Source organism: Physeter macrocephalus, chromosome 4, assembly GCF_002837175.3.
Source record: "Physeter macrocephalus isolate SW-GA chromosome 4, ASM283717v5, whole genome shotgun sequence".
NCBI lineage: Eukaryota > Metazoa > Chordata > Mammalia > Artiodactyla > Physeteridae > Physeter > Physeter macrocephalus.
In genome coordinates, this window is record NC_041217.1 from 25,582,172 (window position 1) to 25,644,296 (window position 62,125).

The 62,125-nt window shown below is 45.8% G+C and overlaps 1 long non-coding RNA gene and 1 other non-coding gene across 2 annotated transcripts; both read right to left on the reverse strand.

Annotated features, from left to right (window-relative positions):
* Positions 1–15,912: 15,912 nt before the first annotated feature.
* LOC114486120 (uncharacterized) lies at positions 15,913–46,048 on the reverse strand. The gene is made up of 4 exons (XR_003679370.2): positions 45,006–46,048; positions 39,240–39,297; positions 36,306–36,366; positions 15,913–19,741 (listed from the first exon to the last, which is right to left on the reverse strand). It is a non-coding gene; the product is annotated as an uncharacterized lncRNA (long non-coding RNA).
* Positions 30,218–30,337, reverse strand: LOC112066719 (U5 spliceosomal RNA). Its single transcript, XR_002892824.1, has one exon. It is a non-coding gene; the product is annotated as a U5 spliceosomal RNA (small nuclear RNA).
* Positions 46,049–62,125: the final 16,077 nt, after the last annotated feature.

Genomic DNA, 62,125 nt, shown 5'->3' on the forward strand with positions numbered 1-62,125 from the left:
TATACAATGGAATATTACTCAGCCATAAAAAGAAATGAAACTGAGTTATTTGTAATGAGGTGGATAGACCTGGAGTCTGTCATACAGAGTGAAGTAAGTCAGAAGGAGAAAAACAAGTACCGTATGCGTTAGCATATATATATATGGAATCTAAGAAAAAAAAATGTCATGAAGAGACTAGGGGTAGGACGGGAATAAAACACAGACCTACTAGAGCATGGCCTTGAGTATATGGGGAGGGGGAAGGGTAAGCTGTGACGAAGTGAGAGAGTGGCAGGGACATATATACACTACCAAACCTAGGGTGGATAGCTAGTGGGAATCAGCCGCATGGCACAGGGAGATCAGCTCGGTGGTTTGTGACCACCTAGAGGGGTGGGATAGGGACGGTGGGAGGGAGGGAGATGCAAGAGGGAAGAGATATGGGAACATATGTATATGTATAACTGATTCACTTTGTTGTAAAGCAGAAACTAACACACCATTGTAAAGCAATTAAAGATGTTAAAAAAAACCAACAAACCTGATGTCCCTGAAATAAAATGCAGAATGCTACAGATATGTGGATAGGCACTGTCTAGGCAAGAGGATCCTTAGGTATTACGCATTTCTCAAAGGGGCTGTGATCCAAAAAAGGATGAGAACCATTGGTGTTGTGCAGGGAGAGTGATGGGGGAGTGATAGTATAGGGAGAGTTGGTACTTAAAATATCTCCCACAGCAACGTATCAGATGGTGTTGCCACCAACCCACACCCCAACACTGCTATTCAAAATTTCCCAAGGGGCCGTGTCATACAGGATGGCCTTCAGATACCTTTGGCAAGAAAGTGACTAAATTCCTCAAAGGGGCCAGAGGAGGTAAAGGCTGCACCTGGGGTGGAAGTGTATGGGTCCCTCCCTTCCCCCAGCCTCGCAGCACCGGTGCACATGCACTGAGCTCTTCCTGTGCCAACACTACGCTGACACCACATGCAGTGCCTCCCTTAATCCTCACTGCGTTCCAGTGGAGTGGCTGCTGTCAATGTTACTCCCGTCCACAGACTGAGGATGCAGAGACACAGACGGCTTAGTGCCTTTTCTAGGCTCACAGCACATGGTCACTACCGAGTGGAGCTGTGGTTCCAAGGTATCAGGGTCTGCACTTTAACCACTGAGAACAAACCGCCCAAACACTGTCACCTCAGAGCCTGTGTGTTTGGCCTGGCTCTGCCCTCCCTTCCTCCTGGAAACCCTCAGTCCTTCCACACAAGGCTGTGTGACGTGTGTGTGTGTGTGTGTGTGTGTGTGTGTGTGTGTGCCTCCCCCAGAAGACCTTCTTTTCCCTCAGCACAGCTGCCCAAGGAGACGATGGATCCCATAAATGCCAACTTATTATTGTCCAGCCAACATAGCTTGTCTCTCGTCGCAGTCCCTCCCCCAGAAGACCTTCTTTTCCCTCAGCACAGCTGCCCAAGGAGACGATGGATCCCATAAATGCCAACTTATTATTGTCCAGCCAACATAGCTTGTCTCTCGTCGTGCTTTATTTCTAGAAACCGTAAGGATCAACTGTATAACCAAAGCCCACACACCATGGAACTTCCGTGTTAACTTGCCCACTTTGTCCCCCCCTTGGTTTTCAAGACACCCTGCCATGACAGCCTCGCTGGTGTGGGCCAGGCGACCTCACCAAGTGAGAAATGGGATAAGGAGCAGCCTGGGTACTCACGACAGCAAGACGTAACAGGAGCCCCTTATCCCGAGTCACCTACCCTGAGAGATCCCCTGAGCCTTCTCTGACATCCTGTGTAGTCAGACCTCCCTGACTACACATGCACAGAAAGGCTCCTTGGCGGTCAAAAATGGAGGAGGCGCCACCTCATAGTAAGTGATGTCAACTACCCATAGTCCTCTTTGCTAGAATCCATCTTGGCTAAGAGATGCGCACGCACACAGGGGAGTACTCACGACAGCAAGATGCAACAGGAGCCCCTTATCCCGAGTCACCTACCCTGAGAGATCCCCTGAGCCCTCTCTGACATCCCATTTTGAAGTGTCATGCACCTTTTCTGTGTATGGAACTTCTCCATCCTAAGGAGCTGCAAGCAGGGGGCTGAGCAGGCCTCAGAACTGAATCCTGGGCCTTGCTCAGGCCCCTGGTCAACCTGCTCAGACCCAAGGGGACAGGGACCTTTTTTCACTTCGACAGCACAAACACATTCACTATTTAATCTCCCCAGCAGTCACTCTGGGGACCACCGGGCATGAGAGTTGAAGGGAAGGCCACATCTTTTTCCTTCTTTTAAGAGCTCTTGGAATCTATATCATTCGGCCCAATCCCTTCGGTATGGAAACAAGGGAGGCATTGTTTTTGTTTATTATTTGCAAGTCTACCTTCAAAATCTGGCATTTTCCTTGAGCTGTTCTGACTGGCAATGGTGAAAACTGGGGTCCCCTTGCCTGTCTGGGAAGGGGAGAAAAGAGATTGAGAGAGGCTTGCAGGGTACTGGGGAGAGAGAAGGGCACCTGGCCCCTGCCAGGCACGGTGCCAGAGCCCAGCAGTGCCTATGAACCACACCGACTGGACCGGCAGGGCTGAGTGACACGGGTGGAGAACAGGCCAGACTGGCCCTCTGTCCTGGAGGACGCGTGGGCACCTCGCTGAGTTCATGAGCCGTGGCTAAGCCTGGACATTGGGTCCGATTATGATTCTGAGAGGACCTGAGAAACTTCCCAGGTCCGTTGATGAGGCTCCAGGATCCCCTCCCCTGCAGGTTTTCCCCATGCTCTGCGGCCGGCTGTCATCACAGTGATCTAGTTGAGCTGCTTTCAAACTGTGGGAACCATTGCTGAGAAACCAGTCATCCAGTCTGCTTTCTTGCCCCAGGCCTGTGTATCCTTGAGGAAGATTAATGGAGCCACTTAAGTGGCCCATATGTGGGAGAGACTTTAAATATTTGTTGTTTTTCTCTCAGGAATCAAAATTTGTTGAGTAAGAGAATGCGTGCGGTGAGCAGAATTGTGGGTGGAACAGGAACTTGGTACATGATCTCGGGTTAGACAGACCTGGCTCTGAATCCCAGGTGTATTTTTTTGACGACCTTGACCAATTTCCTTAACCTCTCTGAGCCTTAGGCTCTCTGTCTGTAGAATGGGAATAAGAATTCATTACAACCTTCATTACAGGGTTGTTGTGAAAACACCCTGAAACAATATTTGTAAAGTTTTAGCCCAGTGTCGGCCATGTAGTGGTTTTTCAATAAATTATTATTTTTATCCTAGAGCTGGTGGGAGCTTGCTGATGTCTTTACCCCATCCCTGTCCTTCCAGAATGCTTGTCCTTAATTACTCTGCCACCTGAAGGGCACCGTCTTTCTGGCTCCTACTCTGGTTTCCTTGCCCCAAAGCATTCCCACTCAGAGGCCAGCCAAGCAGACTTTTTCAAGGCCAATGATGTTCTCAGAGCAGTGATGTCAGGGCTTTTCATTGTGTGTTGCACTCGACACACATGGCAGTCAATGCCATGGTTGGGAGGTTCCTGCTCTAGATAGGATGACAGAACTTGGCAGTGACTCCAAATGTCAATACTTCCTAGAACTTTCTGCAGGATGGCACAGGTAGAAGTGAGGCAGGAGACAGACGGGCCCCAGGCTGAACAGTTTCTCCCCTGTGGATAGAAACTCCATTATAGCAGAAACTCCATAAAAGCAGGATGATGGAGGAGACTGGGCCCTGCCCAGATAAGAGATAAAAGACCACATATTCCTCATTCTCGAAGTCAAGAAGACCTCCCTGACTACACGTGCACAGAAAGGCTCTTTGGAGGTCAAAAATGGAGGGGGCGCCACCTCATAGTAAATGATGTCAACTACCCATAGTCCTCTTTGCTAGAATCCATCTTGGCTAAGAGATGTGCATGCACACAGGGGAGGATCCTGAGAAAGACCAAATATGGAACACAGGGGAGGATCCTGAGAAAGACCAAATACGGACTCAGGACCAGGCAAAGCAAGATGACTGGTCAAAGGAAACCCAGAAGGAATGCCCCATAAAAGTGATTCAAACAACCCCGAGGGTGCAACTCTCTCTCTGAGCCCGTCCATGTGTCTATCCACATGTACTGTACTCTTTTTCCTCCTAACAAACACTTTACTTACTTCACTATGTTCCGTCTCTATGTGGAAATTCATTTCTACATAGCTGACAGGCCAGGGCCTTGTTACTGGCCACTGGTCCCTGGTGGTCTGGTATCTAGGATTCAGTGCTCTTCACGGCTGCTGCCCGACCTCAATCTCTGGCTGGGAGCCAAAATCCTGCTTCAAGCCAGTGCCGGCTGAGGCCACCCGAGATCAGAAACCTTAGCTTGACTGATAGCACCACCTGGCCCGGGGGAAGCCTGCATAGTGTAAGGACCGAGAATGCAGTCTCTGGAGTCAGGCTACTTGGGTTAGTTAATCCTGTTTCTACCACTTGCTGCATGACTGTGGGCAAGTTACTTAAGCTTTCTGTGCCTCAGTTTCTTGATCTGTACATTATGGTTAATAATAGTGTCTACCTTCCAGAGTTCTTACGGGGTTTAAGGGAGATGATGCTGTACTTGGTATCATTCTTGCTCTGCATTAAAAAAAATAGGGATCTGTTTAAATATGATGATGGTAGGGCCACATTCCCAGAGATTCTTGGGGTAACAGCAGACCCTAGAATCTGCATTTTGACAAGCCCCTGCATGACTCTGAGGCATGCTCCAGGGAGCAAAAAGGAGAAATTGGCTCTGCCTGGGCTTCGGAGAAGTCTTTCCAAAAGAGATGCTTTTTGACATGGGCCCTGAAAGATGAACTTGAGTTTACCAAGCACAGACCAGACGGGGAGGGACAGGGCCACACTACAATCAGGAATTTCACATCACATTCCTCGGCCTTGCTCTGCCCTTCTCTGTACAGGGACGGGCCTCTCAGCTCTCTGGCCCCCCCTCTGGCTCACTTGAACATTGCCACCGGGATTCTGACTTCTGCCTGCAGCAGCCGAGCTGCTGCCACGGGCCCTCCTGGGCCACACCACCTACAGTGCTGGCCAGGGGTAAAAGGGGCCTTTTCTTTCCAAGGCCCCCACTGAACACACACGCATTTCCTCGCAGGTGTCTAGCTCAGCTGCCTGAACACAGAGGTAATTCACAGGAGATGAGGAGAGGCGTTTGCGGTTTCCAGGAAAACACACCTCCCTTTCCTTTTGTCAGCTGCTGCACTGAACATAACTGGAGAGGACCTGTCTTCAGAAAGGTCTGGTGGAGGGTGTGAAGCCAAGATTCTTGAAAGAAATTTCGTTTAGGGCTCCTGGGATGCGATATGACTCGGTACGTGCAGATTCTCCGGGCCAGGGTGAGCTGAGGACTGGCCCTGCCCGCTAGCCCAGCAGTGTGCATATCCGTCCTTTGGAAAGACTGTGAAATCCTCGGACAAGTCTAGTTGGAGGGTGTGGGTGGAGGACAGATGTAGAAACACAAACAAAATTGAAAGTGGTTATGAGCACATACAGGAATACTTTGCAGTTTTATGCCATACATTTGAAAACAACAATGAGATAAGTTATGTCCTTGTACATAAAATGAATAAAAATAAAATTTAAATTAAAATCTTGCATTCAGAATAAAAAGTATCCACAATCTGCTAGTGGCTGGGCCTCACCGGGTGAAAGTGCCTTAGCTGAACCCAGTCCTCAGCCTCACAGAAACAGACACGTGATTTTGACGGGGTGGTGGGGCTGCTGAGGTGGTGACTCCAGGCAGGGCTGCTCTGGAAATGAGAACTCTCAGTGTCCCGGTTCAGCTTTTCAGCCAGGTTTCTTCATCGGGGAGGGGGCAGAGAGGGGGAAGAGAATGAGAGATGGCAGATGCTCTCTGCACAGAGATTTGAAGTCATTCTTTACCAGGACAATAGGGTAGGTGAGTATTCCAGGCAGAACAGTAAATGCCAAGGCCATGAGTTCAGATTCTGCCCAGCTTGTTTGAGGGGCAACAAAGGAACCAGTGTAGCTAAGGGAAGGGACAGCAGGAAAGGAGGTCAGAGAAGCAGCGAGAGGCCGGCTGTGTAAGGCCTTATAGATTATGTAAGGAACTGGTTTTATTTGGAGTAAAATGGGAACTCTTCAGAGGGCTTTGGGTAGATAGGAGGTATCAATTCATTAATTTGACAAATATTTAGTACCCACCATGTTCCAATTACTGTTTTAGACTTTAGGGTTTTATCAGCGAACAAAGCAGACACAAATTCCAGCCACAAGAAACTTGTAACGCTGAAGGTCTATGTTATAAAAGAAGAAAGGTCTCAAGTAATGACCTCAATTTCCCCCTCAAGAAACTGAAAAAAGAAGATCAAACCCAAAGTTGGTAGAATACAGGAAATGATAAAGATCAGAACAGAAATAAATAAAATGGAAAAGAAATATAATGCGGGGAAAAAACCCAGTGAAACCTAAAGCTGGTTCTTTGAGGAGATCCATAAAATTGATAATCCTCTAGTCAGACTGATCAGGTAAAAAAAAAAAAAGAGAGAGAAAACACCAATTAGTAATATCAGGAATGGGAGATATGACATCTCTACGGATGCTACAGATATTACAAGGATAAAAAGGGGATATTATGGACAACGTTATCCCAATAGATTTGACAAGTTAGAACAGAAAAATCCCTTGAAAGAAACACACTTCTAAAGCTTACGCAAGAACAAATAGGTAGGGCTTCCCTGGTGGCGCAGTGGTTGAGAGTCCACCTGCCAATGCAGGGGACATGGGTTCATGCCCTGGTCCGGGAAGATCCCACATGCCATGGAGTGGCTGGGCCCATGAGCCATGGCCACTGGGCCTGTGCGTCCGGAGCCTGTGCTCTGCAGTGGGAGAGGCCACAACAGTAAGAGGCCCGCATACTGCAAAAAAAAAAACCCCAAAACAAAAAACAAATAGGTAATGATGATAACCCTGTATCTATGAAAGTAATTGAATTTGTAATTAAAAACAAGCACACAAACAAAAACTCCAGGTCCTGAGGCCAGGTCTTTCTACCTCCTCCTCACTTGGTCCCCAGATACAGGAAGCTGATGGCAGCAGCAATGGTAGACTCAGGAAGATCAGTTAGGAGGCTTTTCAGTCATCTGGATGAGAGATGGTGGTTTGGAACAGAAAGGCCACAAATGGTGAGAAATGGTCAACTTCTGGGTATATTTTGAAGTTAGAGCTAACATGATTTGGTTACAGACTGGATGTGGAAGTGAAAGACAGAGAAGAGTCAGGGACAACCCTAGGTTTTTTTTGGTCCAAGCAACTGGAAGGATGGAGTTGCCCTTAACTGAGTTAAGGAAGACTGTGGGAAGTAGAGTTTCAGGGAGAAGATCAAGGAGTTTAGGCTTGGACAATGTTTCCAAGTGGAAACATTGAAGAGAAAATTGAATATCGGCGGTGGGTTGGGTATAGGCATCTGGATTTCAAGATGGAGGACTTGGTAGAATGTAAAATTTAAGAGTTATCAATGCATGAGTTGCATTTAAAGCCACGTCATTTTTAATGAGTCACCAGGGGAGTGTACAAAGGGAAGAGAAGAGGAGCCTTAGACAGATTCAATGTTAATAAGTGTGGGAGATGAGAGGGAAACGAAGATATCTTCAGCAAAAGAGATGAAAAGAAGAGAACAAAAAGATTTGAAGGGAAATCAGAAGGATGTGATATTCTGGAGATCAAGAGAAGAAATGCCAGGAGAAGGAAGTGATCCATTATATCAAATGGTGCTGAGAGCTCATGTTAAAATGACCAGTAAGAAATGACCATTTGACTTAACCAAATGGGCATCAAAAGCCGATCAGAGTAGATTTAGGAGAGGAGAGGAATTGTCAGTGAGTATAGATAGCTCCTTCAGGGAGTTTTCCTGCAAGAGGGAGCTGGGACACGGGAAGAGTATGTCTGTATGCTGAAGGAAATGACCCAGGGAAACGTGTTGGCCTCCACACAGTCCATCCGCAGGAACAGGAGAAAAGCTAAAGGACATGGACACAGATGCAGGTGTGTGGGGAGATGTGGAGAGGGAGCACTCGAGGAAGTGTTCTTTCTAGGGCTGCTTTTTTCCCTGCAATAGGCAGCAGGTCATTGGCTGAGATGGAGGTTGGGGGAGGAGGTGTGGGAGGGCCTGAATAGAGAGAGGTGGGAAATATTCAACTAGGAGAGTAGGAGAGTGGATGGGTCCATGATTGCCAGGCAGCATTTAAGGCCCACTTGAGGTTAGCAGTCATAAACTGATGTTAGACCGGTCAGGAAGGTCGTGTACTTTCCTCCAGCCATGGTCAGCTGTGTGGGCACCAGAATGGAGTAGGCTCACAAGTGGAGTTAACCAGGGTTAGAGTTTTGCCAAACCAATACAGTGAAGCAAAGGAAGGGTGTTGAAGATGAAGCAGTATGGAAAAAAAGAAGATATGATTAAAGTGATAAACCATGGAATTTAAGCCAAGTAAATTAGGGAGAGAGAACATGAGGGGCCCAGAACGAGTTAAATGGCAGAAGATCCAGCAGTCCCACTATGATGAAGGATTGTTGGTGATGGCATTTCAGGAGCAGTGAGCTAGGAAGTTGGGAGGCACTGGTCAGAGAGGAACATGCACCGAAACTGAGACTATGGAGGGGGTGCAGTTTTTATCAGTGTCAGGCATGTGACTTAGGCCATTTAGAGTATCTGTGATAAGGTGGAGAATGAGACCATCGGAGGAGAGGAGACCAGGGAACTGAGAAGCCAGATACATGGGGTGTAGTCCCAAGAATGATGACATGATGGTGTTGGTGAGAGTGAGCTACATGCTGAGATCCACATAAAGAATGAAGGAGAGTGATCTGGGGTTTGTGGGAGACTGTACCAAGGAGGGGTGGTGGGTGCTGCAGGCTGATGATTTGATCTTCAAAGCCCAGAAGTTCTTAAAAGAATGGCCTGACACAGCAAGAAGGAATGAAGAAGACACCTGACCCATCAAATGGTAGGAGGGATGTAGAAGAGAAAGATAAGTCACCCCTTGAGCAGCCTGTGTGGAATTGCTCCAGAAGAGAGCCTATGCTCAATGAGAGCAAAAAGGGAAAGAGAAGGGCTTCCCTGGTGGCACAGTGGTTGAGAATCTGCCTGCTAGTGCAGGGGACACGGGTTCGAGCCCTGGTCTGGGAAGATCCCACATGCCGCAGAGCAACTGGGCCCGTGAGCCACAACTATTGAGCCTGCGCGTCTGGAGCCTGTGCTCCGCAACAAGAGAGGCCGCGATAGTGAGAGGCCCGCGCACCGCGATGAAGAGTGGCCCCCGCTTGCCGCAACAGGAGAAAGCCCTCGCACAGAAATGGAGAGCCAACGCAGCCAAAAAAAAAAAAGTAGCAAATGTTCAAGTACAATTGGTGTCTTTTTTTAAAAAAAAAAAAGGGAAAGAGAAGACAGTGAAGATACAGGATAATATTTCTATTGGTGACATCCCACCATGCTTAGAACCTCTCAGACCAAGTCTCATGCTACCTGCTCACTCCCTTCCTGCACTCCAGCCACAGTGTCTTTAGCATGTTTCTTAGACATGCCAAGTTCTTTGCAACCCCAGGGCCTTTGCATATGCTTGAAATCACACCTCTGCCCCCACCCCAATCCTTTAGATCTCATGTTGAGTATTATTTCCTCTCAGAAACCTCGCTGAACATCCTCCTTAAATCAGGGTGCTGTGCTGGTGCCACAGAAGTGATCTACACACAAATTTTCTGCTGTCAAGTAGTCCAGTCTTGTGAAGCAGATGAGGAAGTGAGCAGGTGATTTGGAGTTTGCTAAGAGCCATGATGGGGCAAACCCAGAGACAGCACACAAGACAAAGCCTTAACTCAGCCATGGTAGTGGTGGGGGGATTCAGAAAATGACTAAACAGAGGCCTAAAGAATGAACAGGAGTTAGTTGAGAGAGGGTGGGAGGCTTTTGAGAGAACGTAGGGAGCTGGGAGCCCTTCTGATGGCTGAGTTAGAGGAGGTGAGAGGGGCTGATGCTGTAGAGAGGAGGATGAGGGGCCTGTGGGACATGCTAAGGAGCTTGGGCTCCACTGAAGGATGATTATTTTATCTTTAGAAGGTATATAATTCTTTTGCTGAACAATTATGAGCAGAAACAGAACATGATCAAACTGGGCCCCCATTGTGTTTGGCCCCAGAACAAGTGCAGAGCTGGCACTCAGGAGCCAGATGACCCCAACCTTCTGGGGGCACAAAACAAGGCCTAGAGCTGTCTGGAGAAAAACATTTGGCTGGAATAATCCTGCAATCACTAGAGCTACAGAATGTCCTAGACGATTGGCCTCCCACCCACCACCCAGGCTATTTTATTAACCAGCTTTACAATAGTTACACCTTCTCCATTTGATTCCAGTGCCACATCTTGACCTGCCTTGTACCTTTTATCAGTAGAATCTGCTACAGGCCCTGGTGTGCAGGAATACTGAATTCCTTCGTTTTCTCATTGTGGTTTGAATGCGTATCTCTCTACTTCTGGATCTATGTCAAGGTCCTCAAGTCCTTCACAGGACCAAGGGTTCTGGTTCTTGGGCATTTGTCTCCACGGGTTACCATGGAGACAGCTGGGGCTCTTACAGCAGGGGGCTCATAGGTCTGCAGGCTCAGGGACGCTTCTCTGCCATTCTCGGGACCTGGAAGTTCTTTGCAGGCTGGAAGGGCAGCACATCCTGGCACTGCAGCCACTTCCCTCTGGGGCCTTGATACGTCCCTGGGGCACTGCAGGGCCAGGTTGGGAGTGGTGGTTTGGAGCCCTCACCCCACCGGGCCAGGAGAACTCTGCAGCGGGGAGAAACCCCCTCTGCCTTTTGCTTCCCCTGGCTACATGGCTTCTTCCCTCAAACCCAGGCCTCCCTCTTGTACTTTCACAATAGTCCTGGAGGCCCTTAAAACCCAGAATCTGATTTTAACAACTGAAAAACTTGTTTCCCTTTCTCGTAATCTTTAAATCTGCCCAGAAATTGAGGGGAAATGTTTGCATTCCATCCTTTAGGGGCAGCCAAGAAGTGGATTAAGAATAAAACAATTCAGTTTCTATATTCAAATATCCTATCTTGCTAGTCCTGTTGCCTGGAATCTCCTTTCCCATTTTTCACCTGCCAGCCTCCCACTTACCCTCAGCTCAGACGTCGCCTCATATAGAAATTATCTGTATTCTGAGTCGCCCTTACTTCTCAATCCCTCTGCATTACTTTCCTCCATGTGGCCAGCCCACACCTGGCTCACATCAAGTGTGTGCTAAACTGAACCGAATTCAGGGCAAGATGGTGGGTCAGCAGGATCTGCCTGTTGACTGGTGGTTGCCCAGGGAAGATGGGCTTAGATGAGGGGCAACAGAAGAGGTACAAGACTGGGGGACACCTATACTTCTCAGAATAGGACAGTCCAAGGCAGAACAGGAAATGGAGGGCAGGGCCTCGCCCCCTGGCTTCCCACCTCTATGTGCGTCAGCCCTCCGAGAACGGGAGACGTTTCTAGCATCGACCAGCAGGTGGCAGCCTTGCTCCTCAGATGAGGGACTCCTTTCCCCAGGATAAGCTAGGATGGCTTCTTGCTGTGGGAGACGGTCCCCAGGAGGCCTTCTCAAGGCCAGTCTCAGAGAGCGATTTGAGGCGCAGACAAGGCCAGGATGCCAGGTGCTCTACACGCAGTTGGATCTGTAACTATTTGTGGATCCAACGTTTTCTAATTCCAAGACTTCTTAGATCTAGAGTTCTTGCACACTTGTTTAAAAAAAAAAAAAAAAAAAAAGATGCACAGGTCTCACCCAGAACCACTGAATCAGAATCTACTGGATGGTCCCTGGGAAGCCCCAGGTGATTTTGATGTAAGCAGGCCAAATTCTTATTTGCCTGATTTGATTCCATAGGCTAGCCTTTCAGACACAAAGTTGACTTTATCAATTAAGAAAGCCTAGCACAGCTCAGCCTACAGCCCACCGCCCTGCCAGAGGCACGAACTTCATCGGCAAAGGCTGAGCAGGTGTCTCCAGGAGATGGCTGCTGAGTGCCAGGCACAGCCTCGTGCTCCCATGGCATCGTCCTCTCTCCTTGTTTTTACACCAGCCTTGGCTCGGGCTGCAGCCAGAACACAACCCACGTCCACGGCCAGGTGAGCTTTAACCCCACCGCAGGGCTTGCTGATGAGTCTGCAGAAGCAAATGGTTTAGTAAGCAGCTCCATCACCTCTCAGGCAGGCACTATATCCAGCAGCACCCCATGAAACTGAGGCCCATGGAGGGCATCCTGGTGTTGATCGGCGGCCCAAGTTGGCAGGGCTACCCACGCGTGAAAAATCTGGGCTGGGTGGCTGACTGTGGGTCTCCACAGCAGGGGACTGCTGCTCTCTGTTCCTGCAGCCTCCCCCAGTCACTGCCCCCAGATGGCCCTGGGCACAAAGCTGCCAACACGGGGAAAGCCTGGAGGAGGGGAGCCCAGGTGCTGAGCAGCCAACCTGAAGGAGCTGGCCTGGTGGGGGTCCGCCCCGATGGCTCCCCACATAGCCATCCACCACTTCCTGTCTCCATGCTGTGTCTACTCTCTCCCTCTGCTTCGTCCTGGACTGGCCTCTGCCATCCAAATCCTATGTGTTTCAGAAAGTCACTTTCAGATGCCACTTGTGAGGCCCCTGCACTGTCTTCCCTGCGGTCGGTGCAGCATCTTCCTCCTCCACCTCCTGTAGCACATTCTCTGACGCTCCCTCGTGGCGCCATGTGAGAGCATCACTTCTGTTACGTACATCTTCCCGACTGCATCTGAAACAGGGGGTGGTGGTACCGTGTGACGTCTGCCCCCAGCCCCTAGTGCAGGGTCTGGGAAGGACCTGACAAGAGGAGGTGCACAGGAAGTGATAAAGAAATCCAGAAAAGAGGTGTGGTTGTTAACTCTTGCAAATGCATAAGGATGCTGGAGAAGATGGTGGCAATCTGGAGTCGACAAGGAAGGTTTCATCGTGGAGGTGGGAATGGATCTGGGCCCTGAAGGAGGGGTTAGGTGGTTAGGTGAAAAGGTCACCAGCATGTTATCTGATCTTTCTTCTTAAGTCAATGCTGAAATATTCAGGGTGGGAGGAAAGTGGCCCATGGTGGCCATGGACCAATCAACGATCAACAGGCGATCTGTAGATGCTCCTGGTCAATCCCCAGTACAACTTTCTGGAATGTGTGGAACTACCCAGGATTGAGGAGTGCATGGAGAGCCACGCCCTGGCTTCCTCCCTGGACCCAGCTCACACTTAGAAAGGAACATCAAACACAAAACCAGAGAGAGGGCTGGAGGCAGATATGCTGTCAGAGTGGGCACGGCACCCCCAAACCCAGTCCTTGGGCTTATGGTGTGGCCATGCTTGACACTGGCCCAGCAAAGCCACATCCTAAAATCAAAGAGGGAACAGCCTGAGAGGTGGAATGCACGTCTTTGGGGAACACATCTTTGGGGACTTCTGTGCCCTCAAGCATCTCCTCCACCTTCTCCCCTGACCCGGAGGTATGCGTGTGAGACTTTGCGTGCTTCCCCTCTTCAGTGAGAAGTTTGGGGTCTTTGCTTAACGAGGGTCAGGGTGTTTGGAGGGGACAGCAGGCAGGATGGAGGAAGGGGGCCCACAGGATGGGTAAAACCTTGTTCACCAGCTTTTTCGCTCCTCCCAGAATACATCACCCATGCTCACCATCCTCCCTTCTGAGTTTGTCTAAGACAAAGAAAGGTTCCACCAGGGAGTCCCCCTGATGGCCACCCCATGGGTCCCTGAGAGTGGGTGTGGATGCTGTGGTCCAGGTGGGGAGCTGCAGGCCCATGACATGGTCAGTACCCCACCCTCCCCCTCCATGGCTCGCCCAGCCTCACCCCTGTTGTCTGGGAAAACAGAGGACAAGGACAGAGCGTGCCTCGCGTTCCCTTAGGAGAACGCGCTCTTTCTCTACTATCTGATGGAGCTCTGGCCAAAAAGTGTACATCTCCCTGCCTTCCTTTCTTCCTCCTTGAGGGCCTCACTGTATCCTTTATCAGGCCACATTGCTGAGCTCAGAAAAACAGACAAGTTATGTCCATGCGGGAGCAGGCTTCTCCCTTGTGGCATCCTGTAGATCTGGCCATCTGTGGCCACCCCAGCTTTGAGCCCCAGGCTGGACCTGGGCCACACCCCTCCTCCTCTGCTTCAGGCTGGCCTGCCGTCTCCCGTGAGTCACTCAGGTAAAAAGGAGGGCAACCACAAGAGGAAAACAATCACTTCTGTTGCCCTAGGGGGAGGTCCCCGCCCAGGGCAGAGTAAAGCTGGAGCATTACTTGCAGTCCACAGAAGTCAGGCCTGTCCCTGGGGCAGCAGGAAGAGGCTGCACGGAGATGCTGGGACAGGGAAGCCTAAGCATCCCGGAACCCAGCCTGGGGCATCCTGACTTGCCATTTCTGATGTCAGCATCTTCCTATGCCCTTTCATGGGGTCAGAACCAGGAAGGGCAGAGGTAATGAGATCAAATTGATGCTGGGTGAAATTTATGGAAGATGAGTGTTGAGCCCATTTCTCTGACCAGCGCTTATCGGAAAACAAGCTGCAGCTGTTCCCTCCTGGCTCACCCCAAACACACTCTCCCTTCTCTGCATCCATAGCTCTGATTTGGTTCTTCATTTTCAGACATGTGATTTGTCTATGGGTCTGTCCTCCCCACTGGGAAGCCCTGGGTTCCCTGTCTCTGACAGCGAGTGCAATGCTTGCCTCTCGTGGGCACTCAGTGGACATCTTTCGAGGTAATGAATGAACACTTAGGTTCCATGTAGCCCCAGTGGCTCTGAGGACAGAGCAGCTGCTGAACTTGGGGTGCTGATTTGGGTGCTCCTCTGAAAGTGAGGGGAGGGATGCTGCAGCAGGAGGTTGCATCCTCTGAGTTGCTAACCTTGTAAGAACAGGGCCATCCTCGGGTGAGTAAACCAGCCTGGTTCTGTCTGCACATCTGTGCTGCCTCCTTCCCTTGACCATTCCTCCTGGGCAGCACGTCCGGGTCTCATTTAGTTCTGAACTCTAGCACAGAGCCTGGTCATCCCAGGCACCTAGCAAATGCCCATTAGATGAAGCGTGTTCTCGCCTGCATCTGTGCCCGGGTGCCCTAGACGCCCATCGTGGCTGTAAGGCGGCTGTTTGAGCAGCATATTGACCCACCCCTTCCCTGCACATCCTGGGACAGGAGCCCCAGTGATGGGTCCTCTTCCTCCCCCCTCCCCCAACATCTGCCCCACAGCCTGCTGTGGCTCCCTGGGCCCCTGCAGGCCTGGCAAACCCCTAGCATAAAGAGACAGTATTTGTAAGATGCTCTGATGGGTAGAGGAAAGAGAACACGTTCTATTTGATAGAGGCTTGAGAAATTCTCAGAAGCAAAATGAGCTGCCTCTTCATATTTGACCCAATCTGCCCAGAATGTTGTATCCTCCCCTCCTCTCCCTCACTTTCCTTCACAAGCTGCAGAGGACGGAGTATCAAGCCCATCACGCTACCAAGGCCTTTTGGTCATTGAAGGACCTGGCGCACGTGCCAGAAAAATACATCTCCTCCCCTCCTGCCAGGAGCCCAGATCCCCTCAGAGAAGCCTACTGGCTCTGCAGATGCTGGATTCTGAAACTGCATCTTACACTTGGTATCCTGAAACCCGCTGAAGAAGCAGGGACCACCTCTGACTCCGGAATGGACTCGTGTAAGTAAAAGAAAATCTCCCAGGCCAGCCATAGCAGACACTCATGGTTTCCTGCTCTAACTAGTCCTGAGTATTTGCTTAAATGAGCTCTGGGTGACATGCCTGAAACCTCAGACAATGGTCACACACACTCACACCTGCTCTAAGCCCTGTGCTCTCTGCTACACACACAGCACCTGTGGTGCAGACACAGCTAATGAATGGGCCTTCTAGGCTCGGGGAGTAGAACATGGGCCTGCTGAGCATGAATCGTATCAAGAGAGTGGGGACCCTGAGAACTGTAATAGCCCACGAGAAAGATGGTGGCCTGAGTAGGGACAAAATCACCCATAGGGTCAGATCCCAAATGATGTGGGAACATGGAATGCATGAACACCCCAGGTGGAGGCCAAAAGCCCAGCTGGATCCCCATCTTGTCTGTCTAGGCAAGAAGCCCATTGTCCAGTCCATTATCCCAGTAGCAAGCAGCAGAAGTAACAATAATTACCAAGACCAAAACCAAACCAAACCAGGGACTTCCCTGGTGGTCCAGTGGTTAAGACTTTGTGCTACCATTGCAGGGGGCACGGGTTCGATCCCTGGTTGGGGAACTAAGATCCTGCATGCGGCGCGGTGCAACCAGAAAAAAAAAAAAAAAGCTTGGGGCTTCCCTGGTGGCGCAGTGGTTAAGAATCTGCCTGCCAATGCAGGGGACATGGGTTCGAGCCCTGGTCCGGGAAGGTCCCACATGCCGTGGAGCAACTAAGCCCATGCGCCACAACTACTGAGCCTGTATTCTAGAGCCTGCAAGCCACAGCTACTGAAGCCTGCGCGCCTAGAGCCCATGCTCCACAACAAGAGAAGCCATCACAATGAGAAGTCCTTGCACCGCAACGAAGAGTAGCCCCGCTCGCAGCAACTAGAGAAAGCCTGCGCCCAGCAACGAAGACCCAACGCAGCCATAAATAAATAAATTATTTATTTATTTATTTAAAAAAACAAGCTTCATTCCTGATAGACGGTCCAAGAGAGAAAGGAAAGGAAGCATCAGAAGGCATGTTGAATGCTAAAAAAGACTTTCTATCATTTGAACATAAGCAAAACCAAACCAAACCTTGTCAGTTTCCATGTTGGTTTGACGGGGGAGTGCTCAGAGTTAGTGGGGGGAAGAGCAGCTTTCCGGGCAGTCGAGTAGGCAAGAGTCTGCTCTGCCTGGGGCGATGTATCCCCCTGGCCATCTGCTATGCCCCTGTGCTCCAGTCTGCTTAGGGATAATAAGATTTTTGTTCTCGAAGACTGGAACATGTAGTAGCCCAAATGCAATGACTTCTGTGGACATCAGCCCTCCAAGTGACATTAGTGCAGTAGAGCGTTTCCTGCTCAAAGCCCCCTGCCTGTCCCACAGTATCTCATCTCCCTGGAATTCAATCCTGGATTTGCACTCAGCTAACTCATTTAAGTGCCACTAAATGCTGGGAATGGTAATAGGCCTCTTCACGTTAGGCCTCATAACAACCCTACACGGGGCATATTTTCTTTTTATGAATCCAGAAATTGAAACTGATTGCTTCTGCCACTTGCCTAAGATCACAGAGCTAAGAGGTCTTCCGATTCCTAACTCAGTGTTTTGCTACCACACAAAAGCTGCCTCCTTCTTGTTTGAACCTGGAATGGTGCCATTTGCCCTCTCTAAGTCCCTCAGCAGGGAGACAAGACAGGAAGAGGCGGGGCAAGGTACAGTCGGAGCCTTGGCATGGACCCTTTCCTCCACGTGCCCTCCTCCTCCTCCCGTGGAAACTGACTGCAGTGTTCCCTGGAGGTCTCCCATGGTGGTCAAGAACATGAACTCAGGAGCCAGATTGCCTGGGTTTAAATCCCATGCACTGTCATGACTACCCATGTGACATCAGAAAAGATATGTCCCCTCTCTGGACCTCAGTTCCCTCATCTACAAAGTGGGATTATAGTAGCACCACCTCATAGCGTTTGTTTTAAGATGAACTGAGTTGATTTGTGTAAAGTATGTAGAACAGTGGTTAGCACTTAGTAAATGTTCCGTGTCTATTATTGTTGTTAATAACAGTTACTTTCGATACTTCATATTACTTCCAAACAGGGCAAATTGGTTGCCTTACTCCCCTTTTATGTAGAAAACAAAATACAAACAACTGAAGCTAAACAGCCAATAGGTGCTCTAAACTCAGGGTCCCAGGCTGCACCTCTTGCTGAGCTGAGCTCTCTGAAGCTCCCCCTGGGAGCCTTCTTATGCCCAAGAGGTACCAGAGCACCTGGACTGGGCCTTCTAGGAATTCATGTGTTTCTCTGGCTAAGGAGTGAAGCCTGGTTTCACGTTCTCACTACCGCCAGCTCTGCGCTCACTCACTCACCTGTCCTGGGGATGCTCCGGCTGTTGCTGCAGCATAAAGCCTGCACGAAGAGCACATTAAGCCCCTTGGGGGTCGGGGTTGCCAGCAGCTTCTTGCAGCCTTGCACGTAGGACGGACAAATGCCTGCTTCTTGGCCTTGGCCTGGCCCTGAGGGCCCAGCGCGAAGTTCCTTACACGGCCTGGAGCTTATTCCAGGCTTCCTAACAGGAAGAACCAAACGCTGGCTCCTCTCTGAATCCTCACGTTCTTCTTATTCTCCTCTTTCTTTTAATAGGATCCAGGTGGCCCCTTACCCAAACCAACTGCTTAGAGAGCTGCCTCCACCTTTCATTTCTTTGGACAGTTTTCTTTCCCAGAAGGTAGGATGGGGAACATGACGAGGGAAACTGTGGTGTGGACCTCACTGAGATGGAGGAGAATTGCTTGTGAAACAGGCAGCAATGAGGTTATGGGGGGAATGTACCCATGTCCCTGTGAAGCTTGTGGTGGCTGAGGAGAGAAACCCATGCCTCAGGCTCAATGCACTTTTCCAGCGTGTAGGGAGAAGATTTCAATAGACTCATGGAGAATCACAGATATGATTTGTTTTAGTTAAGATGATCCTAGCTATTGTAATATACAAATTCTCAAATCTCAGTGGCTTAACATGATACAAGTTTATTTTGTACTCCCACAAAATCTGATGGGGAAAGGGCTCACTCAGGCACCCAGGCTGACAGAGACACTGCCCATTTAACATGTGGCTTCTGAAGTGAGCTGGGTTGGAGACATCCAGCTGCAGATGGGGAAGAGGGCCGTGGAGAGCCAGGGAGGAGGCCTTTTTGGATCAGCCCTGCAAGCGATATTTATCATGTCTGCCTTTATGACATTGGCCAGAACTCAACCACTGGCTTCCCTGTATGAAGCGGGGCTGAGAAATGTAGTTCATGCTGGAGAGCCCCTCCCAGCACCAACTCCACACTGTGGACAGAGAACATGACTGGTGGAATCAGAATGGGAATTCTAGAATGAGAGTCTACCATTGAGATCTCAGGTACTCCTGAGATGGAAGGAGAGAGGGAGGGATCTAAAAGGGCCACATCACAAGAGGGAAGAGATATGGGAACATATGTATACGTATAACTGATTCACTTTGTTGTAAAGCAGAAACTAACACACCATTGTGAAGCAAGTATACTCCAATAAAGATGTTAAAAAAAAACAAAAAAAGACATAATGGACATACCTTTCTTTCCTTTTAGGCTACTCCTATTCTTACTAAAAGTTTACTTCATTTTCAAAATATAGAACATGGAAGCTTATAGAATTTCTTAAGCATATCTAGAGCCTACTGCCAAATACTATAGTTCAATTCGTATCTTTAATCTCATTTGGAAACAGCAATTAGAAATGTGTATTTAAGGAAACCACTAGCTTCCCTTTTTGAACCCATGAAAGAAGGCCAGGATTCACCATACCATAAGATGATAAGTACTGAATTACTATGAAGCATTACAGTATCAGAAAGAAGGTCATTTTCAATTACGGGTTCCATTTACCTCTGGCTTATAATAGCGGCGAGTATATGTTAAGTCAATAATCAGCCCAAGTTCTTCATTCTGTTCTTGGAGTTTGTTAAAAAAGATCCAAGGGGGAAAAACATTCTTCTGGAGCAAGATTCTTTTCAAAACTCTGTCAGAAAGAATAAAATAAGAAAGAACATGTGTTTAAAATCCTTTACTATATTATCCATTTATTCAAACCGTGTGATGCTAACATATGAGATTCAAAGTAAAGTTTCCTCCTCTGGAATTTACAAGCAGTATTACAATCCTTTCTTCCAGAGAGATTAGATGCAAGAAAATAAGCTCCCTTCTATATATTTATTTCTATGTTTGTTTATTTCATGTTGGCCTCCTAACCAGACTGTAAACTCCCAGAAGGCAGGGACCACATCAATTTTGCCTATCACTGTATTGTCAGCTCCAAGCACGGTGCCTGTAAATAGACACATAAATAAATACTTCTTGAATATCTACCTAGAAAAAAAGTAAATAAATAAAAATAAATAAAATAAAAGGGCCATCTTAAAAAACATGGGGCGGTAAATAAAAAGGCAGAAGTGGCTACCCAGGAAACTCTCAGATGAGCTCCGTGTTAAGAAGGAACATGTATAAAACAAAAGTGGCTGTTGACCAATAACAACATAAACTACAAAAGACTGGTATGGCGCTGTAAGAGTCATGTCAAGAATGCAAGCTATCTGAAAAATGTTAACACAGGTTTTTAAAGCTTTTTAAAGCATTGTTTGAGCAGACAAATACAGGAGACTTAGCTCTGTCCCTAGTGGTTGGTGGGTGATCGGGTGTTACTGAGGGACACAAAAACATTCTTACCCATCTATTTTGCTTCCAGCTTGTTTGTTGAAGTGAATGATTTCTAGACCAGAAAGAGCAGAAGACACTGACATCCTCAAAGAATGAAGAGTGTGCAAGAGTGAACCTTACTCCTCAGGTTAACTGACATATCCTGGCCTGAGTATATTACATTTCAAAATTCTGAAAAAATTTCAAGAAGGGATTGCCGTAGCTTCAGAAGAATAGTTAAGAGCACACACCCTGGAACTAGACTGCCTGGGTTTGAATCTTGGCTCTGTCACTTGCTAGCTGTATGACCTTGGGGAAGTTACCTAATCAATCTGTCTTAGTTTTTCCACCTGTTAAATGGATAAAACAATAATACCTACCTCATAGGATTGTTGAAGGATGAAAGGATAAGATTCTGTTTATTCTTAGCACTCAGCCTGGCACCTATTCAGTGCTCAAAAACCCGTTAGCTGCTGCTGCTATTACTACAGTATATGGCTGATCTGACATGAAACATCGGCTAGGAAACATCATGGTAATCAGAGAAAAGTTTAGAAGACAGAGATAAACAAATACATTCCAATTTTGAAAATAAAAGAAATGAATTTTCTCAATGCTATCGGTGCCAGGCAAAATTTCTGACTGTACTGTTATTCAATAATTATTATTACATACCTACTATGTGTGGGGCCCTGGAAATATAGCAGTGAACAAAATAAACAGAAATCCATGCCCTCTTCAGTGTAGTAGGTCTAGTAGGAGAGACATATAATTTTAAAAAATAAGTAAATATACAACATGTTGATATGTGGTGTGGAGAGAAACAAAGTGGGGCAAGAAGATACAGGGTGTTAGAGGAAGAGGGTTTCAATATTAAAGAGGAGAATCAGGCAAGGTCTTGGACACAAGAAGACCTTTTAGTAAAACCTGAAGATGTGTCACCCTCTGGAGATGGAACAGCAAGTGCAAAGAGCCCAGGAGGGTGTCCTGTGTGGCTGCAGTGGAGGGACTTGTGGGGAGAATGGTAGAGGATGAGGTCAGAGATTCAACAGGAGGCCAGACCGGAAAGGGTTTTGCAGGCCCTTGTGAGGACCACGGATGGTCCTTAGAGAGATGACAGTCATTGACCTGGGGACTGATATGCTCTGATTTACATTTTTAAAGTTCACTCTATGGTGTAACAGACTGAATGGAGGCTTCGGTGGAAGCAGGGAGGCCTGTTACGAGGTTCTTGTAATAAACTGTGCAGTGATGATGGCTTGAATCAGGCTGGTAGCCAAAGGAGATGCTGAGATGTGGTCTAAGAAGTAGTCAAATTCTAGACAGAAAAAACCAGATTTTGTTAATAGATTGAATGAGGATGAGAGAAAAAGAGAGGTTAATGTCAAGGATCTGGGCCTGATCAGCTGGAATGATGGAGGGGCATTAACTGAAATGGGACGACACAGGAGGACCTGGCTTAGGGGGCAGGAGGAGACGAGGGGCTTCTTCTTGGATAGGTTACAGTTGAGATGCTTACTTGGCATCCCAGAAGAGACATGTGGCAGCTAGTCGGATTCCTGAGTCTGGAGATGAGGGAGGAGGCCAAGGTTGGAGAGGTACATCCATGCCAATGGATGTACCTCTCCCTGGTGGCGCAGTGGTTAAGAATCTGCCTGCCAATGCAGGGGAGATGGGTTTAAACCCTGGTCCAGGAAGATCCCACATGCCGCAGAGCAACTAAGCCTGTGCGCCACAACTACTAAGCCTGCGCGTCTGGAGCCCGCGAACCACAACGACTGAGCCCGCATGCCACAACTACTGAAGCCTGCACGCCTACAGCCTGTGCTCTGCAGCAAGAGAAGCCACTGCAATGAGAAGCCCGCGCACCACAACGAAGAGTAGCCCCCGCTCACCGCAACTAGAGAAAAACCCACGCATAGCAACAAAGACCCAACGCAGCCAAAAGTAAATAAATAAATTTATTTTAAAAAACCCCAAAAAACAAGAGACTAAAACCTAGAAAAGAGAGGAAGTCCTAAGGACTGAGCTGGAGCACATCTCAATGTTGAATGTTGAATGTTGAAAAGAGGAGGGGGAAGCAGCGCAGGGAGACACAAAAGGAGCAGCCAGTGAGGTTGGAGCACAACTAGGTAGTATCTTGAAGGCCAGTGAAAACAAGGTTTTCAGGAGGGAGGGAATGACTGTGTCAACCACTGCCAAGCGGTCAAGTAAGATGAAGACTGAAAAATGACCATTGGAACAGCTGGTTAAAAGGATTGTCAGCGGACCCTTGGAAAGAAAGTGGTGATAACTAGAATTCAAGATCCGTCCACCAAGAACAGGTTTTGCCAGATGACGCACATTCTTTTATTTAGAAAGTATCTCTGGACAGCGCAATAGTTTGCCCAGATTTCAACATGGTGTTTGAAAAAAAGACTCTTCTGGTATTTTTGAACATGATGGCAAAACATGGGCTTGTGAAACAGTTTTATTACTTGAATTTATAAATGGCATGTTCTACCCTCTCTCTCCTTGGGCTGTTCAAAAATTCTATCACAGACTCGAATGAAAACATCATTGAAATGATGGTCCAGTGTGCAGACGTTGCAAAGCTAGGAAAGATAGAAATATATTGACAGAACACATAGGATCCCAAATAATTCTGTTGGACTAGATGAATGGGCAGAGTTAACAAAGTAACGTGTAACAAGAATGAATGGGAATTCCTGCATTTTGGTAGCAAGGATTGAATACCTCAATATCAGATAAGGAACCAGTGTTAGGCCATAGTAAATGAGAAAGCAACCCCAGAATTTAATGTTGATAATAAGCTCCACATGAAGCAACATAGCGATATGTTACCAAAACCTATTGTCATCCTAGAAGGGTGGTATCTACAATAATTAGTTACCTTATGGCATCTCTGTTGGTCAATCCACACCTACAGTATTTTGTTCCATTCTGGCGTCATGCTTAAAGAGGGAAATTGACATAGCAGGGTGCATAGAGACAAGAAAAGCAGGACCCACGAAAACCACGGCAGCTTCCCTGCCGGTTCTCCACGCCACTCCCAGGGTGGTTTCCCTTGAACACACATAGGATCACATCACTCATTTATTGAACGTCTTCAGAGCTCTTTCTCCCATTACCTACAGAATAAAACCTAAGACTTTCCACATTCTAAGCCTATCTCTGCAGCTGCATTCCCTCTATTCTTTCAGTGGGCTTGATGCTCTGGCCGCCTATCCCCCTAAGCTTACCAAACTGGTTCTCACTTCCTGCTTTCTCTCATTTCATGCCCTCCTGCAGGCTCCTAAAGCACCTATTTTTTTTTTTTCCCTGTGTTCTTGCCTTAACTCACTAGTCATTGTTGCCTTTTTTTCCTATCGATATCCCAAACTAGACTGTAAGCTACCTCAGGGCAATGTTTCTTTTTTCACTCTTATTTTCCTACCTAGAGCAGATCTTGCCACAAAGCAGGTATTCAGTAAATATGAGGTAAATGAATGAAAGGGGAAATAAATGAATCAGTGCTGGTTCCTCTGACTAGAATGCCCTCCTTTCCCATTTGTCCATCTGGGACACCTCATTCATTGTCCAAAGCAGCCAGCTCAGGCAGCAGGCCTCCTGAGGACCCTTCCTGCTGCTGCAGATGCTTGCTTCCTGTAGCGCTCGCCACGGGGCACCACCGAGCGCTCAGGGCCTTGCACGTATATGCCCACCTGGCCACTCTATCCTGTTCCTCTTCATATGCTCAGGACGGTGGCTGGCCACATACCTGTGTCTGATGTCATATCTTACGAGGAATGACTATAGCCACTGAGATTGTAGAGCACAGAGAAAGGAGAAATAGGATTTTTTTAAATTAGGAGATTGAAAAAAACAGATGGCCATTTGGCCTTGGTGTTGCAGTGGTAACTCACATCTACGAGGGGTAAAGTGGATAGCTCTCCAGTCTCTTCCAACTCTGGGACTTTGTGACTCTTGAGCTCTGGAATTCAACAGAGTTGTCCTATCACTGAATTGATAGTCTTGCTTCAGGCTAAGTGGCCCCAGGAAAGGGCTTGGAAGAAGTATGGCCCCCTTTGCAGCAGGTAGATTGTGGTATGAGAATAAGTGAGACGGTCACCGTCTGGGGCAGCAGGGAGAAGTTTCTAATCTCTCCCTGGCCTTACGGGAAGAAAGCTTCCCTGGTCCCACAGGGTTTGGGGCTGATGGAGCAGCTCATTACAGCCTGCCCCAGCAGGCTCACTCCAAAGCCAGTCTGATTCAGGGAGCTCCGGCCACTGCACCGCAGATCTTTGTCTCCCTGCGTTTGGGGCGTGGAGACACAGCCTTGTGCCAATGCCCCAATTCATTCGGGCTCAGGGCAGGTCTGAATTCTCAGAGAGATCTAGCGGGAGGTCATCAGTGTGGGAAGAGAAAGGTCATGGCAAGACTGAATGTCCCTGTGACCCTCAGCTGCAGGGCCACTTTGGCCCTGGGATATGGGTGGAGGGAGGAGTGGGAGGTCAGAGGGGATGTATCCACAGAACCTCTCTGCCAGCATTCTTTAGTCACGAGATGAGATTTCCAGGAAATCTGTGGGTCAGCATAGCAAGAGCCTGGCCTCAGCTTTCAGGCCAGTAATAAAGGTTCAGAGGACATGGTACCTTGTCCTCAAAGTCGTGGCTTCCTGGAAAGGGCATGCAGAAGACTGTTCCCTCTGTATTGAGCCTGCTTGGGTCTGCCAGGTGTCTACCGGTCTGCACTCTGAGTGTGGAATAAGAACCAGGCTGGCCAACAGGGAGCATTTCTAGGTTTGTTTCCTAAGAATAGAAGTGATAAGATAACAGCACTCAGGTTTTCCGTTCCATTCACCTTATCAAAGGGACAAAGTATGTAAGTGCGGCGCTCACGTTTACAGCCACCTGAGATGACATTTGACGGTTTCAGTGTCCCTCTGAAATGTTCCCCTTGCTTGACTCTCCCTACCTGTTCTCCTACCACCCAGTCCCTAAACACCACACCACCTCCCCTCAATCCCATCACCAGAATCTCAGAAAACAATTCAACTCACAATAAACTAGTAAAACTCTTAAGCTGAGTTCCCTTCTTTGTCTTTGCAGTGAATTGGGGGGGCCCTAGTGGCCCTTAAAACTTACATCAGTAACTTGCTTCTGCCCTATCACACTCAGCAGCAGGTCCCGGCTCACTCGGACAAGGACTGGCCTGACCCCACTGTGGACCCTGGGCTGGAACTGGCCTGTGTGAAGGCGGAGAACGGTGCCGTCCCCTCTCAATTCTGGGAGGCTGCTATTCTAGGGAGAAATACAGATCTGGTAGACTATTTTTGAAAAGCAATTGAAAACAATTTGTAACTGTAAGCACCTACCCAGAGAGTTGCTTGGATCTTTACAAAAACAACATCTGGGACTTCCCTGGTGGTCCAGTGGTTAAGAATCTGCCTTCCAATGCAGGAGACACAGGTTCAATCCCTGGTCAGGGAACTAAGATCCCACATGCTGCGGGGCAACTAAGCCCGTGCGCTGCAACTACTGAGCCCACATGCCACATCGAAAGATCCCGCATGTCACAAAGAAGATCCTGCGTGCCGCAACTAAGACCCAACACAGCCAAATTAATTAATTAATTAATTAAAAATAAATAAATAAATAAATAAAACATCATTTAAAAAAATCTGTTGATTGTAGCTCAGTGCCTGTCACACAGAATCCATTCAATCAACATTTGGCAGATGTCCTTTGAATTCGTTCTATCGACAATAATTTAATGAACAACATTAGTTCTGGATACTGAGGGAGAAATAAAGAACAATGTCAAGTCCCAGTCCTCCACTGTCCTACAATCCTGTGGTGGAAGAAAGACATATATCTGAAGAGTAAAATCCCACTGCAAGGCAATCTATGACTAGGGCACATCTGTGCATTGCGGTCCTGCTGGCTATAAGAGCTGAGGGATGTTTTGCTTGGCTCAGCTCTCCAAGTTGGCTGGGTCCTACCCAGTGTGCCCCGGGGCCATCTACAGCAACTATGCAGGGCCATGACTTCATCCTGTGGAAAGAGATGACCACATCCTCCTCTCTCTGGATGTTAAGGTCCAATTCTTCCGGCTCTAATTTGGCTGGAAGCACTGTATAAACATCAGAGATGATGTCATAGGGGAGGATTACAGAGGAGATGTTGGTGTTACATTAGTTAATTTTGTCAGTGAGCACGATAAAGGTAATGGATTGGAATTGCTATAATGAGTGTTTTTGATGCTTTGCCACGAGGAAATTGTTAAGGAAGGAAGCTTGCCAAGGGTCATGAAGAGGAATCCAAAGCAAAATCAAGACTAGAAAGTTCTCCCCTTTCAGATCTTTCTGCTGCCTCTGTACGAGTTCATTCTGGAAATCATAGCATGACCAGACCAGCGGGCAAGCCTCATCCCTGAGTGAATCTCTTACCTGCTCCAGACAGATGGGACATCATACCTTCAGCTTCCCACTCATGAGCAGACTGGCAGTGTGTGCCCTTCTTAGCTGACCTCTGCATGGTCAGTCTACCACCTGTCAATTGTGTTTTCTCTTCCCTCTAGTTCTGGGCTCCCTGGAAGAAGATACTCATGCAAGTATCTGCGGTGTTACTCTGATAGTTTCTGCTGTTTTGCAAGATGGCACTGTTCTGGCCTTTAGTTAATTTCTCTGGTTCTTGACATAATTTATACATTTATGTAGATGACCAATCTCCCCAGCCATATCCCTGGGTTCCCCTTTTCCCTGGCCCATCTTGACCATGTTCGGGTGGGGTCTTTGTGCTTGCAAGTCATCTATGACAGCCTCCTACGCCACCCTCTTCTTCACACCCTGCCCTCCTGCCAGACTTCTGCAGACCTGAAATGGAGGAATTGGTGGTTATTCTGGCTTGCAAATTCTCCAGCTGATTTTCCTCTCTTTTTAAAGGCTGGTCACCCTGCGATGCCCATGTATTTATAGGTGTCTAGCCCACTTGGAACCTGGTTTTGAGCCACATCACTCTCCTGTCCTTATACTCCGTGGAGTGAGGGATACAGTCTCTCTGGCTGTGCTCTCCCGTACCCAGCACAGCACAGGGATACTCTAGGTCCTCAATAACTATTTGCTGAGCTAATTAATCAATAACCTAGTCTTCAGAGATTCTCACTTCTACCAGCAGAATGCCTCTCGCCTAACTCCACAGGTCCAGGAAAGTGAAGTCCAGATGTCCTCTCCTGACCCTCTCCCCCATCCACCACCTCCTTCCCAGTCCATAAGGAATTTCAGTCTTATCCCCCTTGCAGAACAAATCTATGCTAAAGGCAGAATTTTCTTTGAGGTCACAAGAAAGAATTTCAACATCAGCTAAAAATAAGCCTCCCAGGTTCTTTGTGATTTCAGTATTTGGCCCTTTGAACTTGTTGCTCACCTTCAGGCCTGGAAATCTCACTCTTTCATCTCTTTCCAAGACTGGTGTTTTTCAGGTGAATTGGTTGGGGGTAGAGGGCAGATATGGGAGGGTGGGATATAGCTTGAAGGAAGGTAAGGGATAATTTATTTATAAATGGTCTTTGGCACCACTTTGATTTTCAGGTGTCTTCGATTTCTCATCTGATAGATTTTCAGTGTTGTTCCCAAGTGTCATTAGCCTTTTCCCCAGTTGCAAACATGTCAGATGGCTGTGCCTAACGAACTGAGGCATGAGAGCGGGTGGAGGCAGACACATAGTCCAGTGGGTGCAGGCCGAGGGAGGGCTGCCAGAGCAGGAGCAGGTGAACAGAGGAGCAGCTAGCCATTCCCTGGAGCCCACAGCCCGCTGCGCCCACCCCCCAGTCCCCCCAACGCATCACAATCTCCTTGCAGACAAGGCTTCCACTACAGGCCTCTTGCTGCTCTGACGCACAAAGAATATCTGGCTTGATAACCATTTATTCAGTGATTATAGGATTAACTGCAACCTGCAGCAAAGGTAAGCCTTTAAACAAAGGTTTTGCTTCGGTTTTCTGGAAGGGAAAAGAAAATATAGAACAAACAAACATATTATCCATTAATGGGTACTTTCAACTTAGGACTCCAGCAATTTAGTGATCAGCGAGGATGTCCTCATGCAAGGAGGTAATCAAGTTCAGGCTGCCGTGCCCACATCCCTCCTTTTCTTCACAGGCTCAACCTTTGATTGCAGTTGCCATGGCAAGAAAATTGTTGCAAGAGAACGGGAGAATGATGGTGCCTGTACTTGGGAAGTGAGATGTTTATGAACATTCACATTTTCCTCTTTTTCTCTTTTCTCTGCTAGAAAATAAGAAGGAACGGGGGACGGGAAGCAATCTCATGTTCTCTATTATGTGCCAGGCATGAGGCTAGGTGCTTAACATATATATTGTATGAAATATGTAGGTACGTGTGTGTATAAAGCCCTTTTTATCATGAGCTACAACTCACCTACCAAAGAGCACACAAAACAAAGATGTTCAGCTAATTGTATGTGCAAAACTGTTTGTAGAAACGTGTTCTTCCTTGAAAGAGGATTTACATTTGCTTCTGCCAGGCATTTGGGATGGGTCTAATCTGAAACACCTGGGAGGGTTTGTCTAATTCTAATTCTTCCTTACTTCTTCAGCATCTCAACTCAAAGTAAGAGGATTCACCATTGACCCTTTTCACCCCTGGACTGCAATCCATTCCCTTAGTTCAGCCGCTTAGCTTCTCTCCAACCCCTCAGGATTTACCAAATACTCTCAAGCTAAAGCAGTCCTATCTACCAGTTTACTGCTCTGGGCCTCTATACTGGCCTGGTAATTCTTCATGCTCTTGTTAGTGCTCACTTTTTAAAATTTTTTTTTAAGCTTTTCTGGTTATCATCAACAGGAAAATTGGTATGAAATATCTAGTTTGCCATTTTCAAACTTGGGTAGGCTAACGAACTCACTAAGGTCATACATCTTGAATAGCTTAGATAAGGCTGGATACAAAACTTGTTTCTTTTGTTTTACACTAAGCTATCCTTTACTCTAACTGAAAAAGAAAGAAAAAAAAGAAAAACACCAGAGCATTTCAAATTGAACCAGAGTTTTACATTGCCAGCTACAGAAGTCAAAATAATCTCTTAATATTTAACTATGAATCTCTTAAGTATGTTCTCTAAATCTTGTTCATCTTTGTATTCTCAGCCCCTAGCAGAGTAATTTCAGATAGTATTTGTTGAGTAAAAGAAGGAATAGGTAAAGGGGTGAAATATACAATTGCTAATGAAGGTACTTTCTACATGGACCACTAGACTCCTCAACCTGAGGAACCCCCAACCAGTATATCACAGAATATCCTCTCTGTCCAAGATTCCTTTTCAAGATAAAGTTTTTAAATGGTATGAGTGGAAAAGACCTGTAAGTTCAGAGTCTCCAATCTCAGCTCCTCAAAATATCGTGAGGGATCTTCAAGTTCAAGGCTGGTCTAGCTTCTTTCCAGGGGGCTATAAGGCTGTAAAGGACTATCAAGATGGTGGACTACCAGATGGATCCACCCACTGTCAACCCAGCTTCAAAATGCCCTAAACAAAACTCAGCATATCTTCTCCCCCGCAACCTTTTTTTAAAAAATATTTATTTATGCAGTTAAACCGGGTCTTGGTTGCAACACGCAGGCTCCTTAGTTACGACAGGAGAATTCCTTATTTGTGACATGTAAACTCCCAGTTGTTGGATACACGTGGGACCATACTACTACCAAGGAATCAAACCCGAAACTCCTGGATTGAGAGCACCGAGTCTCACAAACTGGCCTAGCAGGAAGATTCGTCATTAGATCTATTTTTATCACAGAAATATCAGCCTTGTTTATTCCCACAAGCCTTCAAAGAATTGAGGCAACTGTCATGCTCATTCCTCCCCATGTGAATCTTTAGTAAAAGATAAAAGATTCATTCGATTATGAGGAGAAGCACTAGTACAGATTCCTCTCCCTTTTTTAATTGCTTCTCCTTCACTTTGTTTACTGCCCCAATTGGTGCCACTGCTTTTCCCACTTGCCTATACTAGTATCCTAGTGGTCATCCCTTATTTCATCCTACCCCAAATCACCAACTTTGATGAGTTTTGAATCTAAATATTTCTCATATTTGTCCTTCTCCTGGACATCTCCACTCTTACTGCTTTAATGTGGGCCCTTTTCAATGCCCACCTGGAGTGCAGCACTGGCTTCCTAATTGGTCTCACCTCCATTCTCTCTGGACCATCCTCCACAGAGCGATCAAACACAGCACTGCATTCTTTAAAGCTCTCAGTGCTTTCCTATCACCTGCAGACAACGTCAGCTCCTTTCTAGTTTGTAAAACTCTTCATAACCTGGCCCCTGCCTACCTCTCAAGCCTCATGTTCCCTGTTTTGAAGTTTGTGTTCTAAAATTACCAAATATATTATGCTTCCAAACATTTCTGTTATTCCTTCTGCATGAATTTCTCTTCCTTCCCTCACTTCTTCACCTGCTTAATTTGTACTCCTTTTTTAAGAATCGGCTTCCCCAGGCCAGTCCAAGTGATCTTTCACTGTGCTCCCAAGGTAGACCTCAATCATAAAACACAATCTATTATATTGAAAAGGTTTTATATTTATCACTTTCACTAATCTGTAATAAACTTGAAGGTATTCTAGCTTAGTGGTGGCACTTAGTAGGCCTTTAATAACCTCTAGGTGTTCGTTCTTCAGTTTGAAGAGTTTAATTGAATAATAATATTTAAGATGAATCAGAATTAGAATGCATATTGTCCAAATATCTTAGTCATTTCAATAGGTGGTTTGTTATGTTGTTTCTTGAGTTTTATTTTTCTCTTATTTTTATCACTATTAATAAGCATTAATATTATATTATTGCTACCTTAAAGGTATATTATATTTGCTACCTTATTAATCTTTATTTTATTATGTGAAAAGTTGATTTTTTTACATAACTGGATGGGTGTATTGAGAGTGAGATCTCATTTTCTCTTTTTAGAGCCCTCACATATTTTGATGTTTTTTTCATTCTCCTTCTTCATGGAAAGAGACTTGTGTTTTTTTTACTGTGCCCTACAGCATGAAGCTTTATTTATTAATATGTTACCTTTATTAATACGTTACCTTCCTTCTAGTAGGATTGGGTCCTACACTGTTTTATGTCTTCATTCATTCCACGTGCTAATGAATTCCTTATATTTGTGTCCTGGAAGCCCCTGATTCCTCAGAGTAAAACCCTTCCTTCAGCAGAAATGAGAAATACACTTGCTGGTTATTCTAGTTGCAAGAGCAATATTTAGTCTTGTTCTCCTCACCCTGCCATCAATCCTGGGATCACTGTCAACCTTCTTGCCTTTGATGTAAAAATCCCAGCTTGCCTTGGCTTTCTGACTGACAGTGATGGTGGTGCCTGCTTCAATGCCTATCACCAGTGGTTTGAAGAGGCAAGAAGGATATGAAGGGAATGGATGCTTTTTACAACTGGCTTGGCCTGTACTTGGTTTTATTGCTTTATTCCCTTACAACTTATAATGCTTGAAAGGCAGTAGAAAATTTATTAGCCCAGTGTCTGAATTTCAGAAACTAGTAACCTTCAGACTGATGTTCCCTCCATTGACTTACTCCGTGTGGCAGATTAAACCTTCCAAAAATGGCCGCAGCTATATTTCTCATCCTACATGCTATTCCAGGACCTGTCAGTCCCCCATCAAGAAGTGAAGTCTATCTCCTCTCCCTTCAAACCTGGGTGGATCCTGTGACACCCTGGATGAGTATAACATAATAGAAGTGACACTGAATAACTTCTGAGGTTAGGTTATAGAAGGCAGTCTACACTTTGGGAACTTTGATTCGACCTGTGAGAAATCCACTTACCCTGAAAGGCCATGTGGAGATATCACATAGAGACAGAGAGAGATGCCCAAGGAACCCCAGCTCTTTCAGTCTCCAGTTTTGTGTCTTCCCACCCAAGTAACAGAGATGTGAGTAAGTGAGCCTTCAGAGGATTCCAGCTCCCATCCTGTGAGGGTGGATCAAAAGTTTCCCTCCATATCTTTCCCAAATTGCAGACTTATGAGCAAAATAAATGCTGTTGTTCTAAGTCACTAGGTTTTAGAGTTGTTTGTCATGCAGGAATATATGCGCAGAACACGCCTCATCATCAGAGTTCAGACAGAGACTCTCATTTGATGCCTTTTCTGTAAAGGTGGAAATTTGAGTTTCTAGATGTGCCCTTAGATGGCAGAATGGGATGATAAGTCAGAAGGCTTTAAACTCTTTGTGTTGAGGCTTCTGTGTGAAAATAACACTGGAGATACTTTTTCAGGGCCCTTTGGAGGCTGGGAGAAAGAAAGAGGAATTAAAGTGGAACAGAAGGAAGAGAAGCATGTGACAGACAGGCTATTCCTGGTACCTCCACATCAGAGGACGAGAGACTACCATTTCTTTCTCTGTGTCACGTATTACAATCCCAATTCCCCAACAGTGTCCACCGCCCTAGAGAAGAACACAGGAGCCTTACTTTTCCTAGTGCATGATTCTTCCTACAGAGAAAGAAGACTTGTCTCTTTCTTTTCATTTGCCACTATATTTTTAGGGCATCTGACCTCAGGAATCAGGAGAAAGGTGGGTGACTGTCCATGGTGCTGGCTGACAGGAACTCACATCTATAGGCTCTGTGACTTACAATGACAAAGGCATCCTAGATCCTAAGATGATCAGGGATTTGTCACTAGGTTTCATATATTTAGTTTTAGGATGTGATATAAAGACCAATCTAAAAAGGAAGACCACCATTTGTTCATTTCTTTACCTTAGTACCATACAGACGCCTCTGTGTAGGGGTGGGGGGTGGGAGGTGTAGTATATGTATTCAACAGAACGAGGACTAAACAAGTTCTCCTAGAAGCATTGAGGTATTTTACTCATTGACAATGTAACATTCCTTATACTGGAATCTCAAGTAGGCTAATCAGCATTTTCTTCTGCATGTTTCATTGAATATCTTTGTTCACTGTTACTGGATGTGGACATAGGCATCCCATATGCCACTGTCCTGGAAAGGGCAGACTGAGAACCCTTGAGTCCCAGAATCTGGGACATGCAGTTGGAGGATCAGTTGGTTACCTTTCTCTTTCCCCCTCCTATCTTCCTGTCCCCCCATGTCCTCTCTCTCCAGTCCTTTCTTGGCTGTGCAAGACCACATCCTAGGGTGGAAGTAGAGGTAGAAATCGAATGGTAATGACAAGATCCTGTGGGGGCAGGAGGATAGGCTCCACCCACCTCACTGTGCTTCACAGTCACCCGTGTGGCTACTGTGGTGAGGTGGTGAGGGAGAGCACTGCATCTGAAGCCAGACCTGTGTTCAGATTCAACCTCTGAGGTTTGATGGCTGTGTAACCTCAAACCAGTCATTGAGTCCCTTTTTATTTTCTCATCTGTAAAAAGATAGCCTGCAGAGAGTTGTTGTGAGGACTAAGTGAGATGATGTATTAGAAAGAATTTTGTAACCCATGAAACACTCTACTAATGAATTACTATGTCTGTTAATGGAGACATAAGAAGGGATGAAGGGGTGAATCTCAGTGGCTATTGAAGGCAGCAACAACGAACGGACAGCTGGGAAGAGAGGAGAGACATCCTCACAGGCAGAGGATATCTGGACCAGAGTTCCTGCCAGCTGGGTCTAACCCAGTAGAGGGAAAGAAGAGGCTCACCTGCAGGTGTGCATGTGCCCAAACTGAGGCAGCAGGTAAGAGGGGAGAGCAATTGAATAACAGCAGTCATGTGACCCACACTGGCGAAATGCCGGGACTGTGCTGAAGCCTTACATGCTCATTTACTTCTCAGGAAAACTCTGTATAACAGGTGCTATTATCCTTACTTATAGAGAATCAGTTCTGATAGGTACAAGAAATTTCTAAAAACCTCACATCAAGTAAATGGCAGAAGATGGATTCAAATCTAGATTTTTCAGACTCCAAAGCCCCAGCCAGGAAGATGGAGAAAAGATTTTATTTTGTTTTAATGAATTTTTATAACAAGGAGGAGAGTCAGAAAAACCTACTGTGAGGCAGTTCCTAAAGCCTAGGTTTCAAAGAACCAGGGTGAGTGAAAGAAAGTAGGTGGTGGGACGAGTCAGAAGGTCCAGATGAGCCACAGAGACAGAGGCATATACCATCCTCCCTGTGGAATGGCTCGTGGGTGAGCTGGATGCATTTAAAGTGCTGTGGACAGAGCAATATCCTGCAGCCTATTCTAGGTGAGGACCAGAAAGTCTTCCTCTTGGGTCTACCTGTGCTCCTGTTCTTCTCTTTTCATTGCAGTTAATAGTATTAGTGAATGGCGCAGACCAGCATTTACCACAGTGTATTCCAGGGCACATTCGTTCTGTAAGATGTTAATGGATAGGACTTGGAAAAAAGGGTCAAATAAACTCACTTCAATTTAATTTAAGACATTTTTTGAAGGCTCACAACAGGGCTGTGAACTACAAATTCAACCATGAAAAATGCAGGTAAAGTTCTTGTCCTCATGGAGCTTGTAGCCTAACAGTCAAGTAAGTTTGGACATGTTATATCAAAGTGATGTAGGTTTCTTTACTGTAAACATTTCAGGGTTTTATGATGCATGCATTTCAACTTTCCAAGAGGAAGGTAGAGTATGCAGGGTATACTCTATGCAAAAAAGGGTACAGAGTAGGCCAAATATCTGGCCATGTAATCCTATTTTCTTTGCCATAAAGTCTCTTCTCATGGCCCCAAAGCTGGTGTTCTGCAGCAAAAGCCTGGAGGAAATGGTGGGGGCAGATAGAGAAAAAAGGACATACACCACTTCCACCTTGCTACATGTCACCACCATATTGGTAATGTGACCAAAAGAGATGATGGATAACATTTAAGCCCAGGACATGGCATTCAGGTGATGTAAATGTGGGGGACAGTGGTCCCCGTTTGTGGACATTAAATGACAGCTACCTCTCGACACTGAACTCTGATGGAGAGTCAAGGCCACCTAGAAATTGCCAGAGGAAAGTCTGAGGGGGTGGATGGTCCTCTAAGCAGGATGGAGAGGCTCACTGGGCCAATGGAGTAGCAAGAGAAGGAGGCATAGAAAGTGGTGAGTGAGGAGGGGGTAGGTCCTTTCCTCCTAGGCCATGAGAGAGAGGGGGTCGCGTTTCTTGTCAGAGTCTTACAGGAGGACCTAGGTGGCAGCTGTGCTGGCGTGGGCCTGAGGGTACAGCATGTTCCATCTTGTGTATAATATAGACAGAAGCACTCACTTGAGTCAGCCATGGGCCAGCAATCAAAGTTTATCACTCAGGCAAACAAGCCCAGGAAAAGAGCTGACAGATGGCTAATCTTTTTTTTTTTTTTTTTCCTCCCCCAGGAAGACATTCTGATCTTGGTTACCCTCTGGGTTTTTCCTCTCTCTCTCTCTGATCCTCTCGCTCTCACGAGATGTGCCCTGCACAGGCGTTACATAACAGACGGCCTGCAGGGAACACCTATACAAGAGGGCATGACAGTCAGACAATGGGTGGGCAGAGCTGCCCTGAGAAAATGGAGTCATTCATGAGGCCTGTGAGAGGCGGCTCTGTTCCCAGCTTGGCTCACTGGTAAATGAAGTGCGCTGGGGACAAAGAGGGAAACTTTACACTCTTGCAATTTTCCCACAGTGGCAGACTCACAGAAAAACAAGGCACTAGTTGGCTTAGAGGAGAAAAGGCAACCATATCCATAGACTTTGCTTTCTCTCCCAGGTCGTTGTCTCGTGCCAAAACCACAGAATAATCTCCCAGCGAGAGAACAGCAAGGCTGACTTGCTGTGGGCCTAAAAGGCAGAAGCCAGAGGGTATGTATGGGTCTGCCTTCTGCTTCTGTCTGTTTCATCATCGCTCGATGGGTTTTCACTTCTGAATCACTCACATTTTACCTCTGTTCCAGCTCACTTTGCAGGGAAAGAATGTTGTCAGTGAAGACGATTACTCTGAAAGAGAAATAACAACATCTTCTCTAAGTGCAAAATGAGTTGCATCTTCTTCCACAGAGCCAGCCAACTCACCTGTTCTCAGGCACTCTTCAGTTCGAGGACAGGATGACCATTGCTCCAGGCCTGTGTCCGGAATCACATCCAGAAAATATTTAGCAGCTGGGCCCAGGGACGCTTTGCATGGGAACTTTGTACTGTAGGTATATTGCTGCTTTGACTTATAAATCACAAAGTGCCAAAAATTTAACCTAAAAGTTATGTGTGTCTTCTAGTGTTTCATATAAGACTAAATTTCATGCCAAGAAGATACCAAAATTATAACAAATAATCTTACATATTAAAGAAAATTCCCAAACCCCACTAAAAACCTACTTATCTTGGTGCAAAGCTCTTGTCCAAGTTAACTGTTTAAAGAGATTTTTGGAGTCTATTGTAGAATGATTGGACACATGGCACTATCCCTACCACTGGGAATTCCACTGTAATCCCCAGGTGCAGAGTGGATCCCACTGTGGGGTAAGTAAGTATAATATAATCGTATAAGATAGGAAGGTCCCTCTTTATCTACCCTGGAAAGTTTTCTCCTTACCCAGTACCAGAGGACTCCACAGGATAAAGAAGGGGAGAAGAGAGTTAGGAGGTGTAAAACACTTCCAGAATGATATGAAGGCACTAGTGCAGTCTAGTCTGGGATACAAATATAGTAATATAGACCTGGGTTTGTAAGCTCAGCCCCATATGAGGAGGCTCTGTCCTTCTGGGCACTAAGCCTATGATGTGTTCAGGTGCCAGCTGAAGAAGATGGTGGTTAAATGCTCTGGAATAAGATAGATGGGTCTGTATCCTAATTTTAAAACTTGGTAACTGTGAGACCTTCAGGAAATTACCTTGCTTTTGTTTTCTCAACTGTACAATCAGAATGGCCACAATTTATAGGAAGGTGGGAAGGGGTAGACCAGACATCCGTCCCGGGAGAACTGGAGGACATGAACTGTAAGGCACCTCCTATCTCAGGCCATTCACAACACTGAGCAGCCTCACGAAGCAGGTGGCAATTTTTTGAGAAGAATCCTCATTGACTTGGGAAAACTTCACACAGACCAGTATCGTGTCATGCACTGGGGCCTGGAAACCACTGCACAGATTATCTGCTGTGGTTGAATCCTACACTGACTTTAATGATATTCTGTAAAGAGGTAAACTTTCAAGTTTTCTCATTTATGCTTCAGGTGTAAAAATGCAGCTTTCACCAAATACATGGGCCTCCCCTAACTGCTTCCACTTTAGAATTTGAGAGAAGAATCAAAAGCCTGTGGGCTTGCAGATGATCAGAGAATAGGCAGTCACCAACATGTTTGGAGCACCTATCATGTCCCAGGTACCATGCAAGACTTGAGTTACTTATGGTACTTACAACAGAGTGGGAGAGAGAGGTGAGGAAGTGGGTTAAATGTTACAAGAATGAAGCCTGGGAGCCTCTGGGAGTATGCCCTAATCAGAAGAGCAGTGGCAGGGGAAGATTTTCCAGAGGAGGTGATACCTGAGCTGAGTCTTGAAGAATATGTCAGCCAGATGAAAGTATGGGGTGTACCCAGGCAGAAGGCGCCAAGCGTGCAAGGCCATGGAAGGCAAGAGGGCATGCATGTTTGATACACTGCAGTAGTTCCACATGGCTAGAGAATTAGCATGTGGTGAGATGAGACATGGTGAATAGGAGCCAGAGATGTAGACAGGGCCCAGATCTCCATAATATTCCCAATTAGCTCTGAGACATCATTTCTCCCCAAGGAATACCTTCAATAGGGATATTTACTGCTCTAAGCATTTACTGATCATTTAATTCTTCAAATGGAATGGTAAAGCAGAGAAAGACACTGGGTAATGCTTCACATGTTTTCACATCAGCAGTCCCTTTAATGACCTTTTTCTTTCCAATTTGAAAATAATTCTTCAGGCATTTTAGTTTACGCTTCCATAACGATTTATCTTCTCTCTACTGACCTTTGAAATTGATCTTTGTTGAAAAAGCTATTTTTGACCAAATTGATCTAGATTACTCATTGACTAGTCTATTGACCACAGTTGCCTTTCAAAAGGGCCTCACCTTTTAAGCTTAATGATAGCTACCGTTATTGGGCTATTATTTTATGCCTGGCACTGTGCTAAGTGTTTTGAAATATTGTTATTCAATCCTCACAGCAAATCAGTGAGAAAGATACTACTATTATTTCTTTTGTAATTTATACATATTTTATATCTCATTCTTTTTTTTGAGGTGTAGTTGACTTACAAGATTATATAAGTTTCAGGTGTACAACATAGTGAGTCACAATTTTTAAAGATTATATTCTATTTATAGTTATAATAAAATATTGTTCCCTGTGCTGTATAATATACTCTTGTTGCTTATTTATTTTATACATGGTAGTTTGTACCTCTTCATCCTCTCCCCCTACCTTTCCCCTCCCCCTCCCTTCTCCCCACTGGTAAACACTAGTTTGTTCTCTATATCTGTGATACTATTATTATTTCCACTTTACAGATGAGAAAAATGAGGCTTGATAAAGTAATAGCTTATAAATGGCAGAACTGGGATTCAATCTGTTTGATTCCAAAATCTCTACTCTTCACCATTTCACTCCACCACTATTTTAAAATACTTTTGAGGGCAACAACTTAAAACAAGATGTATGAGAGTTGCTTCCCAGTGGATAGTCAAGTTCTTAGACCAGAAAAGATCTTTTCCTTTGCCGATAGAAGGCAGCTGTTGGGCTGCATCCTGCAGGCCTACAAGCCCAGCTTCAAGACCAAAGAAAGAGCCCAGCGTCAGCCACAAAGACATCAATGGTTTAATGGATGAGGGAGCTTACATGTCTGAAGCAAGGTCCTGGAGCAACGATGGGCAGGACATGGTGACAGTCTTCGCTCCTGGAAGGGGGGCGGGGAGGGGAGATTACCTGTTATAGGGGAATTGATGTCAGGTGGGCTCATTAGTTACCAGGGAAACCAGTAGAGGGGCACACCCCTCACCACCCCTTTGATAAGAACAATCACTAGCTGGGGTCTGGGACAAGTACATAGGAAAGTCAGTCATGTGTATAGGGTATAGGTGAAGCAGGCACTGGTCGGGCAGGGGATGTGCTCTCTTACAGAGAGCAAGAGAACAGCCATCTTGAGCGGCCTGACCATATAGCAGCAAAGCAGCAAACAATCAGTGAATGTTCTAAGAGGTGATGGAGGAGATAGGAGGTCAGAAAAGAACTTCTCTCTGTGATGTGAAAACTTGAGTTAAGATACCTCTGAAGAATTTTAATGCCAATTTTCTGTAAAACTCTCATTCTTTGAAGTATGGACTTTAGTTAATAATAATGTATTGGGACTTCCCTGGTGGCACAGTGGTTAAGAATCTGCCTGCCAATGCAGGGAATACGGGTTTGAGCCCTGGTCCGGGAAGATCCCACATGCCACGGAGCAACAAAGCCCGTGTGCCACAACTACTGAAGCCTGCATGCCTGGAGTCCCTGTTCCACAACAAGAGAAGCCACCGCAAGGAGAAAGCCCATGGACTGCAATGAAGAGTAACCCCCACTTGCTGCAACTAGAGAAAGCCTACGTGCAGCAACAAAGACCCAATGTGGCCAAAAATAAATAAATAAATTTATTTTAAAAAATAATAATGCATCAATATCGATTCCTTAATTGTAATAAATGTACCATGCTCATGTAAGATGTTACTCATAAGGGAAACTAGGTGAAGGGTACCTGGGAACTCTGTACTATCTTTGCAGTTTTTCTTCAAGTCTAAAACTATTGTAAAAAATAAAGTTTGTTTTAAAAAACCTCATTCTCCAAAGCCTCATACGTATTCCAGAAGAGCTTTTATTCTTAGAAACATCCAGAAACAATTGATTTGCTAAGATCATGGCCCAGATTAGAATGAGCAGTAATTATTAATGATTAAAGTTTAGTGCAGAAGTTCCAAAATTGTACACTGGAGTGTTTATGTATCTCTAAATCTGTATGTGTATGGATATATATATATATATATATCAGTGATTCCTGTTGCTCTTTATTTTGTAGACAAAGCATGATTGACAAAAAGTATGTGTCACACACATTTTTACCTCGTTATCTATATCTTTGAACTGCATGTTACTGACCCAGGTCCCTTTATCCATCTCTTAAGAGCTGTTGAATTAGTCAAACTGCCTGGAGTTGAAGAGGAGGCTTCCAAAGAGCTGATCTCGTAAATTCAAACTGGCAGGCTGGCCAGTTCTCAGGCACATGAAAGTGTTCTCTGGTGCTAAACACCCCATTCCAGCTGTGCCCATTTGGGGGGCATGGTTGATACAGCCTTGATGCATTCACTGGGCTGCTTTTCCCTCTCATCTACCCTGACCCAGCCAGGTTAAGGAGAGCATGTTTTATGAAGAAACCAACTCCCTGAGTCAAGATTATTCAACTCCTTGTTACTCTCATCCCCTTTCTCCAGGTGGAGATCTGAAGGGTCTGAGGAGGGAGGCTTCCTGTTGGAGGTTGTATAGCCAGGCTGGAAGCCAGCAGTTGGACAGAGGGAGAAAGATGCTCAAAAAGGCTTGCTTCCCAGGGCCCCATCCCAACTACACCACTTCTCTCTCCTTTTTTTTAGATAACAGCGTAAGGAGGTTGGTCAACATGAGTTTAATTATTATCCAGAAAACCATTAAGGGCTGGATGAGCTCACTCACAGAGGCCACTGGATTTCAGAAGCAGGGATTTTTATTTCCTCTGGACCGGGAGAGTTGAGTCGTATAAAAGAACCCAAGCTTTACTGAATTCAGACCCACATTTTGTTTCCAGCCAAAGGTCATCTTGAAGCAGAGTGGGAAGCAAAGCTTCCCTATAAGAAGAGGGTTAGGCTCTGAGGTTGGTGCCCCTATTTACATTCAGACAATGGGAGGGCAGTTGATTGTTTTCACGGTGTGCAAAATAGTTTCACTTAGTAAAAATAGTTCTCAGTATATTTAGTTTCCTCTCTCTCTCTGCCATAATGCAATATGTGATACCCCCATAAATCTCTTATCAGGATTCAGGGGCCTATTGACTAGCCCTTCTATTGACTGGGATCTAAAAAAAGGCAATTCCTTCTTTGGTGTGAGCTTTTTCAGAATGCCTGTGCAAGGAATAAGAATTTGCTGGCCATCTTCCTGGGAGGAGACATCTGTATCAACTATAAGATCTGGATTCTAGGTCACTGAGAGTTAGAAAGAGTTGAACAACCACCCTGGCCCCTTGGCTTGTGAGGAGCTCCCTCCAGAGTTAATAGGAAAAGAGATGAGGGCGAGGAGGTGGACACGGTCAGCCATTCTCCAAAGCCAGAACTGGACCTTGGAAGCCTTATGTTCTCTAAAGTGATGTAGGAAAATTAAGGGGAACCAGTAGACGAGGGACTTAGCAAGCTGAAGCTACAGCATAAGGTCACACAGACTCTGAATGAACAAGCTGTGTCTCCAACACAGGTTTTATCTGACTCCAAAGTTCAGGCCCTTCTACCTGAGATTTAAATCTCTCATGTGGAGTATGGTCAGTTAAGGCTGCAAAAGGGAAAGGAGTGGAATCCCAGTGTTGAATATTTATGAATATATAAACTCCTGAACACTGTCAACAGTAAATAGATGGGAGCTCACTTCAGATATAATTATAACCATGCCAAAAAGTCATAATTAACATTGGAAACCTTTAGTGCACTTGCTATCAGAGCTATTGAGTATTCCAAACCCTGTGGTGCAGAAGAAAAAAAATAAAAGCCTGAGAATTCAGCTCATTTACTCAAGTCATTGACACATCAAAGGAAAAGCTCTTCTAAGTCCATTTAGGTGGTTTAGGGCTGGGGAACATGCCCAGAATCCCTAAATAGAAATAAGTATTGGTCATCAGAGCAGTGTGGTCTGGCCGAGAGGTCAACTCGGGCTCTAGAAGTTACTTGTTCAGTTCTGGTATCTAAACATCCAAAATGACTTATTCACTTCAGAGGGTGAAAAACACTCAGTTCCCCAGGATTGCCAGATGGAGTTTTCCTGTATAAAACGTCTCATTCGCTGGGAAGCCGGCCAAAGTAAACTCCTAGTCCTGACCCACCCATACCTCTGAACTGGCTGGGAAGGGAGAGAGGGAAATCCCAAAACAAATGTAAAAGCAGCTTGTCAGTTTGTGCTGTGGCCCTCCCCTCCCCCGCCGGGGGGAAGGTTCACTCCAGGTGAGACAGGATGTGGGGAAAGATGTGGGTGATGAGCAGGTCATGGACAGGCTGTCAATGGCATCTCTGTTTGGTTCCAGGCCTGAGTGGGGCCGTGGCTTACATAACAGTTTGGCAGGGGTACGCAGCCAGGCGGAAGCACGCGGGTTTCCAGCAGCATATAATCATCTTTGATTTCTCTGTTTGTTCAGTAGTTTTTAATGTGGTGGGAGAGGCAGCGGTGCAGAAGGAGGAGCAGGATTCTGACATGCTGCAATCTTCTGTTTCCTTCTACAGAACAAATAGCCCCAAACGGATCCCTGTGGCCAGAGAATTAGCAACTGCACACAAGTCCTCTCTGGGGCAGGAGCTGCACTGGAGCCCAGTCCTGACCTAAGAAGGCCAGAGACTGACCTAAAACACGTGCACATGAGCCTGATGGGCTGCCGGGAGGTTGGGGTCCCTGGCAGTGACTGACACTGTTTGCCCTCTTGGCTGCGAGGACTATCGTGTCCCCCTCTGATCATGCAGGTTTCTGTGTCCCATGCCATGTTCACCCAGAAAGGCAGGTATTCAGCCCTTGTGTCTTGCTAACCAATGTCTCTCTCTCCAGGCCACCTCCATGTAGGTACCAGGCTGATCATGCTGGAACCGTGAGCGTGTGGGAGCAACCAATTTACACAGTAACGTTCACTTGATAAAAGCACAAACTTCCAGCTTCTTTTGATCCTAATTTACCTGGAGTTGAGTAGCAACTATCCCCCTGAGAATGAGAACACGCTCTCTACTGGCTGTAGTCCCCACCAGTCCCTATTGTCCCTCACCTGGAGGTCTCTTCATTTACTTATTTTACTTTTCTGGTTCTTGCAGACATTTTTAGGTTGAGTTCCCTGTCCTATCTTAATTGTAATCATTTGCTATCATAATCATCTGCTTACCTCTCTGATCTGCCCAATAGACTGTGAACTCCTTGGGCAGGGGCTTAAATTGATCATTGATTTATTGAACAACTATCTATGGAGTCCTCACCTTGGGCAGAATGAAAAGTACAAGTCATTTTGTCAGGAATATAGTATTCATCATGGACTTCTAGTGCCTAGCACTGAGCACCTGCTCTCTATATGTATTTAGATTAAATGAATAAATGACTACTTCTTCCTTGTGAGATGTGTTGGTCTTGGCAGTAGGGTTCTGTTACCAAATATTCCCATGCTGTCAACCTTGTAAGCAGGTTTCCTGATAGGATGCACCTTGTTATGCAAGTAATTTGCATGAACTTGTGTAATGTTGTTTTGCTCAAGTATTTCCCTATATTCAGATATTTCTAATCCCCAGCTTGCATCTCTAGCCTCGTTTTTGGCTACTCCCTACCCTATCCAGCCATGCAGCATTGCTTATATGACATCTCTGTATCCACTTCACTCCTGGGACATCCATGCCCTTGCTCACACTGTCTCCTCAATCCGGAATGTCCGCAGTCTTGCCCTTTACTTCACCTCCTTACCACCCCTCCTGGCCAGCTCCCAGCCCACTCATAAGACTCAGCTCACATGTCACCTCCCGCAGGAGCCTCCCCTGATCTCTCCAGGCTGGGTTAGAGATTTCTACTTTCTGTTATCAATTTTTGTGCAGATCTTTTATGAGTCTGTCTCCACCACCATGCTGACAGCCCCTGAGGTCAGGGACTGTGTCTTTTCACTTCTGGATTCTCAGGGCCAAGCACATAATAGGAACTTTCTATATATAGAGAGAAGACAATTCAGTCGTGCTGGTAGATGAGACCCTAGCCTGGCCCAGACCCATTATTAGCACCACATCGGTGCACACACACCCTCAACCCTGACACTCCCTGCAGAGGCCACATTACCTGCCAAGGAACCAACTGGATTCTTGCTTTGTACAGAGACTAGCTCTCTGTTGACATATCATGTTCTTTCCCCATTATAATTACTACCCAGGCTCTGTGTGTTTTCTCAAGCTTTCAGTGTTTGAGTACATGAGATTCTTTCGCTCTACATAAGAAAGCAATGCCATCTGTTCACTAGATGGAAATTCCAGAAAGCTTCAGAAAAGCAACCATGTTTTTGCTTTGGAAAAGCTCCAAAATACCTCAGTGGAATTCGGGGTGGGAGGCAGATAAAATCATGACAGGAAAAACTGAGGGCTCTTAGTTATGTGTGATTTCTGCCCCCTTTCTTCCATCTTAGAGTTTAGAACTTTTCTCTCAAATCCATTTCAATGGGATCTATGCCCCAAGGAAAATGAACATCCTCCTTAAACCTCAGTCTAGCAGCCCCAAGGGTGATGGTTACCTCTAGGAATTCATGGCTCAACCCCACAAAGCACTTGCGCCTACCATATACACACCAGCTGATAGGTGCTTTGGGGTCATGGAGATCCCGAAGACATTCACAAGGCTTACCTTGAGGGCCAGATGGAGAGGAGACACACGTACAAACCACAGCAGCAAGAGGCAAATTGGAACAAGTGGTGTAATAAAAGTCAAGTCAGGGCTTCCCTGGTGGCGCAGTGGTTGAGGGTCCGCCTGCCGATGCAGGGGACACGGGTTCGTGCCCCGGTCCGGGAAGATCCCATGTGCCGCGGAGCGGCTGGGCCCGTGAGCCATGGCCGCTGAGCCTGCGCGTCCGGAGCCTGTGCTCCGCGGCGGGAGAGGTCGTGACAGTGAGAGGCCCGCGTACCGAAAAAAAAAAAAAAAAAAAAAGTCAAGTCAGTTGCTGTGGAAAAGTAGGAGAGGCAGTTAATCCTACGTCACCCCTGCTTCAGACCATTCAGCGGTTCCCCATTGATTTGCAGGTAAAGTCCAGATGCCTTAATATGACATTCAAGGCCTTCTGTGATCCAGGTCTTGGCTGTTCCCCAGCCCCCTTTGTCTCCTTGGTGCCTCCCCTGACCCACACTCATGCCCAGTGCTCCAGCCAGCGGGATCCACTTGTTCCCAAATGAAGCATGCTCTCCTTCATCTCTCTTCATACCTGCAGTTTTCTTTGCCTAGAATGTCTTCTTCTTTTTCCACAAACTATTACATTCAGTTGAGGCTTCCAGTTCTAGAACGACCTCTCAGACCGAGTTATGTGTTTCCTCTTTGCAGCCCCTTTAGCACCCTGTGCACGCCTCACTATCCCCCATCACAGCTGTCTATCGGGCTTCTCCACTAGACTGCAAGCTTCCTGAAGGCAAGGATTGATTTCCACCTCTGTAGCCTCAAAAAACGATAAAATACCAGGAAACTAGTAGATGTGCAATAAATATCTGTTAAACACTAAACTTGCTGAATACATATTATGACAATCAGGGAAGTAAGTCCTTATGCAACAAAACCTTGAAAAATGAATTTTATGATAATTGATTGAGAAAGGGAAAGGATATTTCAAATTGAAAGAACAACTTATGTGGATACATTTTAAAGGACTCAATCAATATTTATTGCTAGCTTGGCAGAATCTTATCAAGTTATCCTTACCTTAAAATCCAGCATTTTCATTCCTGAGTATTTACCCAAGAGAAATAAAAACATACATCTGCAAGAAGACATAAAAGAATGTTTTTGGAAGCTTTAGTCATAGCAGCCCCAAACTGGAAATAGCAGAATATCCATCAACTAGAGAATGGATAAACACATTGTAGAATATTTATGCATGGAATACTACACAGCCATAAACAAGAACAGATTACTAATATATGCAAACATGGATAAATCTCTAAAACATGTTGAGTTTAAAACTCTGACACATATAAAAGAGCTCATACTAAATGACTGCACTTATATGAAGTTCAAGAATGGGTTGTTCACTGTAAGGAAATATTAACTCGATTTTTAAAAATCATTTATTAAGTACCAGCTATGTCCCTGGCACTCTAGGGTACTGTTCTGGTAGCATTCCAGGTGTACTAGGGGGAAGCATTAGAGAACAAAACAGAAATTGCAGCCCTTGGGGTGCTTATATCCTTGTAGGTCAGCTTGACATGTTCAATGTGAAAGGGCAAGCTGATATTTATCCTCATTGGTGTTGTTGACCTCCTTCAAGGACTGAACGCCAGGACTGGTGGGTGCTCAAAACGCTTAACCAAGTGATTGGGATTGCATTGGAATTTGGTTAGTAGCACATTGAAACATTCCAATGATATTTGCCTTGCCTAGTGATAAGCAGAAGCTTGGCAGAGGGGATGGAGCACAGGCTTACTTTATCTCAGAATATGGGCATCAGGGACTGTGGGGAAAGAGTGCTCTGCAAGGAGGTCCCCTCCTTGGGGCAGGCCCTGTGCTGGGAATGAATGCAGACACCATATCCAAGGCCACTGAGCGGAGGAGGGCCCCTGTCCAGGCCTGAAGATAGAAGAGACAGAGGGGCTGATTGCATCCCTTGGCTCTTCTCACCAGCAGCCAAAATCAGGCACCTGAAACAGAGGCATTTAGCAAGGCATTTTATGGAGGAAAGAGGCTGTAGTAGAAAACCAAAATTGCTCCAAAGTAGCCAAACCAGCTAATGTGGAAGTGGCCATTTTTTCATAAATTTATACATTTAAGTTGGGATGAGAAATTGAGAATTTGATGAGCTGGGTTTTGGTTTTTTTTTTTTCTTTTGTCAGATGCTTAGTATAAGAAATTTGGGATATTTTTTAAAAACCTTGTGACCAGACTTCCCTGGTGGCACAGTGGTTAAGAATCTGCCTGCCAATGCAGGGGACATGGGCTCGAGCCCTGGTGCAGGAAGATCTCACATGTCTCAGAGCAACTAAGCTCGTGCGCCACAACTACTGAAGCCCACGCACCTAGAGGCTGTGCTCTGCAATAAGAAAATCCACCGCAGTGAGAAGCCTGCGCACCACAACAAAGGGTAGCCCCCGCTCGCCGCAACTAGAGAAAGCCCGTGCGCAGCAACGAAGACCCAGCGCAGCCAAATAAATAAATAAATAATAACAAAAACAACAAAAAACCTTGTGACCAACCATAATTTACATTACTAGTAGGAAATTACCATTGCCAAACATTCTAGGAAGGAAGCTTTTGTTACTTGGGCTATGACGTGTGTCTCTTGCGGAACTTATGCTCATAATTTTGACACTGATGAGTGGTGCAGAAACCAACGGTGTTAATCTCGTCTCCGGCAACAAAGGGAATATGCTTCTGCTGACTTGTATGTGGGACAGCCCACACCAGTCTTCCAGGAACTGCACTCAAATCTTCTCTACCATGTCTTCATCAGCCCTCCTCCCTCTGTTTATTAATAATGCACGGGGGCCAGTCATGATGAACGATGATAGGATGGAGGACGTGGGTCACGGAACCCAGGACAAATCACATGTAATTCGCCACCTCTCTATAAGTTTTATTCTCTAGTGAAGGTCAACCTAGAAGGGAAAAATAAATGCAAGAAGGGCCCCTTGGGGAGTTCAGGGTGCTGATTGTGTGTGGTGCGAGCTGGTGATCTTCTCACACCAGTCCTAGAAGAGCAATTTCCTTCTTGCAACACCACATTGGCTCCTCCCTCACCCCTAGGGGCTTGGGATTAACATATACCCACTACTATGTATAAAATAGATAACCAACAAGGACCTACTGTATAGCAGAGGAAGCTATACTTGATATCCTGTAATAACATATAAGGGAAGAGAATGTAAAAAAAGAATATATACATATATGTATAACTGAATCACTTTACTGTACCCCTGAAACTAACGCAACACTGTAAATCAACTACATTTCAATTAAAATTTTAAAAAAAGAATTGTGTAAAACAAATACCTGAAGAGATACTATTTTGTGGATCACGTTGCCCTTTATTACTAAAGTTGAATTTCTAGCAATCTGACGCGTTTTAGTCACCGTCTTAAGTTATTTTGAGGATGATGGTTTGCAAGCCTTTAACAGTTTTTATAACTTCCCTGCTACTGAAAATGAATGTGATAGAAGTAAACATTTTAGGAAAACGCTGCTTCAGAATTTGAGAAACGTCTCGAGTGATTAATTAGTTCCAAAGATGTTTACTGTAGCTTTAAAATAACCAAACAATGTGGGATGGATTAATTAACTAATACCATACAAAGAGATACAAATCAGTCATTGAAATAATGTCATAGGTAAGTATTTATTGGAATATTAAATGGAAAAACATATAGGCTGTTTGTACAATTTAATCCAGTGGGGGTGGGTGTGTGTCCACAAGTTCACGGGTGTACACGTGTGCATGTGCTTACATAGTATGTGTGTAGGTCTGGAAGGAAAATGAAATAAGTGACCAAACACTGGTTATCTTGAATAGGTAAGATCATAAAGTTTTAAAATTTTACAGTTTTTGCCTATTTGTGTCTTCTAAATATTCTACAAAGAATATTAAGTTTTATAATATGAAAAAAGTTACTTTAAAAAGAAAGTAACCAAATATATCTAAAAATGTTAATAAACTTAAAAAAACTAAACTAGCAACTCATGATTCTCCCCATGAAAAATATTATGGGGACAGTCTTGATTTCATGTATTTTGGGGTTTTTTTTGTATCTATGTTTGGCTAAGTGCATTGATTAAATGCACTTTGACTTTTACACATTTATAAGACTTTAGGTATAAGTTAACTCACAATATAAAGCAAGACTTTGCCAGATTTGGAGTCTTGGGTTTGAAATCAGAAAATAAGGTCACTGTCAGGGAAAACAAAGGCAGGCAAGTCCTTTAAGCTGCTTAGATACGGACAAATCTGAGGGCTCCACAGTAAGTCTTTCTTTATAGAGAAGTGTTATATGGGGGCATTTTATGTAGCCACTGTGTTTTATAATCCAGGATTCAAGCCGAAGATTGCAAAAATGCTTTCACCTGAGGCATCCCAGATGGAAAATCCTGTTTTCAATTCTTTACTCCAGGTGAGGTAGTGCCCTTGGGTTGAGGATTACATAATCATATTTCGTACTCCTTACTCATACCTTAAAGGAATGGATGGAAAGACTAAGAGTCTAAGAGAGGATAGATTGACCTTTTTCTTTAAGATCTTTCCCTCAAGTACCTCTTGGCAAGATCCTCTTAGCTCACCATTACAGCCTTCAGAAAAACTATGTGGGAAAGGAACGTAGGCTTGTATGACTTATTTTCTCACCTAAAAAGGTGCTGGATACTCCTCCCAATCCTTCAGTCTTACAAATTATAAGGGGGGAGGGAGAATAACACAAGTAGAAATGAGCTTCTGTTTTGCCACTGACTAGCCATGTAACTTTGGGGAAATCACCTTTCACTAGTAAAATGAGTCAATCTCTGTCTTCTAAACCCCTCTGTTCCCTAAGCAGAACCCTAGAAGGCTGATATCACTCTACAACACCATTCTGGTCTGATGGATAAGTGCGCTCCAGATACATAATCTGTGATGCTTGAGATGTTCTGGTGCTGGTAGGATGCCCACATGTTTGAGGCTTCACTGAAGGGCTTTCTCTATTTTCTTTCCTCTAATGGACACAGAGTTTCTGGTCTCTGACAACAGGTATCCTCAAACAGCATTGTGAAGAAGACAGTAAAAAGGGCAATAAACCCAAGGACAGGAAAGAAAAAGGTCAGCAGTCGTAGAAGGAAGAGCAAATGATCAACAAGAGGAATGTGAAACCCAGATGCCAGCTGGAAAGCAGAACATGAAGTCAAGTACAGGAAGTCAACTTTGTAAATTGAAGGGCGCAATATATCTTTCTTGAAGATATTAATATTAGGCTGCTCTTTGAGATGAGAGCCTTAGCTCAGGCCTCTTATTGAAAGTCTAACAATTGGTGGATCTTCGGGAAGCCCATGTCATGAAACTTGTTTTCAAACTGAGAGTGATTCACAGTCCCAAATCTGATGCCCCTTCCCGATCCCCACCTCATGGGTTAGATTGAGATCTTTCTAGAAAGTGCATTCCTGGAAAAAGTACTGGAGTTGGTCAGAAGGTCTGGGATTGAGTCTAAATTCTGCGGATCATAGGCAGATCATTTACACGCAGAGACTCAATTTCCTCATTTGCAAAATGGACAGATTAACACCACCCTGCGTACCTCCCTGAGTGGCTCTGAGGATGGGCTGAGAATTCACTGAGTGAAGGTGAGGGTTGTGCCACTGGAACCAGGGCTGGCACCTCCCCATGCATCATCTGTAATGCTGAGCTCAGGGTGGCATTCTTAGAGATTAAGTGAGAAGCAGTGTTAAAACAAAGGCGGTACTGCTCTCTACACTGGTCATTAAGAGATCTGGTTGCAAAACACAGATCTTGTTTTAGTATCTGTTTCTTTAAGTTTCAAGGAACAGGATCCACAACTTCCTTTCCCTGCATTAACCCTGACACCCACCAGGCCTGAGCCTCATACCCAGCATACAAAGCCCTCAGAGGAACTTTTGACAGCCACTGCCAGTGTCATTACTGCTATCCTTTTTCTGCTCCTATCATGAGTATAGCAATCAAAGAGACTTGTGCTTGATGAGAAGTTTTCCCAGCACCCAAAGCTTGGGAGTACGTGCACCATGAAGGGCTGTTTGGGGTCTTGAGTGCTTATTAGTTTAGTAATTGAACACTTGTGGTTCTTCCTGCCAAGTGTCCAAAGATGTGACATTAAGGTCTTTCCATTTGGCACTGGTGGCTCAGGAGGTGAGTCCTGCTGGCACATGGGGCTGGAGCAGAGGAGATGGAGGTCACCCTGACCCCTGCTCCAGAGCCATCACTTCCCTGTCCTTGATCAGCAGACTTGCATTTCCATGTGAATGAGCCCAGGGAAAAGAATGTTTCTGAGTTTTATGGGTCTCTCATTCTCTTCTTTTCTTTAAAAATGGGCCAGAAACTCTAGTCCTTTCAGCCTTCTTCCTCTCCCTGGAGTCTCACTGGTGCATATTACTGCTAATGGGGCTTCCGGCCTTGCCAACTCAAAATGAAGAACAGGTCCTCCGCACCGCATCTGTGGCTTAATGAGGAGCCCTGAATGCTGATGAGAATCAAACATGCATTGAAAATATCCCGTTCTCAGCCTGTTGTCCCTCCCCTCCCCTTGCCATCTCCAGGTCCTGAGCCCACTGCCAGCAGAAGGTGACCTGCCAAACTGATATCCCGGGTAGCTTGGGGAAGGGCACACATAGGGGACTCAGAAGCACACTCTGAACTTGTTTTCTCTCTGCTCAGCGGCTGCCAAAGCAGGGGCTGGAGCGCAGGGGCAAGTGGAAATGGGAAAAGGGTTCACATGACTATAGGCAGAATGAAAAGTCTGTGGGGTTGGGAGCAGGAAGTCAGACATGGGGTGAGGGCCTGAAAACCCATCATTAGGAACTTCATCCTCCCTCTAGAGCAGGGATTGGGAACTTTTACAAGCTTCTTTAGTAGAAAAAGAGCAGGGGAGGGTGGGTGGCAGAGAAAACATGGGTCCCCAAGACAGGAGCCATGGTCCCAGGCCTGGAGCTGGGGTGGGTTCCCTGCAGGAACTTGCCTGAGTCCTCTCCGGGCCTCGTTTCCTCCCTCGCGTGGGAATCAACGCTTTACCTGCTGCCCAAGCCCACGGTGAGGACTTTGGGTGACACTGCCTGTGGAAAGATTTTGTCAACCTGGGCCCATCAGATGTGTTAAATAATGAAAGGTCTTTTTAGGCAAATGAATTAGTTAGAAATCTAGAGATGGTAAAGCTAGCTAAACAGCTAGGAAGTGGGCTAGGTAGGCATGGGAGCGGGGAACCCCCCAAACCTGGAGGGATTCCCCTGACAAAATCAACACTCAGTATTAAAAATGAAGGCTGTTCAGGACAAACTGAATGGAGCAACTTGACAGTAGCTAAGGCGATATCCATGTTGTTAAAGGGCATGTTGACCAAGGCTCGTCACAGCGTGAAGACTGGCGAAGAGGGGAGCACGGCAGCGCTTATCCAGACTGTCCAGGGGAAATGGTGATGAGACATCCCTATGTGGAGATGGGTCATCACGGCTTCATTCCCTTTAGACCCCACAGTAGTTCCCTACCTTGGTTTCATGTTCACCGAACCCCCTTCTGATCATGTCCTGACTTGCATGGAAATTTCTCACCAGGGACAAATGTGCAGATCAGAGAACTTTACAATTTTCTCTAAGGCCAGTACATTTTTTTCCTGTAATTATTTTATCTATCAGTCTCCTATGACTGATTCATATAAATCACTTCCCTCTGGGTCCAATTTGGGGCCCCGACACAATTGAGTTTTTAGACTTACAAGGTTGAGGGAAGACTAGATCTCAGATCCCCAAGGACCTGCCAATTTGGACAATTTCTGGGCACCTAATTGGCATCTCCTGGACTCTACCACTCCCCTCTAAGTGACAACAGCTTTGAAAGCCAACAAAGCCAACTGGACCAAGGTTATGGCTGGACGAATGGAAAGGGAGAGAGAGGTTTCAGAAAGGCCTTGTTGATAACATGCGCTTGGGTGGAGGTGAAGAAGTGAAAGAAATCAGGCATCAACAAAGTCTCCAAGTTTTAGGAGCAGCAAACTGGGATGGGGTAAGGAGCTGGCACATTACTGAGAATAATGTGAGGGTGTAAGGTTGGTATAATGTTGGCAAATACCATGTATATGTTCCTTTTCCTCCTTCCTATACTCATGGAGTTGTCACTAATCAGTGTTGGCTTTTTTCCTTTTGAGGAAGGTTAAAACCTTAGAATCCTTCTCAACCCAGGAACATTCTAGGAACCACTCTAATAGGTCAGAGCTAGTATATGAGATGAAATAATAATACATCTTGAAGCTAATGAGTAAAGTAGGTACTCACCAGATAATCATTAGTTAATTATTGATAATAACTTGGGTGAAGTAGTTTAGACAAATTCTGGACTCCAGAAAAAAAAAAAAAAGGCAGTTGACCTTCTCTGATATCTAATTTCCAATAAAGACCACAATAAAATATGGAACATTCTCATATTCCCAAGGTGTGCTGTGTCTGACCATATTTCCTGTCTCATCAGTGAAAGAGGAGAGAAATTTTTGATGTAAGCAGAAGCTAGTGATAAGTTGAAATATACACAAACACTTGCCCATTTGAAACTCAGCTGTCTTCCTAAGTTTAGAAACTCAGGAAGCTATTATATGACTCTCTCATAAAGACAATTTCTCCTTCTGCCTCCACTCACATCTATACTTTGTCCACCCCATTGAAACAGAGGAGCTCTGAGTGTCTGCCACAGACCCTTGCTGAGGAAAGTGACCCCAGGCTTTCCTTTCTGCCTGAATGGCTATGGTTTATGTCATTTGTGATGAGAGACAGCAACCTTGTTCTAGCTGATGACAATAGGAATGGAGCCCCAGTCAAAGGCCATCAAGTATGGGATGACGATGATGCAAAACACTCTTCTACATGGTGCCTCGGGGAGAAACACTATCCAGTGGTGGTCCTCCACATCGGATAGTGACAATGATTGACAACAGTGCTCTTGGGGAGTATGAGAGGTGCTCACACACAAGACGGGTCACACAGGAGCCATTACAGTAACGTGAATCATGTCAAACTGCTTTATTGGGCTTCCGTGGCGGCGCAGTGGTTAAGAATCCGCCTACCAATGCAGGGGACACGGGTTCGAGCCCTGGTCCGGGAAGATCCCACATGCTGCGGAGCAACTAAGCCCGTGAGCCACAACTACTGAGCCTGTGCTCTAGAGACCGTGAGTTGCAACTACTGAGCCTGTGCACCACAGCTGCTGAGCTTAGGGCCCATGCTCTGCAACAAGAGAAGCCACTGCAATGAGAAGCCACTGCAATGAGAAGCCCGTGCGCTGCAACGAGGAGTAGCCCCCGCTCGCCACAACTAGGGCAAGCCTGCACGCAGCAATGAAGACCCACGGCAGTCAAAAATAAATAAATAAAATTTAAAAACTGCTTTATTGCTACCCTGGATTCAATCTAGACCTACTGTGCATCCCACTGTGAAAGCCCTGGACCAATATGCAGGACCCACAATGGCCATGGAACTGCTGAGCACTTGGCCTACCTCCTTACTTCCCTGTAAATTCCAACAGTAAAACTTCATCGCTTAAGATAATTTAGGTAAGACTCTTTCTTGTAATCTGAAAGAGCCTGAATAATATGTCATCTGCTGTGAAATTCAGAGCCTTGAAAGATTTCAAAGGTGTTTTGAGATGACATTTGAAAACCATAAAATATTCTGCTAATTCCACCCTACAAAATGCATCCAATATTTTAAACCTCATCTGAAGCAATTAAATATTTGGAAAATGAAGTAAATCATGAGAAACCTATAAATATTGATATATAGACATTTACATGATATAATATTTCAAAAGCAAAGCTATTTGGTGTTTCATCACTTTGAGGAATGAACAAAGGCTACTTAGGCCAATATGAGCAGGTGGCATGTGTTCAGTATTTCCTTTCAAATGTCTACCATACCTGTAGCTTCCTTTCCATTTGTACTGGTACACCCTGGTTCTTGATGTTTCATACTCATATCTTACAATATAGATGTAATGGCAAGTTTTCCTGATTCTAGTCTGTGTGTCCTCCAACTTGTCCTGCATGCCAGGACAAACCAATCACCTTTTAGAACTACATTCATGTCATTTCTTTGCTCAAAATCTCTGTGGCTCCCCATTTCCTATGGTGGCTCACTTATAATCTTCTTTTTGGGTTACTAGGAACTATATATCATCCAGCCTCTTTCTCTGCCATCCCATCTCCTCTTCCGTCCCAGTCCAGCCGACTCTTCATGAAGATGCCCTGCATATTCCTTTGTCTCTGCCCTCACTCTTGGTGTTCCCTTCCCTTGGCAATGGAGTCCCCCATTCATAAATCTATCCCAAGACTAACACATGTCCCATCTTCCACATGAGGTTTTCCCTGATCACTTCCGACCCTCACTGGGCTCCCCCTCCAGGAACTTCACAGAGCATATCCTCTTAGCTCACAAATCTACTCGCCTTACAGAATCACTGCTTTTCCATATGGACCAGTTTTAGCTCGTGGACTAGTTAGTAAACTCTGTGATTTTGAGTATAACTATTTTCTTGTTGACATTGAATAAATACCCTGAATGCTGCATACCACCCCCAGACGCAGCTTCAGGCAGCAAGATTGCATTAGGAATGTCGTTTTACCAAAAGAGAAAGTGGAAAACTCATTTTAATCTCCTGTAGTCAGGTCCAGCCTGCAAAATGAAAACTAGTGAGGCAGTTCTTACCACCAGAGGGGCTGCTAATACTTCCACTATTAGCTATAAGTAGAATTTATAACAAAAGCACACATGAAACATGGCGCCATAGGAAAACAAGAATTTCCAGAAGCCAGACACTGGGAATCAGACTGGGTACTAGAAAAAGCACTGAACCAGGTCGGGTGGCCTGGGCTCTCGTGGATTTGCCACTCACTAGCTATATAGCTTTGGTTAAGTCTCTCAGCTTCTCTAAGCCTAGCTTACCCCATCTGGAAGTAAAGCATGTCACAGAGCTCTGAGGTTTGCTCTAGCACTAAAATCTTGGTGTTTGTTGCCATGCCTAGGTATAATTTCGCACTAAGTTGGAAGGAAACACGGGGATATCTTAGAAGGTGATTTGGACTATGTGGTCAGAGTACCACCGACCTTTAGCTCGTGGTCTCCCATCTGGCCAGAGAGGTGGCTTCCCCAGTAACCCACCAGGAGGCCTGACTTCAGCCCCACCCTTGGCCTTGGTATAATGTTTCCCAACCACTGCCTAGTTCCTGTAAAACTTGCCAATTGGCTTAAAAGATTGTCTTAATGTATGTGCTTTCTTTTCACTTGGTTAACCTTGAAGTTGAACCCAATTTTGTTTTGCTACTTTCATTCTTAGCTGACTGTTGAACAGTTTGAGACTCTTGGAGCCTTTTGTATAGCTGAACCTGGATTGTTCTGACCTAGGAGCTGTCCCCCACCACCGCCCCCGTGTGCTCCTTCTAGTTTGGGCCACAATCTCTCTTCCTTCCTCTGGTGACATTGCAGAACACTTCTGTGAACTGCAATGCAGTAGCACAGGTCCTGTTCCATGGAGTTGAAATCCCACAAGGAGATTACTGGAGAACAGAGTAGCTGAATGACTAGACTTCAATTCAGAGGAGATGTGAAATCTGGCACTTTTCTTCTTCTGGTTAGCATCCCCCAAAGCCATTTTAACCAAAGTAACATGAATGACTTGTCTACTTCTCAAGCTTATGAAGTCCTTCTTGAAAGCCATCACCGGGCCAGCTTCATATGTGGACCTGCAGGCTCTTGGTGGATCGACCTGCTAATGCCTTAGGGAACACTGGACATGAGGATGCATCTTAATTTCAGGCATATCAGGTCCACTGCTAACATGGATTTGGTGCCCTAAAGTTTAAAAAGCCAAGCCTGTGGTGAGAGTGGGTCCTCTGGAGAAGTGCTGCTGTGGGCACTTGCAGCAGTGAATGTGGGCTTGGGGGAAAGGCTGGAAGAGCATTTAGGCCTCAAGCAGTCACTATCAATGAATGAATGACCCTTGCTTGATTTCTGTGACATAAGACATCTTCTTTGAATAAGGGATTCTCTTTGCTAAAATAAAACTAACCAAAATAAATAAATAAAAGGAGATTTTGCAGGCAATAAAAGTTGGTTGTCAGATAATGCTGGTTAATAGTAAAACATTACAGCCTCCCTCTGAAGTTGGAGTAGGCTCTGCTGCAAATCACAGCTGTGATTATCCAGTACAATGAATTTGGGAAATTAGTGGTTCAGTACAGCTGGAGCTCAGGAGATGTATTGGAGAGAAGTAGGAACTGGAAAATCAGGCAGGGGTAAATCTTTTTAAGCCATGCTGATATTTTGTTCTGTCCTGTAAACAATGAGAATCCAATTAGAAGAACAGATCAGACTTGTATATACCTACAATGAGGGTCTGTGCTACTAGAAGATCCTGAGACACCACTTGTATTTAAGCAGGAAAAAAATAAATCTATACCAACAACAACTGAAAACCTTTTGACAGTATCCTAAGAATAAAGAAGGTCCAACAACCTCTACAAATGCCTTTAAAAGTTGTCTTACGTCCCTATAAGCACTCATATAAGCCTGAACCTGGAAAGGCAGATATGCCAAGCACAAGCTCTCTCACCCCGTCCTTTGCCTGTAATATTTATGCTACTAACAGCTAATATTTATTGAGTACTCTGTGCCAGATACTTTGCTAAGCCCTTGGCATGAATTATCTCAACCAATCCTCATAATAAATCCTGTGAAGCAGGTGCTATAATTTATCTGCATTTTACTGATGAGAAATAAGCCTGAAAGTGATTAGGTAACTTGCCCAAGGTCACCCTGCAAATAAGTGGTGGAGACAGAACTTGAACTTCTGTCTGACTACAATACCCATGCTGTTAGCTACTAGGCTGTCCTGCCCATGGCAGACATCACTAATCAATCATTGCATTCTCTCTCACTCAGCCCAGACTGGGCCTCCCAACTTCTTTTAGCGTAGTGCTCTAGAAAGCCATTACTGATAGATCAGAGTTGATACATGATAGGACTAATTGCTGCCCTTGGCCTATAGCCCAGTAATATCATCTCAGATGCAGCCTCAGATTCTGATTCGGCACTGTAAGCCTGAACAACATCAAAAGCTGACCTGCCACCATAGACTGTATTCTGACACCTTTACTTGGAGTTTTTACATTAGATGGTCCGCCTAGACTGCTTTTCCAAGCTGACTCATACTGGTCAATTTGTTGGTATGGAAAAATGACAGAAGGAAGTGGAGCCATCCAAAAGCTATCAATATGAGTTTGCTGCCCATAAAGAGTGCCATTTATGAGGAAATTGCAGAAGTGATTCCAGGAAGAGACTATGGCTTTATGTTACCTGTTCTATATATCTGGATTGTTTGAATTAATGTAGAAACTAGAAGCACTGTTGAAGACTCAGAGTTGATTAGGATTTTGGAAAAGATTAATGTATGTCTAGATATTTTCTATAACACATTAAATGCACCTCATCGTTCCACACAAAGTGGCAAGAAATCAAGTGTCCATCTTAATATCACAGGGCCGTTTCAGGCAGACAGCTCCACCTTAATGCAACGGCTTCCCCTTTTCTTTCCAAATTCCACACAAGTCACAATTTGTCACCAAATATTTACATTGCACAACGGTGTGATGGCTTGAAATGGTTCAGGAATGAAGAATGGTAAGTCCGGGGACACAGGTTCGAGCCTTGGTCCGGGAAGATCCCACATGCAGCGGAGCAACTAAGCCCGTGTGCCACAACTACTGAGCCTGTGCTCTAGGGCCAACGAGCCACAACTACTGAGTCCTTGTGCCACAACTACTGAAGCCCGTGTGCCTAGAGCCCGTGCTCCACAACAAGAGAAGCCACCACAATGAGAAGCCCGCGCACCGCAACGAAGAGTAGCACCCACTCGCCTCAACTAGAGAAAGCCCACATGCAGCAACGAAGACCCAATGCAGCCAAAAATACAATAAATAAAATAAATAAATAAATGGAAAACAAAACATAACATGGTAGAAACTCTTAGTGCCCAGCAAACTTATAAATGTTAAATAAAAATAAATTATTGGGGATGAACTTTGTAACTTCTAAAAATAGTAATAGTTACTGTAGTATATAAAAGAAAGTAAGCTTCTCTTTAAAATCTTCTTAAGGCAAAGGAAACACAGAAAGAAAAAATAATGTAAACTTTCTTATCAAACAAGCACTTCTTATCAGCAATTATTGTAGTTAAAAGAGCAATAATAAAATGTGGTATTGTATACTTGGAAAAAAAAAAAAAAAAAAAAAAAAGAATGGTAAGTCCGGGGCTGAGGGGAGGGGAGAGGTCTCACTGAATCAAGCAAGGGCCTGATCCCTTGTGATGAGAGAGAGAAACAGGAATGACCCACCCAGATTTGAGACTGGTCCTGGAAGGGCAGCTGGGTGCTCCAGGAGTTGTGTCGTGGGTAGCACAGCCATTTCCATCTCAGGACTGGAGCAGATGGGCAGGTGGAGGAGCCAGTCAAAGTCCAGGAGCCTGTGGTTACCAAGTAGGCAGAGGGTGATACTGGAAGATGTGCCAGCATAGATTAGGAACCCAACCAGGGCTGAGATGTGAGAGCCAGGCCTCATCCCAGGGAGAGACGATGACAGGAGTTAAGCAGGGTACCAGGCTAGACACTTAAGGAAGGTCTCCCCAAAGGGAGAGATGACAAGGGAGAATCCAACAACAGTTAGCTCAGGTCAAAATCCCCAACATGTGGATTGGGACAATGCATGGGAGTAGAGGGAAGCAGAGAGGTTTAAGCAGTTTAGGGATAACCTGGGCATTTGATCCTAGGATGCTAGATCCTATGAAGAGCTGACAGTGTAACAAGGCTTTGGGACAACCTGGGAGCCCAGTGGCCATGGTCTCCCTCCCATGCCTGGCAGTCTGAATTCATGCAAAGCTCCCACAGGATGCTGGGCAGTGGCTCTGATGCATATCTCATCTCTTCTAGGATGGTCTCAGCACCCAGGGAGGCCTACAAGGGGAGCTAATTGTGTGGTAACAGGGAAGGGAATTGACATGTTATAAACATGCCAGATGCTGGGTGCTAAATATCGCATCTCTTTTAATTCTCAAACTACTTCAGAAATGTTCAGACCTGCCAAAGATCACAACTAGTTGGTGATCCAGCCAAGATCTGAATTCATGTATGACTCCAAAGCCCTGGCTCTCTCTACCCCATCAAGCTGCTTCTGGGAGGACCTCGGCACATGCTGCTGGGAAAGACAGAGGTGAGAGACACTGAAGACTAGGCAAAGCGATCTGATTCTGTCATCATCTCAGGGGTTTTTAACCCTGGCTACACATCGAGCTCTTCTGAGAAGGTTTAAAGCACACACACACACACACACACACACACACACACACACGTACGTCAGGACCATCCCCAGAGATTCTGATTAAATTGCTCTGTGGTGGAGACTGGACATGGGTGTTTTTCTTTAAAAGCTCTCCTGGTGATTCTAAGGTGCAACCAGGGCTGAGAACCATCTATTTTCCTTGTTCCTGGCCCTTTAAGGCAGTCGAAGTCACTCAGGCCCGCCTGCACTCAGGGAGGCAAACTGAAAACCCAGGGCTCAGGTCCTTCCTTGCCTGTTTCTCACTTTTCTTTTGTTCTTACTCCTCTTGGCTCTCAGGTCCTGTGCTCCCCGGGATAGAAACACCCAGTTCCTGCTCAGCCTATAGAACCCAACCTTTGTTCTCTGCTCTAGACAAGGAGGAGCCATAGGAGCTGGACACAGGAGGGGTGCTGTGTCCTGGAGGCCAGTGGTGCTGGGGTTCCAGGAATCTCACAGAGGGATGCAGGACATGGAGAGGAGGAGGGTGGTGTTTCAAGGGGAAAACAGAATTAAATCCAGGGAGAACACTTCAGAGAGTCGTCATCAAAGCAGAGGATCTAGGCAAGGAGAACCCAGGAAAGAGATGCAGGGAAAACAGCACAGAGCGGGGAGGGTTTATAGCTGATGTTAGGAGATAGAGCCTGGAGAAATCCTCTGGGGTGGTGATACTACCTCCAGCTGCTGCTTACTTATCAGGAGCCTGTGACCCAGGGCCAGGCGAGGTCATCACATGGGCTGGCCTGGACCTGTTTACCCGCCCAAGCTCAAGGAATTTGTGTGCTGTTATCCTTGGGCTGCCTCACCCTCGGACAAAAGATCTGGCTGAAAGGGCAGTGCAGGTGAATAAGGGAGCCTGAAGCAGAATTTCGGAAATGAACCAATCTGGAGATGTCTGGTCTCTCAATGTGTTGGGTCAGGGTTGATCCTGCTGAATTGCAAACGAGAGTTACCTAGATCAGCTCCACCCAGACCTAGCAAAGAACTTAGAAGAAAAATATAAACACACTCTTTGCTCATTTTATCATGAGAACTGGTCTTTTTTTTTTGGCTGCACTGCGCAGCTTGTGGGATCTTAGTTCCCCAACCAGGGATTGAACCCAGGCTCTCAGCAGTGAAAGCGCGGAGCCCTAACTACTGGATCTCCAGGGAATTCCTGAGAACTGGTATTTGGACGGCAGCTGTGAGCAGGTCAAGGCGGGCTCTACCACCTAGGGCTTGGACTGGCAATGCCCTTCCCGGGGCCAGAATTCAAGTTGTTTCTCTGAGTTCCTAGCTTCCTGCTGACTTTCGTCCTCTGTGGTTCAGTTGCCTTTCATTCCCAGCCATGTTTTAAGCCAAACAGACCGTTCCTTTCTGGGAGCAGCCAGGCCATGGAGAAACAGAGACCCTTAAGAGGTATCTAGCCCAGTCCTTCCCAAACCTACTCATCATCAGAGCCTTAAAGGCACAGATTCCTGCACCTTGAGAGGGATTTACTGAATGAGGACCTCTGGGGGCTGTGTCCCCACTCTTCTGCCGAATTTCCCATCCAAACTGACATCCACTTCAATTAGCCTGGACAGAGGAGAGTCCTCCTTCTGTATGTTGAATTGACAGCTTCCTTTCATCCCTAAAAATGTTTCATGTGGGGCTTCCCTGGTGGCGCAGTGGTTGAGAATCTACCTGCCAATGCAGGGGATACGGGTTCGAGCTCTGGTCTGGGAAGATCCCACATGCCG